Raw genomic sequence first — 72,089 nt, 5'->3', positions numbered from 1 at the left:
GAGTATGTTGCTCTTCTGTGGAGCCTCTGTGCCAGAGAATTGTGTTTTGCTTCTGGGTATTTGGGGTTGCCAGTGAACTATTCTTGTTGGCAGGTTGGTGGGAGTGTAAGCACTATACAGTCCTGTGTTGGTGCTTGGTTGTGTTTATGGACAAAATTGGAAGACTTTGCTAGCTATCTGAAAGGTAGTGCTCATTTCAAGTGGTTAAAAAAAAAAAAAAAAAAGTAAAAAAGTAACTGTTTCAAACTGTTTGCTTGCTCCTTGTTTGATTTAGAGAAGGACTGTGAGCGATTAAGGTAGAGACCAATTCGTGTGGCTGTTGTGTGTTGTCTCGCAGGTATTTGTAACAACATCTTTTTCAAATGTTGACTACATCTTTTTCAAATGTTGACTATTTTGGTGGTTGTTGTTGTACATATTTTGAAAATATTTCATTGAATTTATTGAATGAATGAAGATTTGTGTATGCACAGGGCTGCTTGGCTTGTCAGTGGTGAATGTGGGACAGTATCTATTGGGGAGTTGCTTATGAGATATAACATGTGGAATGCTAATATGCAGAGATGTGCTGAGCCCTGGTAGCATTCATGACATTTTAAAAGTCGGTCGACAAGCAGCCACAGGAAAGAAAAAAGAGCAGCTTGCAGACCTTTTGGGGAGGTACAGGTTGATTTCGCTGACTTGCCCAAAGTAGGCAGGATAAAATATTTATTAGTAATAGTAGATCATTTAACACAATGGGTAGAAGCTTACCCTGTAGCACAAGCTACTGCACAGATGGTAGTAAAAAAAAAAAACAAAAAAACAAAAAAACCCAAACCAAACCAAAAAAAACCAAAAAAAACTTTATTAGAATACCTAATACCCAGATATGGGATAATCCAGTACATTGACTCTAATCAGGACACACACTTTACATCTAAAATTATTATGTCAATCATTAGACATTCAGTAGGAATATCACACCCTGTGACATCCACAAAGCTCGGGGAAAGTGGGGAAAAAAAAAATTAAAAAAAAAATCAAACAATCAAACAACAACTGACTAAATTGATGATTGAAACACAGATGCCCTAGACAAAATGCTTACCATTGGCACTTTTAAATAACTAAACCACATAGTGAGACTGGATTATCCCCATTTGAAATGTTATATGACATGCCCTATGATATGCAATACCCAGCCAATTATCCTACTTTAGATGAAGATAGTATTAACCCTTATATTGTTCAGCTGATGAAAAAGAGAGAGAGATTGCGGAAGAAGGGAATGGTGGTACAGAGGCCACCCCTAGATATATCCATACATTCAGTAAAGCCAGGTGATATGGTATTAATCAGAGCCTGGAAAGAATCCTCTCTCACTCCTAGGTGGGAGGGGCCCTTTCTTGTTTTACTTACCACAGAAACTGCTGTCTGGACTGCAGAACAAGGATGGACACATGCCTCGCGGATTAAAGGACCTTTACCTAGAGACCAGTGGGAAGTAGCAAAGACTTCAGAGGACTTAAAACTAGTGATAAGGAAGAAAAAGAAACTGCATGAATGAATAAATCCTTTTGGAAAAACGGTAAAACCTAGTTTATACCAGTGGTTCCAGGTATCACCTGGAGATAATTTACAGGTGGTGAACTTTACTCCTCGGCGTACAGAACGGATACCTCATCAAACCGGTGGAGCTGATATATATAAATTAACAGGAACTCCTAAGTACTTAGCTTTTTGTTGTGAAGTGGAGACTGAAGTCCCTAGACCACCGGAATATTTTAGTGAGATTCCGTGTTTAAAGCATCGTAACCACAACCATTGGAGTTGGGTGTTTTGTAACTGTGTAAAATACGGTCAGAAATGGTATTGTAGTTCTAAAAGGAGACATTATTATTGTATAAAGTGTCGAGGGTATCAATTCCCCCATGGAGACCAATTGAATAGAGTGGAAATTAATAGACTAATTTGTGGGTGGGAATTATTAGTACCTGAAACCTGGGAAGGATATGAGAACGATTGGCCTGAAACTATAAGGCGGTGTGCTATCAGATTCGCGTGGAAGCGAGCTAGACGTATCACTAGAATGGCTTCTACTCTTAAATAAAATTTGTGTAAGGAATGCTGGTGGACACACTGCAGGTGCAGCCACCCATTTAGGGACAGCTGTACACAGTGTACCCAAAGGAGAAGGGGACTAAACATGTCTGCCTTACGGGGCGGGGGGGTAACTACAGGAAATCCCTAACCAACCCGTAGCTCCTATAACCCTGAATCCTGCAAGTGTCTTGTCATTTCCCAGGTAATATAAAATATTCTGCACAGTTCCCGGGGAGGGGCTAAATCCCATAAGGGCTTTGCAAGTGGAAAACACGCCCTTAAGAAGTACGACTGCTGCCGAGAAGATGAGAAACCTCGCTGCTCCAGGCACCGGAGTAAGCGAAGTAGGCAGAGGCGTACGGAAAAGGGAGTGTGAGTACACCATGAGATCATCGGCGGGTAATAGCGAGAAACAGACACTTCGAGAGGAAGAATGGGCTCTGGGAGCCCGACCAGGTATGCCCTGGCAAAGAGATAATCGGGAATTGACATCGACACCCATTGGTGTTCCTTGGGAAACCCCACCAGCAATCCGTGTTTGGATGATGTTACTCTGGTATTTGCTTGTTGGGCCTATGGTATCTGGCAATATCAGCCATCAACCCTTCAAATGGTCACTAATACAACTAGAACACTCAGTTGTCATACAAAACAGAATTACCCCGGGCGCTCCCTCTTTCACGGCCCACTTAAGTTCCCTAGTAAGGTCATACCATGGATGGGCCCCCATTGATGAGAATACTCGCAAATATACAATTATTACAAAACAGACAGGGCTTAGACCTAATGTTCATGCAGCAGGGGGGGTTATGTACAGCCCTATGGGAGGAGTGTTGTATATATGTTGACCATACTGGAATAGTTAGAGATACAATGGCCAAGCTACGGGAGGGGTTAGAAAAATGGAAGAAAGACTGGGAAGCACAACAGAGCTGGTATGAGTCTATGTTTAATTATACACCCTGGTTAACTACCCTATTGTCAACTATTGCAGGACCTCTTATTTTGTTGATCTCATTTTTGACTTTTGGGCCATGCATTTTTAATAAGTTGATCACTATTGTTAAAGGGCACTTAGAAGCTGCACACAATGCTGCTACGAAAACAATATGAACAAATCGAGGATGAAGGAATTACTCCTATCCTCGGGCAGGCAAAAGAAGCATTAGATCGATTTAATGAACAAAATCAGGATAAAATAGAAAAGGGGGGGATTGTAATGAACGGGTTAACTTTGTTCATGAAATCGCATGTGGGGGTAGGGACATTCTTCGCTTATCTAAAACCTGTAAAGGTAGGGACATTCTTCACTTATGTAAGACCATAAGTATCCAGTTGAGTAGACAATTACATACTGATGATTAGCATGAATGGGACTTGAGTCACCTAAAGAACAGCTGAGGAAGGCTTCGGCCTTCATCCCAACAACCACCAGAAGCCAGATTACGACCACCTAACAACTGATGGCACAAGATACCGAAGATACCAGCCAGCCGTCATGTATCAGGGACTAAAAGACTGTATAAATAAAGAGACTCTTCCCCAGTTTCGGTGCGAGCTTGTGGCGGAGCATTGCCTCCCCGGCCGCCCAGCGCTGTTTTGCTCTCTTATCGCTTGCTAATAAATTCGATTTTTTTATCCAATACAAATTGGCTCCTCCAATTTGTCACGAGCGTTTATAACAACCATCACATCAGCAAGCTCTAAAGCCAGACTGCAGAGTCTGGGAAAAATAGTAAGATGAAGTAGTGGGTATAGTCTACTTCTGCTCTTAAAAACGTTCTGAATTTTGATTGTAAATAGATGTCTTTGGTCTTCATACACTGAGTTTTCTTCCATAGCCCTAAAAGGGACAAAGTCCTGACTGGCCATTGCAGACCCTGAGGATGTTTCTCCTTGTATCAGATGTCTTGCTTTATAAAACAACATGTGTACTTAATAATACATCCAACATTTGTTGGATAATTGTTATGTTCCTCATCGTGACTGCTTTTCATAGCTCTGCTTTCTTGTACACCTAATGGACTCTTATGCTCTCTATTGACCCCAGTAACCCTAACAACTTCTGAAAATCATTAGATCTGAAAGGGAAATACATGAAGTAGCAAATAATGGAACCTTTTGTTAGAGGATTGATTGTGTTTCTAAAAGATGCTGAATGTCTTTTGAAACTAAAGAACATTGCATCCTTATCTGTAGTATTACACAGATAAACACAAATACACACAAAATAACATGTTACTGTAGCTTTACTTCTGTTAAAATATTATTTGTATAGTCAATTGAGATTTCTTCAGTAGTGTTCTCAGATTTGTTTTTAAAAAGCTAATAGTTCTACATCAAAATTTCATGGGAATTGAGGTAGTGTATCTTACTGTGTGTTCAGAGACAAATGGAAAACCATGAATTATCCAGTTTGACTCACAACTGTGTTTTAACAATATGTGTTTCCAAGTAGTTTGCAATGTAGTCCACCTTTTGAAAAAGATTTTCATCTCAGCTGAGATTTTATTTGGACAAAAAAATAACAATAATGAAGTACTGATTGGTGGTTCAGAGCCTCAGGACAAAATCTAACGAGCAGATAATCTACTAGATAAGCACATATGAACAAAAGACAAAAAGTAACATATCTGTGGATGGAGTTAAATTACTTCGCAGAATATTAAGCCTCCACCAGCTAAGTCTAGATGGAAGAAAGCCCTGGCTGTGCAGAGTGATCAATAGATGATTCTTGTACCTGTGGAGCTCTAGTGAAGTCAGCAGCGCAGAAGCTGGTATCAGTAGATTAAATAGGAGAATCACATCCTAAGGAGCAATTGAGAAATTGTCTGAGATTAGTTAATGTGCTAAAATATTTTGATGCTGTGTTCTTTCGCAGGAGAGAAATTATTAGGGAGTTATAAAGCACCGTGAACATCATCTCTCCCAGTCCCACAGCAGAATTTTAATTCTCATGGCAGTGGCAAAAAAAATGATTTCCTGTAGAGAGATGGAGCTGGGAGTCACTGAAACCCTCTAAACCCTCTAGCTCCAAAGAAAATGCAATATAGCCTCTCTCTGTTCTTGTCTTGTTCTCTTTGCTTTCTGTTGTTTACTCTGCTAGTTTGCCTGAAGCTGTTTGTTCTGGTTGGTTTGTATTTGCTTTAGAGGATGTTGCTTAACACAGATTGTATCTTGTGTTTGCTTTTTAAATTCAAACACCATGCTACTCTTATAGTCAAAAGTTGTCTGCAGTACCAAAAATTCAGACAATTCATCCTGAAATAAAACCAAAACAAAACCCCCTTTGATTATGCTGGAAATGAAATGCCATAGCTTGTACAGTTTAAACCTGGCAGGTGAGCTTTAATTATACTGAATATTTGCCTGCGCTCCCTTTAAGCAGTATTAACGTATAGGTAAGGCAGAATCTGGCAAACGGCATGTGGTATTTCCATTAGTATTTTTCAAGTATTGTTTACTCGAAAGCATAGATCGTATCACTGTTTTTTTACATATGTATAGCTGCAAATGTTAAAGGAGCGCTTACCCGTTTACATCCTTTACACTGGGGATGTCCAGCCTGTGGCTATTGCATGAAATGCAGCCGGAGAAGAGTTGAGGTGCAGCTTCCTGCCCTGCGGGGCCCCGAGGAGATTTCTGGCAGGGCTGCACACGGGTGGGGGTGGGGGGTTGCATTTAATCCCAAGTACAGTAGGAGATGAGCTAGCAGGAACTGAAGGGGCAAAACCTGCTCATTTGCCCTGGCACTGAGCTGCACGGCAAGCCCTTTCCCAGCCCACAGGAAGGCAATGACACTAGGAGGAACTAGCCACCTCTCACCTGTGAGCTACCGAGAGCCCTCCGCGCAAACAAATGGGGGAGCCGTGTCGCTGAAACTCACACCTCAGCTGGCTGCTACAGCCTCCGTCCGACGCATTGCTCCTGACTTTCCAGCGTTAAATCTCTGAAAGTGCAACGGGTAGTGCTGTGGGATAATTTTTAAAAGTCACATCAATTTGTGGTGCTAAGAGCTTTTATGAGCACAAAATGATTTTACGTGAACTTTCAGTCCTTTTGACTAGCTATCAGAGATTTCTTTAAATTCTTCTAGGAGAATAGAAGAGACAGATAATGCACCTTCAGCGTTACGTGGATAAAACTTTAAGAAGTAAATTTACTCCCTTCATCGGCTTTGCTGGCAGAGACGTGTATTATTGATTAAAAGTAGAAAAATGACAGCATCTCTAAATGTAAAAATAGTCCTGAATCTGATGATTAATATTTTAAAGAGAAGAATTATCCCGAGAAAAATTTACCTAAGGCTGGAAGGACAAGGCGAATTAAAAACGTTGCAGCCGCGACCGCGATCTCTCCGCTCCGCGCAGCTAAGCCGGGTCAGGCTGCCGGCGGCAGGCAGCGGCCCAGCAGGTGGCGCTGTTCCCTCGAGGCGGCGGCGGCGGCAGCCGCGGCGCCCTTTGCCTGCGGGTAGAAAGGCAGGGACGGACGGACGGACGGGCGGACTCCGTCTCTCGGGGCCCTTGGGTGCTCTTTGTAGTCGTAATATCTACCTAGCTGGAATGTCGACGCGCATGAATTTCCTCCTTTAATTTCATCTGTTTAAGCTGTTCTACACTTCCTCCTCTTTTTTTTCTGCAGTTTTATTGTGTCATGTTGAAGACCCTCAATGTATCATCTTAGGAAGTAAATTTCTAAATGACAAGTCAAGTTATAGCTTTCTCTTACAAAGCCAGTTAAGTTCATATATGTCCTTTGATTCTTCTGCATCTGCCGGTGTGCCTGTATAGATCAATGGATTATTGCTACATGTAATTGTATTTAAAAACAAAACAACACAAAACAAAGCAATTGTTTTAATGAATTGTGGTTTTTTCCACAAATTAAATGGTGAAGGAGACATGAAATAGGTTCTGGCTCTTGGAGAATATGGGCAAACTTCATCATTGATAAATTTCAGCTTAGTGGAAAGAAAATGTTGGAGTAAACCTGGCTTAGTTTAGACCCCACCCATAATGAAAGGACTGGTCAGCTGGGGAGGGTCCTAGAGGAAGGCTCGTGCTGCCAGTACTGGTAGATAAAATGTCATTGAAGCAAAGTAGTTGGGTATACTTTTTTATTCTGCCCAGACTTTCATCTCCTGATAGACTTGTGTAGGTAAGCAGTACCAGAATTCTATTTGTTACATTAGGAGGAATATTATTGCTGAGAGGATACTGGAAGTAGTAAGAGTAATAATTTAGGTTTTGGTGGTGGTTTGTTTGTTTGTTTGTTTCCCCCTCCTGTTTAAGGATTAGGAAATACTTATTTCTCTCAACATGAAAACACTACTTACCTGATTTTGTTTGATTTAATATTAGTTTTTTAGACAGAGTTATGAAGACTGCTTTATGAACTATTTGCACTGGATTTTTTTTTTAAAGGGTACACATCAGTCACATTTGTTATCTAATTTAATACCTCTAAAATGAATTGGGTGGATGTTATAGCAAGGAATGCAAATGGATAAAGAAATTGGCCCACATATCCACTAAAAAAAAAGGTAATGACAGATAAATTTATCCTGAAGTGTTATATGTGTTATGACGCTAGAAAACACAGCTTGGGAACTACTACTCGAAAGGGACTTTATCTTCCTACTTATGAGAATGTTTAATCCTTTAACAAGGCAATTGAAAGTCTTTATAGGAAACAGATATCAGATATAAAAACTAGAAATGTCATGTTTTCAATGGCAGCCTAGAATGGACAGTGTTCCTTGTTTAAAAGTCTAGCTTCCCACAAAGGGTAGATAAAGCCCAACATGGATTTTGTCATCTTTGTTTTTAAATGTTAATATTAAGTTTATTGTGTGTGAGAAACAGTAAAGTTTCTGAAAATAGGAATTTTATTCTGTAGCTCCCCCATCCCCTAAAATCAATGTAACATGAAAAAAAAAGAAAGAAAATATAGTGCACATTTTCTTATTCTTCTCTTCTTACCTGTACCTTTGTACCTACTCAGAACTTCTTACAGAAATCCCACCCAGAATACAACTGTGAAAGTAAATGAATTATACAATGGAATTCTGATCACAAAAAGCAATGGTCTATATTAAGTCACTTTTATCAAAGAGCTTTCCCAGTTTAAATCCCATGTCATCACATCCCTCTTGAAAGGCAGAAAAGAGGCATTGAGCATTGAGTTCAGAGGATGGAAATAGGCCTTTCAGTGGGTACTACATGGAAACCCAGTTACTGACTGATATAATACCCAGTAATCACCTGGGAGGCAGATGCAAGGTTTTGCAAAATACCTGTGGTATTCTTACCATAGAATCATAGAATCATTTAGGTTGGAAAAGACCTTCAAGTCCAACCATCATCCATGCCACTAAACCATGTTCTGGAGTGCCTTGTCTACATGCTTCTTGAATACCTCCAGGGATGGTGACTCAACCACTTCCCTGGGCAGCCTATTCCAATGTCTGACAACCCTTTCAGTAAAGAATTTTTTCCTAATATCCAATCTAAACTTCCCTTGCTGCAACTTGAGGCCATTTCCTCTCATCCTATATCCAGCCACCTGACAGAAGAGACCAGCAACCACCTCACTACAAACCCCTTTCAGGCAGTTGTAGAGAGCGATAAGGTCTCCCCTCAGCCTCCTTTTCTCCAGACTAAACAGCTCCAATTCCCTCAGCCGCTCCTCATAAGACTTGTGCTCCAGGTCCCTCACCAACTTGGTTGCCCTTCTCTGAACATGCTCCAGCACCTCAATGTCTTTCCTGTAGTGAGGGGCCCAAAACTGAACACAGGACTCAAGGTGCGGCCTCACCAGTGCTGAGTACAGGGGAACAACCACCTCCCTGCTCCTGCTGGCCACACTATTTCTGATGCAGGCCAGGATGCCATTGGCCTTCTTGGCCACCTGGGCACACTGCTGGCTCATATTCAGCCAGTTGTCAACCAGCACCCCCAGGTCTTTCTCTGCCAGGCAGCTTTCCAGCCACTCTTCCCCAAGCCTGTAGCACTGCATGGGGTTGCTGTGACCCAAGGGCAGGACCCGGCACTTGGCCTTGTTGAACTTCATACAATTGGCCTCAGCCCATTAATCCAGCCTGTCCAGATCTCTCTGTAGAGCCTTCCTACCCTCAAGCAGATCAACCCTGCCTCCCACCTTGATGTCATCTGCAAACTTGCTGAGGGTGCACTCAATCCCCTCGTCTAGATAGTTGATAAAGATATTAAACAGAACCGGTCCCAACACCGAGCCCTGGGGAACACCACTTGTGACCCGCTGCCAACTGGATTTAACCCCATTCACCACAACCCTCTGGGCTCATCCATCCAGCCAGTTTTTCACCCAGCAAAGAGTACACTTGTCCAAGCCATGAGACGCCAGTTTCTCAAGGAGTATGCCATGAGAGACAGTGTCAAAGGCCTGCTGAAGTCCAGGTAGATAACATCCACAGCCTTTCCCTCATCCACCTGGTCATAGAAGGAGATCAGGTTGGTCAAGCAGGACCCATCTTTCATAAACCCATGCCGACTGGGCCTGAGCCCGTTTGTCCTGCACATGCCACGTGAGCGCTCTCAAAACGAACTGTTCCATAATCTTCCCCAGTACCAAGCTCAAGCTGATGGGCCTGTAGTTCCCCAGATCCTCCCTCCAACCCTTCTTGTAAATGGGCGTCACATTGGCAAGCCTCCAGTCCTCTGGGACCTCCCCTGTTGACCAGGATTGCTGATAGATGATAGAGAGTGGCTTGGCAAGCACCTCCGCCAGTTCCCTCAGTACTCTTGGATGGATCCCATCAGGTCCCATAGATTTGTGAGTGTCCAGATGGCGTAGTAGGTCACTAACTATTTCCTCCTGGATTAAAGAGGGTATATTCTGCTCTTTGTCCTTGTCTTCCAGCTCAGGGGGCAGAGTACCCTGAGGATAACTGGTCTTCCTATTAAAGACTGAGGCAAAGGAGGCATGAAGTACCTCAGCCTTTTCCTCATCTCTGGTGGCAACATTCCCTTCTGTATACATTAAAGGATAGATATTCTCCTTGGCTTTCTTTTTATTGTTAACATATTTGTAAAAACATTTTTTGTTGTCCCTTAAAATAGTGGTCAGATAAGAGTTCTAGCTGAGCTTTTGCCTTCTTATCACGTTCTAACATTGAAAAATGACATTGCATGTATGAAATGTGAATTTGGGATTATTGAATATTAGGTCGTGGACTTAATGTTACAGTTTGATCAGCGTAAAGCAATGAAAGGGAAGGTTTGCAGAATATCATAGAAATCTGCTAAGTACTGTATTTTTAGATTTACACCCATATTTTTTTAATGAAATTGGATAGCATTCCCTATGTACTTTTATATATGTGTTTTATAGAATATAGGTTGGTGCTCAACCCTTTCTGTGTCTATCTTTTAGCTGTGACATGTTTTTGTGTAGAACGGTATTTGGCAAATTGGTTTTGCACAAAGCAAAATCTAGTTTTATAATGAGGAAACCGTCCCGAGTTCAATCATATGTGTGGTTTCAACAGGGCTGCCTAATTTTAGCTAAATTTCAAATTATCAGTTTCAGTTCTCTCAGCAAACTTCTTTTAGCCTGTAGTTTGAAGAGGGACCTTTGAAATACAAGGTGAGAAGCTGATCTTGTGGAGTAGGAAGTCTTATCAAAAGGTAGAAATGAATGATGAATATGTCTTTTTTTAACAAGGGCAAAAGACTATTTTAGAAAAATGGTGTTCAAAGACTGGTTATATTGTACATTTGTATAACTTTTGGATAAGTCATGCTATTTTATGAAATATTTTTTTGAAAAAAATCTATTTAGTTATTTTCCATCTTCACTCCTTTAAGAAAAAAAAAAAAGTAAGAAAATTGCATGTTTCTGTTAAACAGAAGGAAGGGTTATCCCAGAACTTTGTGCATTTATCATCTGATCATGTGCAAACCTTGTTCAGTGCAGGGATAAACAGAGTCACGTTAAATTTGCTGTGAGCTCGAGCCTCTGACAGTACTCATTTTATCAACAAAGACAAATGAAGGAGCAAAAATTGTAGCACGGCCTCTACTATTTCATCATTGTCAACCTTAAATACAATCATTCACTGCTGATAGGTTTTTCTCCTTGCTTCTCCCACTAACGCTAAGCTGTCAGAATCCCTCTTGATATGGTGCAGAGCCTCAGTAGCAGTGATTAAAAAAGAAGGAATTAAATCAGCTTTTTTAATCTCTCTCTTGATAAATATCCTATTTTCAGAGAAAAAGCTCTGAAATTTTCTCTTTCCTGTTGTAGCTGCCATTCCATTAAAAAGAGGTGAAAATAAATAGTAGCGTGGTTTGACATTAAGTGTGTATAGAAACCGGTGATTAGAGGCATCACATATTCTCTTAAAGGACAGTGAATATTGAAGAAGAGCGGAAACTCAGTTATCAATGGATGTTTATTTTCTGTAGAGAATTCCACATGAAATACCATATAGAAAGATACACACATGTAGAAAGTGCCCAGTCCTGATTCATTTTACTGAAAATGCACTGCATTGACAGATTGATCTAACGGCACCAAGAATTACCTCAGGTGAGTAACAGCTCCTCAGCATAAAGGGTCATAATCTGACCCTAAATTCCAGTGATTGAATTCTTTTTTTTAAAGTTCTCGTATGAAAGAACTGTTTGGGTTTTTTTAATTTGTCATTTGCTAATGGGAAAAGTCAATAGACAATCTCAAGGATAAAAAGCACACAGATTGCCAGATCAGCCTGTATCTCAACTTCAAATTTACATGATCCAAACAGGTGTTAAATATTGCTATTTAGTTGCATAGGGAAGATTTGGTCAGGTCACGTTCAAGATGAGACAAATTAAATTAGGCAAGACAGATTTCAAAAATACTTGTTTACCTTACCCTTGCAAAACAGGATATGACTGCCCATCAGACTGTTCATGTCTTGTATGAGTTAACTAATACAGAATCCAAGGATAATGATGTATTTAAACAAAACAAGTTAGAGCATTGTAAAATACAAAAAGCACAATAAGAATAGTTTGAAAGATCTCACGCTTTGCAAATGAAAGGGTCAAATGATCATCCATTGGCAAAGACTACATAAGGTACTATGTCCCACAAATTCTGATTAAACAATACAGAAGCATAATACTGTATAAACTAATTAGTTATCAAGAATATTTGCAAGAATTTTTCTTCACAAGCTGAAGGATGTGGTAGTAAAATAAGTACCCACAAATGTCTTTACTCATATTCTGTTTAACTAAGTTTAAAAATTACCAGTAGCTCTTTTAGGTCTTAATTTTTAGCAATTTTCATAAAGCCTGAACTGTTGCTTCATGCCAGGCTTCAGAAATAAGATCAAGCACAGTTCTACAGACAGGAGCACAAGAGTCCTGCCAATCTTTGCTGAACCTATTTCAAGAAAGACAACTGTAGTTACTGTAACTTTGCTGTAAGGAATTGCAGAGGTGAAGCAAATTAATGGTGACATTCACCTCCCAGCCTAGAAGGCTCATAAGGCTGCACACCTCATAAATCCTGTTAAAGCCCTATTCAGAGAGTTTAAGTAGGATTTAAGTGATGCATAGGCCTTGTGCAGGCCAAGAGCACTGGTGTGGATTTTGCTTTTAATGACCTGCATGTCCATAGAGTTAGACTAGTATGAGGAGTAGAGAATCACTTAGAAGGCCCTATGACACTGTAACACTGTGTGTTATTTAAATGTGTTATTTTGCTGTGCATCTGTATTAAAACAAACAGATTCCCGCTCCACAGGATATAACAGCTATCCAAAAAGATTTAAAGTGTAATTATAACATCAGAAGGCTCTTCAGATTTGGGATTTCATTATTAACTCAGAGAACAAACCGATTTTGAGTGTGAATAAAATTTCCTTTTTAATAGCCTTTATGTTTTTTCATCTCTTAAAAATTAATGTTGTGGCATATTTTTTGTGTGTTAGAACAACCTCTTGTTAAGCCTTCAGACCAGCAGCACCCTCATTTCAGAAAGCTGGATCCTTGCCTTCTGAAAGGACTTAGTAACTGAATTTAAATGCAAATTTTACTGATTGACATCAGCCTAGGATTTCCAGAGGTGCAATACAAGAGGAATTAAAAGATGTATATACATTCATGCAAAGCAATGTTGTTAAAGAAACAGGAATAGAAACAGCACGTACCTTAGGTCATATAAACAATGAAATGAAACAAATGAATTTACTAGACCCCAAAACCCAGCCTGATATTCCTTTAGTATTTGCTGAGAATTATGTCTAATACTATGACAGACATTACTAGAATGGGAACATATTCTCTTAGTCTTTCTATGGTGGTTCAGCAGGCAAGCCTAGGGGAATCGTGGATGAAAGGCCGGGTGTCAAAATGAATATGGAATCAAAAATACGTCTTCTTCTGAAAAGAATAATGAAGTGTTTCAGGATGCAAGTCTATCAGGTTTCATTGAAATGTAAGGGGACAGAACGGTGTTTTCTCTTCTGGGATAGGCTGCTGAAAGTCAAGAGGGTTTTTTTCCCATTCTTATTCTCCCTCTCCAGGGACTTCTCTTAAAATATGCTTATTTCTGTGGAATCATTATCCAGATGGAAATACCATCATGGCACATGGGTACATGAAACAATTTAGCTAATTGAAATATTCTGAAAATAAGGATGGTTTGTTTTATGTGCTAACTCCCAACTTGCAGTCATCTCTGCAGACTTAGCTAAGTCATTAGCATACAGGTGATGGAGATAGAGTGCACATTTTCATCCGGTTTATATGTTTCTTTATGATAAAGGCAAAAGCGAATATACTTGAGGGGTGAAAACTTTTCTGAATGAGCCAGTCTCAAAAGAATTGTTTGGTACTATTGTGTCTTTTGGATTATTAAACTTCACTAATTTGAGATAACTAGAGATAACTAACACTGATACTCTTTGTCTCATCTTTGTGTAGCAGAAAGCAGGAAGAGATCACTGTGCGTATGGAGAGACCGATTCACTTACAGTGTTATACCCGGTTAAGAAGGATGTTGGGATACAAATTCATAGGAGGTAACCAGAGGAGGAAAGCAGTTGTCAGAATTATAGGATACTTACCCTTTGTCTGTTGGCAAAGAGGGAACAAATAAGCTGCAAAACATGTGAGGAAGTTTGTAATGAAAGAAAAAAGGACAGTAATTAGAGGTATTTCAGCACATGAGGATAGCCAGGCTGTTTTCCTTTCAAGGGAAAAAGATGTGCTATCACAGCTCTATGTTAGCATGCATTGTACATCATACACCATCACAATAAATATGTCTGACATAGCCTGATTTCAAAATATTACACATCAGCTGAAAAAACTGCAAAACAAATTGGTTTTCTTTAAATGACTGTGGTGTTTAACACAGTTTTCCTCTCTGCAAACGTGATTTATAAGATTTTTTCTATATATATTAGTCTTGTTACCTGTAAAATTGATGTGTGTCCTATGATGCTATAAATGAATAAAGAAACAGAGTTTTGTAGCACAGATATTGCAAGGAGACAACATGACAAAGAGATGAAGTGTGAGAAAAATGCAATTTTGATTTAGAAAGAGCAGTCTGACTTTATATAGCAGATGAGGAACTAGAAAAAGTACTGGGAATGTGAGATGTTTCTAAACTACAAATTTACATCCATGTTTTACTTCCCATAAATTTTTAGGGATTTTGACATGCCAGTGTTCGATAAGGAAGATAAATTTTCTTTGGATTGTCTGGGAATAAAAAAAGGAAATTTTATCAAAACCATAGCTTTACACAGTAAAAATAGGAATGATGTTGCATTGTGTGATGAATAAGCAAAATCCAGTTGGCTGTGTGCTTAATAAAAATAATTGTTCTTCTTCCTGTCCCTGGTCACATAAAATGTCATCCATATTACATTGCCATTGATTCTGCTTATGTGGTGGTTTGGTTTTTTTTTTTTCCCCAAAGCAAAGAGCCTGCAATGTTCATGTCTATTGATCTCCTTGCTGGAGACCCACAACCACAGCATGCCAGAGAAATTTTTTGATATGTAGCTCTGCTGGATGCTGAGCATCCTCGCCACCCCCGAACACCTACAGAAGGTGCTGGGAGGCTGAGACTTTCTATCGCATTTTAAACAAAAGCCACTATGCTTTAGGCTGAAACACCTAGAGAATGCCCATACACTGTAACTGAGTGTGTTACAAAGACAATACTGCCCAACAAGGACATGAAAACAGGCAGAAATGGGACAGAAAACTACACCTTGTCTATTAAGAAAAGGTACCTTCAAGCTCCGACCTTTCCACCCTTGCTCAGCCTTTGAAATGTAGGAGACAGCATTGATTTTGCTAAGTAACAACAAAAAAGCTGTTTGAAACAGTGAGTGAAATTGTGATGATGATGATGATGATGATGATGATATTACAAAGCTCTCTGACAATGGCATTTCAGGTTAAAACCCTTAAAACTTCATGTTGGGAACAGTAAGTGGCACACAAAAAAATTTGTGGGAAAGCATATTTTTTTTAAACAATTTTTTCTTAAAATCCTCAATATCTGGCATCTCCAAATATACTTAACAACTCATCAAATGCTTTTTCAAAACATATTTCATTTAGGAGTTTTTCTGTTTGGTTTTGGGGTGTTGGTTTTTTTTAGCTTATTCTGGATAAAGATGTTAAACCAGTATTTCCTCGGGTTATTTCAAGTGGTGATCTCTTTGATTTCTTGACCCAACCAACAACAAAATAAGTAAAAAATGAAAATTTCCCATCCAGATTACGTTGTTGTCCATCCGTCTTTGAGTCAAGCCCTCTGAGTCTGAGTTGTGCATGCCACAAGATACAGAGATACAGAAAGAAATGTTGCTCAAAACCTTTTTCCTGTTCTCTGAAACCCACCTCCTCTTGAGCACATGAATGCAACCACTGCACCTCAGATCAAGAAAATTATCCCACAAAAAGATTACTATGCAAGTAATCTATCATCTCCCCCGTGTCCCATCAACTTCTTCATACAGGGTGAGATGATGAACACATTTGCCTCATCATTAAGGGAAAGAAAATTGAGATTATGTCATCATTTTAATGTGACAGTGTTTCTGTTGAAGAGGGCATCATGCAAAAGACAAAACATAAAGCAGCAAAGAATTATACCCACAGTTATGCATAATGATAGTCCAGTTAATAGCTAAGTAAAATATTGCACATTTCCTTGTTATTTCTATGTCCAAGTCCTGCAAATCTAATTAATTTTAAATGCTAAATTTTAAAAGTTACAGCTTATGTGTCACTTGTGCCTTATGGCTTTCAAAGGGTTTACCAGTGCTAGAGGAGTGAACAGCAAATGGATTTTGTTATCAAAGGAAAGTAAATATATGTGAGGTAGTATTTTCATTCCATATCCTTTCTTCTGTAAGTCAGAAACTATTCAAATACATATTAAAAACAACAGTTAAATGACAGTTGTGTAACAGCACCACATTCAGTTGTTCTCTGAGAATTAAAAATATATAAAAAGTTAATCGCTTGCAGCTAAAATGTCTATATTCCTGGCTCTGCATGAATGAATGCTGTTGAAAATAAGTTCTTTATTTGACCTTGGCTTCAAACAGGACTTGGCTTGCCTCACAATTTTTTTTTTCATTCCGAATACATGAGTAGTTCTTTAGCTGACATAAATTGTCATAGGTTCCCCGCTGTCAATAGGTCTACAACTGTTCATAACAGCTGACCTAGACAGTGCATTGTAGAAGCCAGGGAAATTTTATACTTCCTCACTCGCTCTCAGTTACTGATCCCTGATTAATCTAGTTCTTATAACTTTTCCAGCATGATTTTTTTAAATGCAATTATCCAGCAGGAACATTAAAAGAATTTTAAGGAAAAAAAATCTAAGTGTAAGGGAAAGGGGCACTTTTCTCTCTATTGAGATACTATTCGGTTTGTTGGAATATGCCTGTTTTCCTGGAGAGGATCTTCAGGGATTATTTTCCTTAGGTCAGTGCAGAGGTTATCTTCACCTCCCAGTCATGAGCAGCAAGGAAAAAAGGGTGGCGGTAGAAGAGAGGGGAAAGGAAACTTGCAAGAAGAGGCAGGAGAAGAGGATCGTGAAACTGAGCTGAGGGATTAGTCAGGAAGGGAGATCTGATGGCAAGTAGTAGGAAGAGAGGAGCCATATAAGGAGTCAGAAACAGAATTGTTGTGTGATGTAATAAGTTGTTATAAAAGGGACTGGAATTAAGGACAAGGGACTCCAGAAGGTATGGATGGAGTAAAATCAGAAGGCTTCCTGGAAGATAGATAGATCAATAGTACTAGTCGTTTAAGAGGAGTGAGAAGGATTAAAAAATATTATTCAAAGAACAGAGAGGGGAAAAAAGAGAAAAATATTGCAATTTATGCAATGGGAGTTTTTTGCAAGAACATTTTCAGATGCCGTTTTAATTTCCATCTGCATTCTTCCACTTCCACTGGGAAACATTTGAATTTCATGTCCTTGGCATTCTGGTTTCTGTGTTTGCAAAACTAGAAAAGTATCATTGTTTGGACTGGCAAAATTTCTTCAGCATAATGAAAAAGAAAAGTTAACTTCACAGTAAATCTCTTCAAAGCGAGACAATTTAGCATATTCATTCCTAATATTTGTTATTCCTAATGATTCTTATTATGTGGAATTATTTGTGCCTGCTTTATATATTGCACCAGGAAATGTTTCAGCTTAAAGGAGAGCAGCACTCTCTTCAAATGACTCTAGCCTTTACCTAATGATCCAATAAGTTAGTGATTGTTTGATGTGTACATATTGTGTTTCAGGTCTCAGTGGGAAGTTGCCAAGACTTCTATTGAGTGGTAATATTTTCCTCTTGCTGGTTTTGGATTTCTCTGAGGATCAGCAGTTAACATAGCATTTTCTGTTACAATTAGATTGAAGTGCTAGAGATTTGTTTTCCTTCATTCAATTTTTTTAATTGGGTCATTCCTTAAAAGGTTATCTTAATATAGTAAATGCACTACCTCTATGAATGAGGTATGTTAAATGATACATGGATTTTTGCTATTAGGGCTCTGTACAAAAGAATTCTAATATAAAATTTACATGCTGGCAGAAGTAATGATAAACACTAAGTTACAGAACAAACTAAGACCTTCTTCACAAGCGCTAGGCTTGCTTGTAAACAATACAAAAAATCACAGAAATATAAAGAAAATCCTTAATCTTTTAAAAGCAGTGGCCTGGTCTCTAGCAGCTATAAACTGGCCTGTGCCCATTTTGGTAAGCAGTATTATGTCAGCTTCTACTAGTTAAAGATCTATCCTAGCAGGCTGTGCAAATGATCACTTTGGTTTTAGTTTTCATTGATAGCACTTCAATCTGTGAACCACTGTAATAGACAGCAAGAAAATTTTGATTGGTATATTCTTATACTATAGTGACAGATTTTTAATGATTTGAGTGGGTGGTTGTGACTTGCTGGGGTTTTTTGAAAAAAGGTTACTGAAACATTGCAAATCTTTCTGGCTTAGCTTGAGTTGTAATTTGTTATTTGTTTGTTTGCAGATCCTCCTCAGGGTTCAAGTTTTCTCTCCCTGATATTATAAGGAAATAACTGTACTCTGGTGAAATAAATGCTCAGCCTTTAAAAGCAACATGTATTATGTCCTAGTTATATCGTATTGTCCTTTTTTGAAATGAAGCCTAAAAAAAACCTGCTGTAACTCCCCAGGTAGTTCAGAGCACTTGGTTGTCAAAAACGTAAAAACTTCACAGAATAAAATACATCTCTGAGCACCTCGTTTCTAGAGAAACATGACGTTATCATTAAAAGAAAAGGCTAATGATAGATTTGGGTTTTAATGCGCTTTCACCTCCCTTTATATGGTTGTCTATAGCATTAAAAAATATTTAAGAGAGAAACTGCAAAACAGACAATATTTAAAACTTTGTCTTGTAACATACCTTTAATAACACCACTGAGTGGGCTAGCAATTCACACACTCCTTTGCTTTGACACATGTAGTCAGGTGTCAAAAAACCTAGGTGCTCGGTGATAATTTCAGCCTTCTACTGAGTGGAAATTTAAGGGATATTGAAAGCTATTGAGATCTCTTATTTTAAAGTTTGGACTCATGTCTTGGATTTTTTTCATAGGATTTGATTTTTGCCTTTCTTATTCAAACCATGCAGTATTTGTAAATAATGTCATGAGTAACTTGCAGAGAGACACTGTGGTGGGTTGACCCTGGCTGGATGCCAGGTGCCCACCAAAGCTGTTCTATCACTCTCCCCTCCTCAGCTAGACGGGAAGAGAAAATATAACAAAGGGCTTGTGGGTCGAGATAAGGACGGGAGAGATCACTCACCAATTACCGTCACGGGCAAAACAGACTCAGCTTGGGGAAAATTACTACAAATCAACCAGAGTAGGGTAATGAGAAATAAAACCAAATCTCAGAACACCTTCCGTCCACCCCTCCCTTCTTCCCAGGCACAACTTCACTCCTGGATTCTCTACCTACCCCCTGCAGCAGCGCAGGGGGATGGGGAATGGGGTTTACGGTCAGTTCATCACACGTTATTTCTGCCGCTTCATCCTCCTCAGGGGCAGGACTCATCACACTCTTCTCCTGCTCCAGCGTGAGGTCCCTCCCATGGGCTGCAGTCCTCCATGAACTTCTCCAATGGGGGTCCTTCCCATGGGCTGCACTTCTTCACAAAATGCTCCAGCGTGGGTCCCCCACAGGGTCACAAGTCCTGCCAGAAAACCCGCTCCGTGGGCTCCTCTCTCCATAGATCTGCAGGTCCTGCCAGGAGCCTGCTCCAGCATGGGCTTCCCATGGGGTCACAGCCTCCTTCGGGCACCCACCTGCTCCAGCGTGGGGTCCTCCACGGGCTGCAGGTGAATATCTGCTCTACCGTGGACCTCCATGGGCTGCAGGGGGACAGCCTGCCTCACCATGGTCTTCACCACAGGCTGCAGGGGAATCTCCTCCCCCTCCTTCTTCACTGACCTTGGTGTCTGCAGGGTTGGTTCTCTTACATGTTCTCACTCCTCTCTCCAGCTGCCATTTCTCTCTGTCCTGCAACTTTTTTTCCTTCTTAGAAATGTTATCACAGAGGTGTTACCATTATCGCTGATTGGCTCGGCCTTGGCCAGCGGTGGGTCCGTCTTAAAGCTGGCTGGTATTGGCTCTGTCGAACACAGGGGAAGCTTCCAGCAGCTTCTTACAGAAGCCAGTCCTGTAGCCCTCCCCCCCCGCCCCCAAAACCTTGCCACACAAAGCCAATACAGACACATAGAAACAATGTGATTTTTTACCAAGCAAAATTTTCATTAGTGAGAAAAAGAGTGGCACAGTGAAGACTAGAAATCTGAAAAAGGTATATTTTTCATTTGTATGCTAGTACAGGAATACTTTCTGCCTTAAATGCACGTCTTCTCTAAGCACTTCCAATTCTGAAGATGAGGAAAACTGTTGGCAGTCTTGACAGAAAGTGGAAACATGCAGAGTAGAAACATCACTCGCTCATCATCTGTGCGAGGTGACCTATTAAAGCATTCTACCCATCTATTTAGCATACCAAAATTAAAGAGTCAAGCTATTTAATTAGTTAATGTTGCTATTATTTATGTAGGAAGCCTTGATAGTGTATTACATACTGTATAAAGATGCAAAGGAAAGACACAATTCACTCCTTAAGAGCACACAGTCTTAACTGAGTCACACAGACTCCACCAGTACATGTGGGCAGTCCCAAAAGAAGGTCCACCTTAACAGCAGTCTGGGAATTTCATTTGTTTTATTTATGTAGTGGGTGTTCTGGTGACAAAGAATTTGCAAGAATATCCAGGGTTGATTGATAATGTTGAAACCTGGATATGTAACCTTACAAGGTTGGATGAGACATACCTTAGAGCTGATATGCAAAGGTATCTGAAGGGAGGAGAGAAGCAAAGGAGAATTTTCTCTCTATTAGACAGAATCCATTAGAAATTCACAGCTTCTAGACTAAACTATGACCCATATCACTTGTTTTTATGTGACTATTTACATAAAGGAGCCAGGAGGCTCTCCTTTCTGTAGGACAGGACAGAATATTTGAAGCTTCTAAATGATTTTACTTCAATGTATTCTTGCACAGCAACTACAGTTGTTTCCTGTGATTGCCAGAGAGCTACTCCATGGATACTTTCAGTAGTGGGTGCCAGAAATTAGAGTTTAACATAGTGATATTTTTCTAACTGGTCTTCCCTGAGAAGATTTCCTGTAAACACGATGTGTATGTATATTTGCAGAGAAGACATTTCAGCCACATGCATACCCAAATTAAAAAAATCTACATCTATTTCTGGAAACAAGAAAAATGAAGCCTTTTGAATTTCACTAAAGAATCCTCTGAATTCTTAAGCATAGACTCTTAGTTCCAATAAATCATATGCCCACAGTATGGGAATTAACTTTATCCACACTGGCAGAAGTTCTGGCCTTTGTAATACAAAAGTGTATATTGAAGTAAAAAATCTGAAATGCTAGAATGCCATACATTAAAATCTGTGTAAAAGTTGCCCTTCGTATTTTATAAGTTTCTTTTTAGCATAAGCATTGTAAGTGACAATAGACGATTTAATTTTTTATTATATTGGTCCTTCTGTATTACCTTCAGAATCATGTATCAGCAAGTAAGCAAAGTACAGTGAGTGGTAGTATTTGAGATTTGTGTTAATTCAGATTACAGTATGGAAAAAATGAAAAATGACCTCTAACTAAAAGGGAGCTGAGAGAATGTTGGATTCAAAATAAACAATCCAGACTTCAGTACATGGCCAAACTGCCTGTAATATATTACTAACTTCTACATTTGCTGCAGAGACAGCAGATCAGTAGTTAAAGGAAGCTATTTAAGTACTAGATCACTGATTAGAGGAAGCAACAGTCTTAAATACTGATGAAGAACCAAGGGCCTGAAACACCACTTGGTTTTAACTGGTCTGTTTAAATCACAGTAAGCAGACATGGAGCTAAGTAAAAGAAACCATTGTGTTAATTTAGGTCTCAGCCATACTATATATGGTTGATTCCCCTTATAGCACCAAGTGGTAACAGACCAGCAGGAGGTCACAGTAAGGTTGATGCATGACGGAGAGTACTACAGGATTTATGACTGTTACCAAGTGAAAATAATAACATAGCCTTTATTTACTGGAATTATGTCTGGGATTCTTACTTCTGAGCATAAAGTTGAGACCTGGAAAAAAGAGCTTTCAACAAAGAAAAGGAGAAGGTAACTACACTGCAGACAATATGGAAGATTCTTTAAAAATCCAAGTCACTTGAGACTTTCTAGTTCATAAAGGAAAATTGGTGAGGTACTGTGACAGGAAGAGAATCTGGAGAAGCAGGTTTGCTCTTTTTACCACCATTTTCATTTCTCAGTAGTGAAGTCTAGAAAGGAAATGTCTCTTTTGTCATGAAAAGCCAAGATCCATCTTCTCAAAGATGCTAACTTTTCCTCTCCTCAGAAAGTGTACTATATGAAAGTCATCAGCCTCATTTTAAAAGCTCAGTAACCTGGATGTGGGGTCACAGATTTCTGTACACAGGGGACAGACAAAGGGCTCAGTGACATTTTTCTCCAATAAGCTGTTCAGCATCTGATTGTAAATGTAAAGGTTTGATTTTGATGGTGAGTCAGCTCTTCTCTGCTTGGGCTAATAAGGGGCAGGGGTCCCCCAAATAAATGAAAAAACCTTGATAATTTAAGTAAGGTAAGTTGCACAGAGACCATAAAGAATTAATTAGGAACCTTCAGTGTTAAGAAATACTGCTCCATGGCATGCTTGAGCCAGCCACCTCAGGTCCAGAGCAGAAATCAAAATATTCTTTACCAATTTCCTCATAACTCCCAGCTCTCAATCCAGTAATACTAATTTCATTACACCAGGTAGTTTCCCCTACTGTGAACCCCTCAGACATCCTAGCTTTCCATATTGTCCTGGTCTCTACCAAGCAACTTCATCTTCCCTCACCTCCACTTTCTGTATTCTCCCCAGTGTCTACAACTTTATCATCATCCACCACTTCCCCAGGTGTTTAAAATGAGGTTACACAATGTTAATACACAAAGTAATTTGCTTGGTCCTTGGCTGTCCAGTTAGCCATCATTTGTTCTACCTTGCTTTCTGATCCAGAATAATTATGTAGAGAACTAAATGTGTAATTCTGTTCTAGGAATTTCCAGGGAGAGGTATTAAATTGCATCATGAAGAGGACCTGGTCTTTAGACCACCCCTTTAGCCAGTGGTTACATATCCTTCCAACAAATTGTAAATGAGTGATGGGTTCTGGGGAAAATGCAACATGCAAATTTAAATATGAAATTAAAGCTTAATAATGCATGTGCAGGAGGAGGGTGAATTAAAGCTATACTGATATGTCATAACTTTTCACTCTTTGACTCTTAGCATACAGTTTTTCTGGTCCCATTCATATTAGCTTAATCGAATAAATATTCCACATCTTCCTTTATAATTTTTTTTTTGTGAATTTTTAGATACTTTTTTCTATGTCTGGCAAATGTTTAGAAAAAGAAGTAAATCCTAACAATCTCATTCATTATTGTACATTTTTTCTGCCATATATCACAGCAAAGTTATGTCACAAGAGAATACTCTGAAAATAAACATCTAAAAGGCTTATATCTAAAGCACAAAATACCTTTTGAAAAATTCTGTAACTTGATTTTATTTCTGATTTAAGACATGTGAGTACTTTCTTTTCCCAACAGTGAAAACTCTTCTCTGTGGAGAAAAGAAATGAAGACCAAATCAAACACTCAATCTTTTTAGTTTGCACAGCATGTTGCACTTCATGTAGAAGGATCCACTTGAAATTCAAAATAGCACTTCATAGTTAATCACCTTCCATACTGCACAGGGTGTACTACCCTGTGCTAACATTTGTGCTTATCTAAGAAGCTGTTATATACACAGGAAAGAAGAATTATTTGACGCTTATTAATACAAACTAATACCCATGTGTGTCACACAAGACTACAGACAAATAAAAAGCTTCTAGTATTTAGGATCATGTTCTGCCTACAGGGACACCAAATTCCTACTAATGCGTGAGTGTTGCTGAAGACAGAACTTGGTCCACTATTTCACAGAACTTCTGCTGATTTGCAATGTACAAAAAATGTGGACATGTTGAACTATGTGCAGCTAGATTGATGTATTTAAGATAGTCTTAATAGACACGAGTGAGAGGAAAATTAGACTAAATACAATGAAGAGATAGAGCCGTTGCTTAATTTTATTGATGTAGTCATCGTATTGGATCAAGTAACTGAAAGGGTCAAAGTCCATCTTCAAAGGGAAGCCCTAATGGATACTATGGATCCCCTGATGAAAATTAATTTGGACTAGGTTTGTGAAGTAAGTATTGCCTGTACATACTAAGGGACAGGCTCTAACAAACACCATTATATGGTATGCATTTGAAAAAAATCTGATAAATTCATAACAATTATCCATATACTTTTGTGCATAATATTAGATTCTGTAAATAGGAACACATTAATACATTTCTTTGCCAGTGGAAGATTGTTTTATGTGCAGTGCTTAATAGTATTTAATCCAATCTAGTTTAGAAGTCCAAGTGGTAAAATAATAGATAATTCTGCCTCTTCAAATATCTGGGCATTGTCCAAAATGTCTACTGGGGCTGTGTTAAGTTCCTTTCAATGTCTAGTTTTCAGTAATTCAACAGATGAATTGCATTTTTTCATACGCTTATTAAAAGGTTGGAGGAAAGTATCCCTTTTATACTGTGCCTTATTGAAAGGCAAATATTATCTTGCTCTTCCTACAGAAATCGTATCTGTACTCTTTGGGATTATTGTTAAGTCATTACAGATAAGAGCATTTTTTAATGTACTATACTCTCTATTTTATACTTTCTAATAGAAAATTCAAATGCTCATTCCTTATCAAAAGTGTCATTCATAACATTTATATTCAATTTTTATGCCAATTAATTCTATTCTTCTGAAAGTTTTAATATATGCAGTAAGAGTATGTGGTTGAGTAAGAGTAAGACTCATAAGCAGTATGAGTCTTGATGCAATCATTCTAAGCATAAAGAAAAAAGAACTTTAGCTAAGTTTTTCATACATCTGTACATCTCCTTCTTCCTCGCTGTGCATGTTGCAGGTCCTGGGTGGATTCAAGGTGATAAGCCCTTGAGAAAATCATAATGTGATTATCTTGCAGAGAGGTGGTAGAATAAATAAGATTATCCATAACAAGCTTAGCTACTGATGAGTTCAAGCTGTGCTGATACAGAAAGTCCTGACACAATTGTAAGGTAACAACAGAAAAAGTACATGTATGCAAAGGAGAGAATACTGCTTGAACTGTGAAACCTTCCATGATTAATGCAAACTCACCTACAGCCTTTTACATACAAGCTTTAATGCATTTTCCACACTTCTTTCACAGGCTATTCTAGGGCAGGCTTTAAATCTCCTTATGCATACCAAAATCAATATTATTTACAGTGTGATCATTTTTAGCTAAATTTACTTTTTTTGATTGACATTAAGAGTGTTGCAACATTTATTTGAGTCTGGAGTTAGCCCTGATCTGTGTTTGTGAATTTATGATTTTAATAATTATTTTTATATTATCATGTAGGTCATTAGAATAGACCAGAGTATGTAGGCTGTCCTCCTAGACCATGAAGACACCTACTAAATGTCATCCACTTTCATGTTACATCAGGGACAGATAACAGTATGTTTAATTTGTTTGCATTTTTTACGTAACATCCATTTTGACTATTTCTTGCTTTAATCTGTCTTTGACTCCAACAGTTCACACACCTATTGCTCTTCTTTTCTCTTAATTACTCCAACTCCACTGAAATTAGTGGAAAAATTTTTGCTATGAAAGATAATCTAATCTGCAGAATTTACTTAATTTAGCCTTTTAGATAAAAAGGAACATATGTAACTGTTCTATCCCTTATACCATTGTCAAGTAACAAGAAATTTTATTATGATTAGTTTTCTAATAGTACTGATGTGGAAAAAACACCATATACAGAAAAGGAAAAGTTTCTTAAGTATCAAAATGAAGTGTACAATTTCAATATGAAAAAAAAAAATTCTAAGCCAAGGTTTTCAAATACTGATAACAGGCCCAACTTGCAACACCTTGATTTCCAGAAACTTAGTTTACAGGTTTTTTAAGACTGTTGGTTATTTTGTCATATCGTAGTGTAGAAACTCAGGGGCAGGAGGCATTTTTTACTAAAGAATCCAGTTTTAGATAATCAGTTTAGAGCCTGAGAAAATCCTCCAGGTCATGATAAAATACATTTTTTCTAAATGTTATCTAAGGTGAGAGATGTTTTCTGAGACGTTGTTGTCTTGGGCTATCCACTGCCTTGTGCCAAGGGAAGAAAGTATTTTAATTAAAAGAAACAGTGGCTTTAAGCCTCAGTTGTGAGGAGAGAAATGACATCAGATATATGTTTATTATTAATATAAAACAGGTAAAATGCATACCTTTTCTAACTCTGTAGTTGAGGTGTCTGAAATAAATACCTGTGAAGAAAGTACAACATGCAGGTGAGAAAAAAAGGACACATGAAATAAATTGATCAATTGTTCTGTAGAATTTATTTCTTTAAAAAAAAAAAAAAAGAAAGTATAAAGAAGTCAACTTCTATCTGGACAGTAGGAAGAGAATCTCATGATAGAGCATTACAGGTTTTATGTCCTAGAGCTTCATCCTATTATAAAATAGCAGAGGAAATGTCTAAACTTTACAGGTAGCTCATCACAGGTTGTTATATATTGCAAAGCTGTGCTTAGCATAAAGCTAGAATTTTGTCATTGGTGTCGCATAATTTAAACAGGGATCATTTTGATTTCAGGCATCTGGAAGCCAGAACTCTTAAGCAGTCCTAATAATAGGATGTAACAACCATATTATTCCAGTAGTAAAAAGAAGGGGGTTTTTACAGATTACTTTTTTTTTATTTTCTGTAGTGTTTGTTTTTATTAGCAAGTCTCTAATCTGCATATATTAAAAAGTACTGATCCTACAGAGTTTTGCATAACTATGAAATTAAATTCACAATGTTATGTTTCTTTCTTAAACCAAAGCTAGGTTGTTTGTTTCATTTTCTTTTGTTTTTCTTTTTCTCAGTAAAGAACGGCATATGAATTCCTCCAGCAGTCAACATATACATAGGGCAAACCTCTGTTGTTATTGCTTTTTTCTGTCCATTTGAATTTCTCTCTTCCAATCACATGAGAAATTAAGTCTTTTTATGAATAATATTATTTTAAGACAAAATTATTGCAGAAAGGAAGGAAGTATAGATGAGCATTCCTTTTTTTGCTATATTGCTGTGTGAACCAGGAATTGACACAATTCTTTTTGTTTCTAAAGTGGTAAGTAAAAGTCTTTAAACAGTTTATAGTAGAAAATATATTCACACATGTATATGTTCTTTTTTTTTAGTTGTTTAAAAGGTACACTGGAAGAGATATGACATAGTGATATCTTTGCAGTTAATTTTAGGTGAGTGAGGTCAGAGTCAGACTCCTTGTTCAAAGGAACTAAGTTGCTGTTAGTAGACCACTACAGAGCCTTTGGACATTGAATGCCTGTTCATTAGTGTCTGCAGAGAAATATGTGGCCATATAGACAATCGGCATCCATAGTGAGGTTACATAGCTGCCACCTGGTACTCTAATGAGATGGAAAGCAATTAAAAATAATTACCACTGCAAACTCATTAAAATTCTGTAGGTTTGTTCAACTCTGACCCCTCATAATTGCTGCAGAACATTTTAGTGTATCTCAAAAGTTACAGTGAAACTCAATAATATTTAAAATCAGGAATTGAGACAGAGTATGAACCGCAAAGGTTCATTTCAAGGATGATACTTAATAGCTACAAAACATTATGGTATGGTATTGAGAATGTTAGCATTTTGATATTATTGGAGTGTTGGGTTTCGTCATCTAACCAAATTTGAAAGTCTTTCTGTGTATTTTTAGACATGCATGTACATACACACACACATTTTTTGCTTGAGTGCTTTGAAAAGTAAAACTATCAGGACGATTATAAGTTTTCAAGGCAATATAACAGACAATATAATGGAAATGTTAAAAAGGGGAGAAAAAGCATATAACTTGCCATGCAATGGTTTCCATAGAGTTATTCACCAGTGGTGTCATAAGAGAATTCACAGCGCTCTGTGGCATGTGTGGGAGGCCTCTGATTTCAGTGACAATGGGAAAAGAATGGTCTTTCCAGGTATGACCCTGCTTCTAAGCAGCTAAGCAGTAACTGAAGCCACTTACATGGCAGGAACTCTTAGAGATTGCTGCACCTCATTTGGGGGATCAGCTTTAGGCCCTTTTGCAAATAATGCACTGGTAAATTCATAAGGCTGTTACTGATAGGACTTTTTAAAAAGGCCATTCACTCTAGCATGTAAAGACATGACAGGGTCCCACTTCTAGCAGCCGTAGTCAATCCCATACCCTTTGTTAAGTTAAACTTCCTGGTCTGAAAAAGATCTCCAAGCCTAGAGTAATGAAGTTGCGTGACATTAACAAGATCTCAGAAACATGGAAATGAATTATTTATTTGATTTTTCTGTATTCTTGTTCCAAAAATTTTAGCTGGACAGGAAATAAAGGGAATACAGTATACTTTCTACAATATACATATACCATAGCCTGCATATAGTCTGAGCCAGAAGTGGGAATCTAGCTTATAGATAAAACCTTGTAATACTTGCACAGATACAATTTTGAAAACAAGAGTCATTTATGAAGACTTTAAAAAAACCCCCAACAAATTCCACAGTTAATAATGAAATCACCTTTAATAATGAAAACATTTTGGTGCTGTACAGTAAACTGAAGTTTTGTGGCACCTTCTGGAAGGCACCTCACTCCTGAGATACCGCTTTCCAGAGAGCTGTCAGTGTCTGGCAGGATAAGGAACATTTGTGCAAGGGAGGCAAAGAACCAACATCAGAGAGATTGGAGGGGCAGGAATGGGAGGTTTGCCAATGTTAAAGAGAGAGGAGGCTGCCCTCCAGAATGGACTTGACTGCAGTCTAGGAACACACTTCTTTCATCCCCTTACACAAGATGTTGAACTTCTGGCCTTCGGTTTTCTAAAGATAAAATGCAGATGCAGTAATAACCAACTGGAACGTGAGATGAACTGAAAAAGCTACAGGTACAGGTCACATAATTTATCCTCTATTCTGGTAGAGTTACACTACTGTAAAGCTGCTCCCAGTATGGTCATAACTGAGGCAGCTAAGACTGGATGGGGTACAGGATTCTGTACAAGAAATTTCAGGTTTTACTGAAATTCAGTCTAACTACATATTTTTATTTCACATTATCTGAGAAATACTATACAGCTTTGTGAAGAAATGCTGTATCTTAAACCAGAAGAATTTTTCAGATTTTAATTCCTTGTTGTGTTAGTCATAATTTTCTTTTACATCTGTTTCCTCATACGAAATAAATGAAGTCAAAGCATGTGCCAGGGAATTGATAATTTTTCATAAAGGCTCTAATCTAATTTTCTTCCCATTTCAGACTCTATTATTAATGATGGCACTATATTTTTGTTTTTCTTTTCCTTAGAAATGTGTTAGTCTCCATATTAGCAGAGACAAGTCATCATACTGCGAAAGCATGCTGTCATTTATCATTACAGAGAACAATAGTTACATACCATAACAACTGTGTGTTTTGCTGTTGGTTTATTGGCATCAGGTATGTAATCATATGCTATGTGGTGGCAGCCAGGAAGACAATACAACACATCAGCAAGAGAATGAAAATGGTCTTCAGCAATAGGTACAAATTCAAAGAGTGAAATACTACTTTCTGTGGGCCTTTTCTATTTATAGTCAAAATGTTGCAGCACAATAACAATAGTTGAACACAGTTTCAGTGGTCTAATGAATTAGATTTTTCCTTGGCTCTGTTGAAAATACTACATTCAGCAGTTTCAGCAATGGCAGGCCCATCTCATTAAATTAAGTGCCTTAGCCACCAGTGCCAACAACACTTCATAAGGCTTATGTACTAAAGTTTTGTGATATTGCTAATCTGGCATGTGTCCCAAAGAGATGATCATATGCATTTTAGAGAACTACTATCAGCTGCAATAAATACTTGAGCGTCACCAAATGTAGACTGCAGGTTTCTGCATTGAAGTGAGGGAAGATGAAAGAAGTGACAAATTTTCTGATTTGTCCCTAGAATATTTTTACACATCTATCCAAGAGAATTGTTCAATTTATACAGGACCACATTTCATTGCTTTTATTCATCTTAAAACAAAGTCACATTGGTTTAAGTGGTATTTCTCCTGCAGCAAAGTGCTATTCCCTGTTACTACAAAGGGAGGAATCCACCTTTATATTATCTCCGGTATAAATATATTTGCAAATGTAGACCCAAACCTATTTCACAAATATTCTTCCAGCTTGCAAGCAGAAAACTAAGTAAATATTGCAAATTCCCTGACTACTTCAACTTGCAGAGTGTTTTAACTGTGAAAGCTTTGCATGTCTCCTGCACTAGCTAGGTGACTTTTAATTGAAAAGGAACGCTTACAGGCATCTGTCATTCAGTTAAGGGGGTATAAGTGCAGCAGGTGTAAGCATACCACATCACTGAATGAAGGAGTGATTGTACATTTTAATGGCTGAAATTCCTCAACTTCCCACGTGTGTCATTACCATTTTTAAAATACAAGCTTTACATGTTTATCTTTAACAGTACGATCGTCTGTATTTTGGGTTTGCAAAGGATTTCTTTTTACACTACTAGTCAAAAGAGTAATTTGCAGTTAATTCAGCAAGAAATGTGCAGGCATCCTCAGGGTTTCATGTTGCTTCTCCCCAGTGTGGAGGAGGAGCCTGTCCCAAAGACCCGCACAGTGAGGGGCAGCAGAGCCACGTCTGGTTTGGCAGGAGGTTACCCTCGAACATTGCCAGAGCTGCCTGCTGACACCCCGCGCTGTGCTGCTGGCGGGGGCAAAGCACCGCCCGGGCTCTCCAGCCCAGCGCTGGCCGCGAGAAGCCCAGCGGCTGGCTGCTGGGGCTGTTTTGTTTCCCTGCACAGGCTTTCTTTTCTGTTTCTTCCACCCCATCGTGCTCTCTGGCGGTTCTGGCGTTTATTTACCCATTAACCCCCATGGAATGACTTCTCTGCGCAGCCGGTTCCAGAAGCTTCTGGGGCCTCTGTCAGCTGCCTCCTGATTGGCTGGCTGGAGACTGTTAGCTGCCTTGTGACTGGCAGGTTCTGGAACATGGGTGGGGCTGCCCCCACCTACTGAAGGGCCTCCTGCAGTGGCCCAGGCTCAGTGCAGCCTGGGGAGGGGGGGGGCTGGGAGCTGTGTGTGGGGTGAGGTGGCCCCTGCTGGGGGAGCAGGGACGCAAAGGGGCCTCAAAGCTCTGCCTCCCTCCCTCTGTGCAGGACTCCTGAGACAGCGCGGTGCCATGGCAACCTGCTGTAGGCCTCAGACCTCAGGGAGCCTGAGATCCAACCCCCCCCCAAAGGGGGTCTGGTGAGACGATGTGGCTGTACCGTATCCTTTGCGTACTGTATCCTTTTTATAAGTACTCACTTAATGTCCCTTTTGGCTGTTCATGAGGCTATTAGTCCTGACTGGTGATCAGGTGCAAATGCTGTATGCTGGTTGTTAAGCTCCAATAACACACACTAATGAAAAATGATTAAATAATGATTATAATAAAGAACAAAATTTATTATGAATTAAATTATAATTCATTAAATTACAATTTGCTTAATGAATTAAATACTGGTAAAACAATGAATTAAATAAACATAAGTGATAATAAAATAATGATAAAATACATGATGATTAAATAACTACTCATAACTACAACAATATGGTTGAGTTTTGCCAACATAAACTCAGTTGTACAAACCAGGGTACCGAAGGGGAGGGTTTGTCCCTGTTGTCTACCCCCTTACCGCAACAGTTGTTGCTTCCCGCGAAAACTTCTCATAACAGCACTGTTGAGGTTTACAGTTGCAAGGCCATGAGAAGAACAGTATAAAAATAATGTCATTAGAAAACTAAAGAAATATTGTAGAGGCTTTGGGAAATACTGCCTCAGCAGCTTCAGAGAAAGGTTATACCAATGCTAAGTGTTTGCTATTTGCATCTCTAAGGTACCCAAATAACAGTGCAGAACAAGTACTAGGGGCAGCAAATGGGGAGAGAAAATTTCTGGAAGAACAGGTCAGGGATATTAATGGAAACGATGGCTGTATAGACCATGCTGTAGTAGGGGCTCAAGCTCCTGAGGGGCATGGGGAAGGCAAAAGCAGAGTACAGACCCTGGGGTTCAGGCATGCAGGCTTCCTCCTCGTACCAGAGGTGGGGGAAGTCTGCATTCCAGGAGAACGATATGTGTTACACCTGCAGATAAAAATGGAAGAACAATTTGAGGACCTATTGACCTGTCAGCTCCACTTCAGTTGCTGGAAAAATGAGGAAACAAATCTTCTTGGAAGCCATTTCTGGAAACATGAGTGAGAACAAGGTGAGCAACAATACTCACTATGAATTCGTTAAGGTTAAATGATGCTAACCAATCTGATTGGCTTTGCTGATAAATAAGTTAATTCTTCAAGAAGATAAGAGTAGGGGTAAATAAGTTAATAGTTCAAGACAATTCTTGTGCTGAAACAAAGCAAGACTCTGGCTAGCTGGGGTCCAAGAGGGCTCAGGCTGGTGAGCTGGAGTAAAAGAGGTCTCTAAGCAGGCCCTGGCTGGCCAGTCAGGGTGAAAGAGGCCTCTTAGATGGGGCTCTGGCTGGCCAGTAGGGGTCCAAGAGGGCTTTAAGTAGGCTTGGGCTGGCCGGCTAGGGTCTAAGAGGGCTAAGCGTCTGGCTGGCTGGTTGAGGAAGGAGGGCTCTAGCTGGCCAGCTGGGGTCCCGGTGGGCTCTAAGTAGGCTCTGGCTGGCCAGTTGGGGTCTAAGAGGCCTCTGAGTAGGTACTGGCTGGCCAGCTGGGGTCCAAGAGGGCTATAAGTAGGCTCTGGCTGTCCTGATGGGGAAGTAGGGCTTTGGCTGGCAGGCTGGGGTCAAAGAGGGCTCTATGTAGGCTCTGGCTGGCCAGCTAGGGAAGTAGAACTGTGGCTGGCCAGCTGGTGTCAAACAGAGCTTTAAGTAGGCTCTGGCTTACTGGCCAGGGTCCAAGAGGGCTCTGAGTAGGCCCTGGTTGGCTGGCTAGGAAAGTAGGGCTCTGGGTGGCCGACTTGGGTCAAAGTAGGCTCTGGTTGTCTAGCTAGGTTCACTAAGGCTGTGGTTGTCTGACCAGTGGAAATAAGACTCTCTCTGGAGAATTAAGAATTCTTAATTGAATTAAGAATGTGGGGAATTAAGGCCCTGGCTGGTTGGCTGGAGTAAAAAAGTTGTTGCTGGCTGGCTGGTGAAATAAGGCTCTGACTGACCAGTTGTGGGGAGAGCCCCTGGCTGGTGGCAGAGGCTGTTGTAACCGGTGCACTAGAATATTTTCAGGAAAGCAAACACATGTTTCTTTGGCATAGATGCAGGGTCAGATCATGTCACTTGATATGTGCTGATCTATGCCACATATAAATGATGATTTTTTGTTGTTTTTTAAGCAAAATCCTAGATCAATTCTGAATATCACAAGATTTTAAAGCCTAAAAGAAATAAACATGACACTTGTGAATGTCCCATGGGTGGCCATGACCGTCTCGCATACAAGTTTTAAATTGTGAAGACACTAAATTTGCAACTCGACAGTGTCCCTTAAAAGTGAACAGGACTTTACTTGTCTAGAACATCACAAAATTTTTAGAAACTGGACCAAGGACAAACAGATTAAGGATTATATTGGTTTTGATGGATCTTGAACCATTTTATACAGCTTAATTGAAGATATAGGGAACTATAACTTCAAGCCTAATAAGGTCACTTTGCATGGGTGGAAAAAGATAGCTTCAATTTTGTATTTTATGAGAAAACAAATCTGTATTATAGCAGGCCTGATGGGGAAATGAGGGGATTGACCTGAGTCCCCACTGACTTCTGTGAGAGTTAAAGGTGGTGGTCCTTCTCTTGAACCCAACATTCAAAACTTTACTGGCAAAAAAAAAATTAAGTAAAACAGTAAAAATAGCTGCAAAATGAGTCTTGTGTATTGCAGATGTGCAACTGTGCTATTTAGTATGATGAAACAACACTGAAAAGATCTTACCTCTATTATCCTGCTTTAGGATTTATCAAAACAGGAACATGAAATTAAGTATTGCTAAGGCAACACCAAATTTTCAGTAGTAAAAAGAGGTCTTGGAGGCACATCTATTAGGCTTTAAGTCTCATCATTTTACTCTTCAAAAAACATAAGCAGATACACTGCTTGTTTCACCAACACACATGCTACTGGTTAAATCCAGGAACAGCCCAGGAAGCACCATGTAAAAGCCTCCATTTCTCTGTAAGTGAAAGTCTTTGGTCTGCTATAACTCAGAATATACAAATGTGAGCACTCACAGCAAAGAACCTGTTAATGGGCTTGAATTTCACCACACAATTTTACTAGGCATACAGGGGAGACTGTGAGATTTGTTTTCTTTCTCCTTAGCTACTCTCACTTACCTAATTTAAGAGGAATTAGCCAAAGGGAGTAACATTTTAGAATAGCAATATTGAGAAAGGTTAACCGTCCTACTTTAGAACTCTTCAAATTTCTGTAAACTATTTTTTAAACACTGGTTAACTAAGCAAGAATTTCAGTATAGATCTCTAGATATTGGATCATGTTTAAAGTTAATAAAACTGCATGCTCAAAATTAAAAAGAAAGTAATGATATTAAAGAGCAAAGGGAGGGGGGAAGCTGCTTTCTTCACAGTTGTTCTCCCAATATTTATTGAAAATTATAAGAAATAGTAAATACTTTTTTCACTCTCCAAAATGCAGATTTTCCTCAAAAAAGAGGAAAAATGTATTCATGCTACACATACACAGGAAAACCAGCAAAATGCAAGCATACAATTTCAAATAAAAATATTTCTTTTGAAATATTTTTGTTTCTTTTTGTGATCAGTTCTAGTACTTATCTATTCTTAGACTGGACCCCTTAGAATGTAAAATTTTGCTGTGGGAAATGTTGCTGCACAAAAGCTACAATGCTGTTAAAGCAGAAGTAGTTTTCATTGTGCATTCTTTTCCTGCTGGTATACCTTGGTGAATAACTCGGTTATTCTCTTGGGCTTTTGGCTTTAGAACTGTGAATGAAAATTCATGAATTCACAGCATGTAGGCAACTGCTATTAAAACCCCACAGATTTGGGGACTCCAGTGGCATATGAAGGTTGCCTGGTAATAAGAAACAAACAAAGAAGTCTATCGTTCTTTGAGCTCTTTTCATGAGAGTGGAGGGAGCTAAGATCTTTCACCGTCCTCATGGTTCTTCTATGTATTGAGTATGCAAGCCCATGTCCTAAATTACTGGCAGGGAACAGAGCTCAAAGTTGCTCAGGAAGCAATAATAATTTTGGGGTGCATTAAACACAGTATAGCCAGCCTCACATTGAGTACTGTGTGCAGTTCCAGGCCCCACAATTTAAGAAGGATGTTAAGGTCCTCGAATGTGTCCAGAGGACAGCAACAAAGCTGGAGAAAGGGCTGGAAAGAATGTCCAGTGAAGAGAGGCTGAGGACTTTGGGCTTGTCTAGTTTGGAGAAAAGGAGGCTGAGGGGTGACCTCATTACTCTCTGCAGTTTCCTGAAGAGGGGAAGTGGAGATGGAGGTGCTGATCTCTTCTACCTGGGATCCAGTGATAGGACATGTAGGAATGGTTCAAAGCTGCAACAGGGGAGGTTCAGACTGGACATTAGGAAACATTTCTTTACTGAGAGGGTGGTCAAGCACTGGAAGAGGCTTCCTAGAGAGGTGGCCGATGCCTGAAGCCTGTCAGTGTTTAAGAGGCATTTGGACAATGCCCTTAATAACATGTTTTAGCTTTTGGTCAGCCTTGAATTGGTCAGGCAGTCGGACTAGATGATAGTTGTAGGTTCCCTTCCGACTGTACTATCCTATCCTGTGCTATCCTATCCCATATAAAAAGTATGGTAGATTTTGACAAGTCTACATAAAATCTCCTGATTAAAAATACTTTTTAGGAGAGATTTGCAATATTAGTAAATTGCTGTTACAGCTTGCAATTATACTACTGGATTTTAAATTGTAAAATGAAGGCTATTGTGTTCTCAGATGTATGGAGGTCAGTCATTATCTAATGGCTTTAGAGAACTCTAGGAGGGTAATATCTGAAGATATGCTGTAAGTTATCAGACTACTTCTGTGGTCAGAAAAAAGTCACTGCATTTGTACTCTCTGTAAGGACAATACAACCAAACTTTCAGAAAGCATGTCTTTAAAAGTTTTGAATAATCATCTAAAACTTACTTGAAGCATCTGTTATGGGTTTTTTTGGTAGTGGGGGAGGGGCTGTAGGGGTGGCTCCTGTGAGAAGCTGCCAGAAGCTTCCCTGGCTCCAAGTTGGACCCACCTCTGGCCCAGGCTGAGCCCATCAGCAATGGTGGTAGCGCCTCTGGGAGAACAGATTTAAGAAGGGGAACCAGCAGTGAGTGGGGGATTGGAATGTGAGAGGAACCCCTCTGCAGACACCGAGGTCAGTGAGGAAGGAGGGGAGGAGGTGCGCCGGAGGAGGGGATGCCCCTGCAGCCCATGGTGGGATGTCAGGCTGTCCCCCCCCAGCCCATTGACGGGAGCGGGGAAGCAGATGCCCACCTACAGCCCAGGGAGGACACCACACCGGAGCAGGGGGATGCCCCCGAAGATGGCCATGACCCCATGGGAAAGCCCACACTGGAGCAGTCTGCACCTGAAGATCAGCCCATGGAAACGACCCACATTAGAGCAGTTTGTGAAGAACTGCAGCCCATGGGAAGGACTCACTTTGGAGAAGTTTGTGAAGGACTGTCTCCTATGGGAGAGACCCCACGGTGGAGCAGGGGAAGAGGGAGTCCTCCTCCGCCGAGGAGGAAGGAGCAGCAGAGACAAGGTGTGATGAACTGACCCCAACCCCCATTCCCTGTCCGCCTGCGCTGCTGGTGGGGAGGAGGTAGAGAACTGGGAGTGGAGTTGAGGTGGGAAGGAGGGAGGGGTGGGGGAAAGTTGTTCTAAGGTTTGGGTTTACTTCTCAGTATCCTTGTTTTGATTTGATTTGTAGTAAATTAAATTGATTTTGTTTCTTCCCCAAGTTGAGCCTGTCTTTTGCCCATGACCATAACTGTGAGTGATCCCTCCCTGTCCTTGTCTGGACCCACAAGCCTGCCTTTATATTTTCTTCTCATCCCACCATGGCCCTGGGGGAGAAGTGAGTGAGCAGCTGCGTGATGCTTTGTTACTGGCTGGGTTTAAACCATGACAGCATCCAAATGAGGAAACTCCATCTTTGAAAAGATTTCTAAATCAAGACCTACTTTTTCTCTGCTTTCCCTTTATTTGTGAATTGAATGGACTTGTATTTAACCGCAGGTTGCCAGCTTAGCTTCTGTATCCCCTTTCCACAGAAGGATGTTGGAATTTCACATTCAGATCTACCCAGCCTCCCAATCTCCACCTTGCTTCATGGGATCTGGCACTAAGTTGTAAAGTGTTCATTAATTTTACTGCTTAATATGAGAACTTGCAACATTAAAACTTCTCTGCCCAACACACCAAACACACACATTACTGTGGGGTGAGAAGTGACCACGTGCTGGCAGATCCACAATAAATACCTATTTGAGTGCTCTTAGCCTGTGGCAAACGCAACTTAATTTAAGTTAGCATGAAAGAAGGCTAAGCAAACTCAATTTATTTTGCATTTGCCATGGGCTAAAAGAATTCACAGTGGACAGTTGCCGTAGATCAGCTGCTGCGTTTGTGAAAGCGATTCTTTTGTCAGTTAGATTGGTGTGAAATCAGGGAACAATCGGGATAGAAATCTGTAATTCTGGTATTGCATAATATCAGTATACACATAGTCTATTAAGTCATCCATCTCTCAGTGTGAAATACTAGACCAAATGAATTTGGAGATTTAGAGACGTGTTGTTTGGGGTGGGCATTGTTTGCTTTTTAACTGGACCCCAGAGTAGTTCATACATTGCCAAGTAAACGTAAGAAAAAGAAAACAAAAAGCAGAGACATAACTTTTGACTTTTCAAGTAAAATTACAGGTTTATAAGCATAATGAATGAGATTGTGTAAAACACAAACTTTTTCTTCCTGGAAGTTAATGCAAATGTGCCAACAATATCACTGTAAGCGAAGGTGTTTTCCTGTTCAATGTCTGTTTCTTGGCTCCTCTCAGTTTTGGTCAGCACCGCATAGTCATTCATTTTAAATCTGCTCTTGAAATTGTGGCATCCTGGAATGCCAAAATAGGGCAGTTGCTTTTCTTGCTCTGATGCAAACACATTCTTAATAGTAAACATGTTAGATAGAATATTCTATAGAAAAATTCTACAATGTGAAGCAATGTAATTTTGTGAGGGGCAAAAGTAAAATGGGGGAGAAAAGGACAATTTCTGGCTTCATTGAAGCTAATGGCTAATTTTTAAGGGCTTCAACAGGGAAAGAACATCCCCCTCAATTTTCACATAAAAACTGTTTTTTCCTGAAAGATTTTCTAGTGGAAGCATAGTGCAGGAGTCACTGTAGAGTGTTTGACAGCCGGTGCTGTTATGGGATGTCAGATTGTGAGTTTGTAACGGTGCTTTTCACTCCTAACATCCAGTAATCATTACAGTTATTACAGACTTTGAGCTGTGCATTGTATAGGTGAGGAGTAGCTTGACTTCGGCCATGTAACATGTCATGCTGGCAAAGCAGGGCTGTGACATGTTTCTTTCCTGACTGCCACGCAATTCTGCAGCCCATTCTGCTTGCTTTTTGCACAGGCTACCCAGAACTACATCTCCTTTGACCCTGTCAAGGGCATATCATGACACTGAAAGATCTTCATTTGTATGGTGGACGCAGTCTCACCCTGTTCAGACTTGAAGCTGATCAGACTTGAGCCTTTTCTTCTCTAGAAGACAGAACAGCTTTATTAATCCAAAATTACAAGACATACTAGCATGCGTAGGATATTATCTCAGACTCATTTTTATGTGAGTGGAGCTTCTGGCTGACCCAGAAAATAGAAACAAACACCTGCATTTCTTCAGAGTACAGGCAGAGGGAGGCCACTGAAGTAACTGCCTGCAAAGACTATACAGACACACTGTGATGATTTGAGAGGTGTCTGAAATTATGGCCAGTGTAATCAGTGTCCTCGTGTTAGACTGAAACTAAGCTTGTCTTGCCTGTTAACTGCAGACTTGTGAACCTTGAGCTTTGGAGTTCACTGTTGGTTGAAGTGTCTCCAGGCACCTGAGGTGTCTGGGTCAAGGCTGCAAGCCTCTCTGGAAGAGGAGAATAGGGAGGAGGACCAGTTTGATATTGTGCTTTAAATATATCTATTATTCCTAGAGGAATAATATACTGTGTACTTGTCAGCGTTACTCCAGTCTTAAAAGAGAATATATAAATATGATTTGAACAAAGGAGAAGATGAAGTGGTTACAAAGTTGGAAAAATGTTGAAGAATTGACAAGATGCAATCTCTGAGAGGCTCTGATTTCCTCATGTACTTCTAAGCAGTAACCTCAGTGCAGCTTTGGTTGAATATGCAGAAGAAATGACTCAGCTGGCAGTACCTTGGACATGGGAAGTTAGTGATGAGACTAGGATGTATCCTCTAGGAACCCGTCTTTTACATTTTACCCAGAAGGTATGTGGGGTTTTTTGAATGCAAATAAAGCAACAAAATGTGTGGGAAGGTCTCAAAGCTTCACTTTTAACTCACAAGTCCCTGTACTTACACTTCTATCTGGTTTTGAAATACTGTGAGAATGTTAGTAGGACCTCCCCAAACCTGTCAGATCTCTCTGCTTTGATAGTGAAGTTTCTTTGGGATGTTACTTCTCTATTTTCTTTTTCACTACAGCTGGATTTCAACTATGACTACCTTCGTAGATGTCAAAAGCTACACTATCAAAATCTTTTGGCTTTGCAACCTGTAACAAATCACATGTCAGAAATTGAGTCCATTGTGCAACATTTTCAATTGTCTTTTGGCTTGTCTTCTCACAGAGACTATATATGAAACATAATAAAAGACATTTCAGGAAACGGAACACTTCAGCTAAACACAATCTTTCTCCACGTGCTGATGGTTCTTCATTTCCTTTCTCTATTATACTCACTGTGCAACTTTCTATGATACTTAAACATGGAGCAAACTTTCAGATTAACTGATAATCTTCATCTGTCAGAGCAGGCACACGCAACCCTTAGGTGTCTGTCTCTGCTGCATACATATTGTAAATAGAGCACTGGAAATTAAGGTTTTAAATACTAAGAACAAAAAGCTGTTAAGGTTTGAGAGAGACACAGAGATTAAGAACATGAGATATGCACCCCACCTTCTGAAAAGCTGATAGGCAATTTACTGCTGGGGCAGCACCACACACTAATGCGTGTAAATTACGCTTGGATCAAAGCTGGCTCAACTTCAGCCAGTTCAGAGAGCGGACAAAGGTAGTTCAACCATCTGCGTCTAAGCTTTGGATCTACAGCATGCTTCTAATCTCTCTGCCTTTCAGTTTCCTTGTCTGTATAAAGACAGCATTACTTCCATTCAAAAATCCTGAATATTTGCTATGAAAGAGCAAAATGTTCATTGAAAAAGATTATCCTATCCAAGAAAGAGAAGGTAACTGCTAGACTTTAGAGTAATAGTCGTTTTTCTGTCTTTTTCTGCAGCTATTAAATTCATCATTCAGTGTGTGACAGCTTCAGCAGGACATAGACAGTCTCCTCAAACTGGAACATCCATAATAAATGTTAAGGGTACTTTCCTGGATACAAAGATTATCCTCAAGCAAGGAGAAATGATGACTGAGATACCTTACCTCCTGATGTAAGTAAATAAGCTATTTGTCATTTGAAGTGAAGGACTGGTTGGGAACATAATACTACAGCAGGGTTGGGGGGTTGGGAATAGAGGGAAATGCCTTGCTACAATTAAATTAGACGACCACAGAGTGGGGAAAAAAATGAAGTGAACTTCCCCATTTTAAATTTTCTGTTGGAATTCAGGAGGCTGATTTCACTCACTACAGGTTGTTTTTTGCAAATTCCTCCTTATCTGCTTAAACCTTTTCAAATAGTCTTTAAAGGGCTTATGATGCAAATTTAGGCATGCAATTTGAAGTTTGAAAACAGTCTAACTACTAGTTAATCATGATGATGTGGTGGCTGGAAAGTGGGAGAAGGTTTAAGTATTTTATGTATTCAACATCTATTTCTTCTGGTACAGTTTGGTAAAAGTCACTGACAAAGCCAGGATACTGAAAAGGATGATATTCAGGCCTGATCTTGGTCTGTTTTTTCTGGGGTACTTGAATAGGACAAATAGGTAAAATGCAATTACTGACCTCTAATTAGAAGCCCAGCTGGTCTGAGGAGCAAAAGTGAGATGCAGTAGTACTTGGATAGCTTGATGCTGCCCTAGAAAGAAAATCTGGAAATTTTGGAGTAAATGAGAAACAACTGCAGATTAGCTTTGAACTGTGCTGCAGAGAAGTCTCAATTTTATGAAAAAATAAAATGTCAAAGCTGATAATGAGCTTATGGTTTCAGGAACGCTATATAGAAGTAGGACTAATACAAGTTAGTGGTATCTAGTGGCAGGCCATAGAGATGTCCCTCACTACCATTATAAATGTTGTATACTAAATAAATTGCAAACCATAGCAAAATCTTCTCTGCTTTGCATAGATAGAGGGAAAAGGCAGATGGACCTGAAATGACCAATCTGAAAACAAAACATAAAGCCAGTCATCATAACCTCTTCTTCGCATGAGTCAGGGGCGTTAGCTAGAGTTTCTAGTTCATGACAGAGTATGGGTTGTGCTTAAATCACATTTCTGCAAGTGGTGCCATACCATTTACTTAAAATCATATTTTTATGGTGGAGGGAGGGTAGGCAGATACACTTTTGTCATTTTTCCCATTCCTTCACATTCTTCATTTTCATCATATTTTCATGCATTATCACTTTTTGGAACAACCAGGGACCTAAAAGCAAGGTTCAGTCACATATGTATGTTTTCATATATGCGTTGTTATCTCAACAGTAAATGCACAATTTTTCACTTCTGTGAAGATGCTCTGTGCACAGCACATTGTCACAGCTCTGCTGGTTAGGATAACTCTTTCCAGTCACCTGTATTGATGTGAAAGTGGACTTTTAAATTTCTGTGTTAATATAATTTTTATCCAGCTCATACCCAGAGAGAAGATGGGGAGCGGAGGAGAAGGGGAAAGGGCAGGCTCTTCCTCAGTGAAGGATCCCTGGAGAAGCTTCTCACGTTGCTGCCTCAATATCCAGGTAGACACGGTGAAGAACTTGGATCCTTTTTACTTCAAATTTAATTCTGAACTTTTCCCAAAAGTCCTTCCTGAACTTTGTCCCTACCAAATAAGTCAGGCCCATCTGTATTTTAAGTTGCAATTCAAGAGACCCATTAATTATCTTATTACTGTTAATCATTAACATGGGTGTTTTTGCTGACAGGAGAACCGAGGGCAATATTTCATTGTGTAAGCAGGCACTGTACAAATACAGATTGCAAATACTATCACTTGAATAGCTAGGTAAAGCAACTATAAAAATAGGAAAAGCAGCCAAAGGGGGGGGGGGGGATACTGATTTATTTATTTTCTACAGGGATAAAACATTTCTTTCTTCTGATTGAGCAGTGCCAGCCTGGTCTCTGACACTGTTTAGACCATGTCCAACCTAGCTGATGCAGGAGCATCCCATTTTTTTTTAAAAGGAAACAACCACAGCTCACCATGTATCACCAATCTGAACAATTGGGGATTCAGGTAGCAGGACACATAATGGAGTATATTTACTAACCTCAAATGCAGCTTCAGAGCACAGACTAAGACTTCAGAGCAAATTAAAATATAAATTTTGACATTCCTTCCTTCAGAAGTCCACCTTAAGTAGAGACTAATTTTGCTCCTCTTTTCTATGCAAATTTTCACATTTATTCAGCTTAATTTGTTATTCATACTGTAACCAGAGTTACGTAAAAATAGATTTGAGTAGCTGATAATTACAAATTAATTAACGATCATTCCAACAACAAATAGATTTAATTGTAATAAGCTACCTGCAGTATCAGGTACTTACTGGATAGGTATATACACTGAACTGTACACATTAAAATAGTGTATTATATAGTATTGCTGAGAAAATCTCTTCCTGAAAAAGGTTTTATGTCTTTATATCTTTATATTAATTCAATGAAATCAGATTTAACTGTTATCCTGATGCTAACTTAATGAGTTATAACATTTAAATAAATCTTGTCCATGTATCTTTAAACATATGGAAAGCTATGTGTCTTCAATCTGAGAAATACTGTGATCAAAGTTTCAGAAGAACAATACCCTTGCTTTCTTTAAGAGAAGGTAACATTTGTATTCAATTTACAACATGTTCAGATAGAAAAAAAAAACAAACCAAAACTGTGAAGTGTTAATGTGAGTAAATACACAACTGTCAGAAAAACAGCCAAGTTACAAAATGAGTAGGTGTATATGTGGAAGTTAAATACAAATAGTGTTAATTTGAGAGCAATTTTAAAAATGTAAATACATTATGAATTGTATATATCTGTATTTAGACTTTTCAGACATTCAAATGCTGCTTCATGACAAAAGTCGGTACTTGTGTGCATGAGTGGTGGGTTTAGGAAAGTAAAAATCCAAACCACAGTTATCCCACCACGCACTATATTGTTTATAGTTATCAGTCGCTGTACTACTTGTGTTCTTGTGGTTTGTGTACGTGGTCAATAAGGATCTAACTGAGTTTAGTATTCTACAGAAACTTGCACTTAAGACAGAAATTCATTTGGATCCTTACTTAATTATTTTGTATTTTAGGTTTGGAGGGTAAGGAAGATAGCATGTGACAATAGCTGTGCCCAAAATCTTCACCAAAAGGAAAAGTTCTGTAATGCCTGAGAGAGCTTCAGGTGCTGAGTGGCTTTATCACTCCAGAAAAGTGATAAGGTAGCTAGATCTCATCACTTGAAAATGCCTTGTCCTCAGATCTCCCACACTTAATTTTTCATTTAGTTGCTGATACTTGACCAAGCCATGATTTAATTTAAATAGCTCATGTGAAAAATTATTTCCTTTTTTTAGAGCAGAGATTTTACTCATGGTATCAAGTAAATTAAAATGTAGTTCCTGCCAGTGGCATTTCTCGTCTCTCTGTCTTTTTTGGCTCAGACATCTAGACCATCCTGGCTCATAATTTCTCATGTTCTGTGAAAGATGAGAGAGCTTTATAGCTAATTAATTGCTACAAATTCCAGTAGCCTGAGAAAATAGTTATTTTAAATGCAGTTTCATGTACATGGTTTTGTATATATAACCATACATATAAGTATGGATACATATAAATATGTAGGTGGATGTAAATTCATATTTCATAGCTACACTTATATACTTTTTACATTAATATGTCAGTATGTTGAAATTATTAAAATATTTGTTCTTATAATGCCCTTGAGAAGCAGGGAAATAGGAAAGCCCTAATATCAGTTTTAAGAAATGGTAAAAAAAGTAGATTGTGAGGGAGAAAATATCTTTAGGTTATCTCAGTAGTCAATGGAAAGGAGACTCTTTAAGGTCTGACTTAAGGTACACATAGGATGCCCTGCTCAGACGTGGGCCTGGAGGGCTGTTCTCCTGACAACAGGGAGCCTTAATTGTCTTAGATGTGTTTAACTGTGGTGAGCACTTCCTAAAGGTGCTTGCACAGAGGAAAGGCTATAGGCAAAGAAGCGTTTTTTGATCTTGTTATCAAGCCAGGGTTGCAGTCACTGGACCATCTGTAGCTGCAATAGCTAAATAACCATAATGAAATATCATAACTAATGCCTGCCAGGTGAAATAACCAGAATTGGCCATATCAAATAGCATTAGTCTCATCTCCATTACTGCTGCCTGTTGTTGCTGACGGTTTGCTGTGACAGAGCTAGCACATAGCTTTTTTTGGCTGCAGGCACTGGTTGCTGATCATCTGCACATAAGGTAGAGGTAGCTTTTGCAGGTAGTGGATTTAAAATTGAGCCATTGCTTGACTCTTTGGCTGACTGACCGCAGGCCCACTACCCTGCTAAAAACCCGGTCCAGGTGAGCTTGGCCTTAGCTAAGTTTGTATAGCTTTCTTTTGTTTTACGGAGCCTATTTTGAAGCTGTGGGGAAACTGAAGAGTTGTCTGCCTTTCTGGCAGAGGTGATGGCTTTGAACCACTGCAGTCCCTGAGAGCTGCAGGGGAACCCCCAGCTCCTCTCTCCCCAGCCTGTGCACCCACACCATGTGGGTGCCAAGGGAGACCCTGCTCAGGCACCTCCAGCCATGCTCATCCCCTGCTGTGCTGCCTCCCCCTGCCACCTGCAACCCCCCAGCTCTGCACATCTGCTCTGTGCCCTCCTTCCTCATCTGGGAAGCTCTGGCCTTGCTGCCTAACACCTCATCTTTCCCTGCAGGTAGGAAGAGTGAGGGACTTACTTGTCCAAGGAAGAACTGTTCTTGAAGTGATCCTTCTGCTTTTTTTTGCTTTGGTCTGCTAAATACAGCTTTTTATGCCTTTTAGTTTTGGCCTTTTGTCATGAAAATTGAACCATTGATTCTGCTCTGAATTTCGAGACCCAAACCAAAGAACACAGAAACAAAAAGTGAGGCAACATCTGAAAGGTTAGCTCAATTTACTAAGAAATTGAAATAAAACCCCAAAACCCTACATCAGAGAAGTTTTGATAAATTACACATTTAGTCTTTTCTCAGTTGCTCATGTTCCAGTTGGCAAGTTTGCACACAAAATGAAATTTTATGGGCCAAATACTGGAGTCAAAGATTGTGTTTGGTTTTTTTTAAAGTACTAAGCAGGTGGTATCAATATAAATTAAGAACTTCTCGGAGGTATATTGGTAGTTCTTATAAGCAGGAGATAGGATGGAATAGGAATATACTGGAATAGAATGTTCATACAGGGAATGCTAAGCATTCACACTGGTCCATCTTAGTTCTCCTTTGACTACTGTAAGATAATTCCTTGATGGAAAACAGCAGCAGAAATTTGGCATTTATCAAGATCTCAGTGGAACATGGATTCACCCTGATGTGTATAGAAAGGCTTGCATAGCATGCTTGTATTTACAAGGTAAGTTCATTCTACTTCTCCTGTATATTACCTTCCCTAGAGGCATCTGAAGTTCCCAAGCTATACATTTTCCTTAGCCAAGTCTTCATGTTAAAAGCCTGATTCTGGACATACCCAGTGGTACCTCACCTTTGGTAATGCTAAACAGCTCCCCCACTACTTAACTTTCTATTGTAGGCAAGGTTTTCCCACCAGATACCTTCCTAAGGGTCCCAGGGGAGGTAAGGGTTGGCAAGTCCACTTGCAACCCCAGAACTGGAATCCACAGCAGTCTCACAAAGCTCTGAAAGTTATAGGAGGGTCTGATGGTCCACTTCAAAAATAAATCTTGGGCTGAACTGCTCCATCCCTTTGTTATTTCAGTGTGGCCCATTAGGCCCACCTATTACTTGTCAAAATTAAGTCTTTAGTGATTTTTTTAATTAATCCTTAACCACAGCCAGCTGAAAAAATGGCAATGTTCTGTTTGATTTTCAGTAGATTTCTCACACAAGTCATCTCTGAAGGGACTAATAAAACTGATGAGGAGATACTTACACAACACAAAGAATGCCGTACTAATCAGGAGACTCTAGCTTTCCTCAAGTTCATGGATTTTTTGCTTCCAGACTTTGATATCCTTTTGAATCGCTAGGTTAAAAATTCCTCGAGGAAAGGCAAGTTGTAAGTCAGTGCTCTAGAGCATGCTAAGAGCATTGCTAGCATGCTAGTGCTTGTGAATCTACATCCTCATGATGAGCCATATTCTTTGAAGTTTTGCTCCTCCCCCCCCCCCCCGTTTTAATCTGTTTTCTTCCTTTATTCTTCTGGTCTTGGGGCTACCAATTTCCTTTTCCAGAGCATGCACAGACTGTACAAAGGAAGAGATGAAATGACAGTCTTGTCAATTTTATCAGACCGACGTGGTGGCAAACTTGGTGTTCCTCTACCTGACCACACCAGCAACCTAATCCATGCCAGCACTACTGGGTAACATCAGTTGCTTTCAAATAATCAAAGATGATTGAAGTCTCCCATTCGATTGCCTCCAATCAGTCTTCCAAATGACTTAAACTGGCATTAGCCCAGGACTTCATGGGCCACAGGTGGTAAATGGGAAAGAGATCTGCACAGATGTGGAGAGGCAAAGGTGTGCTGGTATTGATCAGGCAGGGGAAATCCAGAGATATGAGGTCAGGCATGCAGCAGGAACAGAGCTGTCGTCATCAACGTTTCCCTAGACATGGCTGTGGAATCTGTTCAACAAGAGGGAGCAGCTGCTGCCACAGTAGGATCCACAGTCACTGGCCAAGCAGCACATTAAATCATTCCAGATGATGCCAGTGATTACAGATGTATCTCCAGCAACTTGAGAGTCCCCCAGCATTTAAGCTCATGTCTTTGCAAAGTTTAGGACGTATAATACCACATAACACCAACAGATACTCCTAGGATTTCTCCACTTCAAAACCAGTGATTGCTGAGTGTTTACACTTCCTTGCTTGTCAGACCAGAATCCTTCCAGAGGCTTACCCATTTGCCTTTGATAAACAGGGCTTCTGCAGATAGGGCATGCTGATGCATTTCTGTGGTGGAAGGAAATATGAAGGATTTAATGGGATCAGACACAGATAAAAGCACACTTTGAGAATCATGTGCAGTCACTGCAAGTGATCACAGTCTAGAGCACGTGAAAATTTTAGAGAAAAACATTATTTTTTAAAAGACTCCGGAACTTAGGAATATATATCTACTTTTGTTAAAAAAAAAAAAATTATTAGTGAAATATTGCCTTTAATAGCTCAGTTGTCTATCCTGCTTAAAAACCTTCATGCCTTAACATATTGATGAGGCTTTTTTTGCTAAAATTTTTTTGAATGACCTCTGAATGATTTTGGATACACCTTTAGTACAAGTAAATAATTGAAGATACACAATTAATCACTTTGATACACTGCAGAAGTAGAAGTTGATTTTGAATGGATAAACATCTGAATTGGACCAGACTGTGTAATCGAAGGCAGCTTTCAGTAACAAATATTATTGTTGTGAGTCTTTGTTCCTAATGGTGATGGTCAGATGCAGGACCAAAATTTGTAAGTGGCCACGTAATTCAGGAAACTTAAATCCTATATAGAGATATGACGTATACCGTTATGTATAATGTTACTCTCAGGTTCCAGTGTTGAGAATAAGGATCCTATCTGCAAATGATTTGTATACCTGTGGGTAGGCATGATTAAGAGATGATGTGTATACCATTCATTGTGGCTGCAGTCTAACTTTTCCTGCAGAAATTATATACTTTAAACACAATGTGATAGTCTGTTATCTCTAAAAGAAGCAAAATCAATACTGAAATACTATAAATTAATAAATATGTGGACAGTGGGAATATAAGTGTTAATAACTAAAATATTTTCATGTCCTTAATCATTCAATGTAGTTGAAAACAGAATCTCTTTTGTTTCTGCACAGACTGCAGGGTTTTACACAGGTAGCAGGAACCAGATTTCATTTTGCTCTTGGTATATTTTAAAAGAAATGTTTCTAGAATCTCTACTATTTTCATAGCAGTCTACTCAGCAGAAATTATTCTTGCTGATGCTACATGCCATTTTAATGGTTTATGGAGTCACTGAACTTAATCTGAAATTCATTTCCACAATTATTTACATGTATTTTCATTTTTTGCAGAACACAAAACTACTGGTCCTACCAACCTGATCTATACTTTCTCTCTTTTTCCTACTGCAAAATGAGAGGAAATCACTCACAGGTACTTTGATTTTATGTGTCATATTGCTTGACATAAAAAAAAAAAATCATTAAAAACTATTTGAAACTGAAAATTCAGCATATACTAGAGCCAGCACAGGTATCTATCTCACTGGCATGTCTATAGAGAACATTAATCAAAACTTAGAATGTCTTACTGGAGCGTAATCACTCAAGTATTTATATCTCTGTCTAGGTTTACTTCAATGAACACCTGTTTTACAGCAAGTGAGACTGCTTGTGTTAGAGAAGCTGTATACTCGTATAGTGCTTGCACAATTTGGACATACTTACATGGTTAACAAAACCATTATCTTCCAATTCTTCAATAGGCTGTACATCATGGTCCCAGACTATTCCTTCTTGTCATGCTAAGCTTCATCTCCCTTCAGCTGTAATCGTGTGAACTGAAAATCCTCCTTTCTCAGGAAAGACCAGAAATTTCCCATTGAATACTGCAGAATCCAGTATATTTCATTAGGAAAATACTACAAATGTTGTTTCTTCACCATCAGTTGCATATTGAAAAGCTGGATACAAAGCCACAACTGCAGCTTAGAAAAAAGTGCTGCTGCTCCAGCAGCAACTGTTTCTCAGGTCATTACTCCTGCCCAGAGAAAAATACTATGAGCTAGAACAAGAAGGGACTTTCAGGCCTAAAATGGTGCTTAAGATTTGTACTGTGATACCTAAACTCCTAGACCAGCTGCTGTGTTTATTTCAGAAGTGTTGAATATAAAATACAGGAGCTGTTTTAGCAGAGAAGACCAAACCTAGGTCTTTTTTTCCTTGGATGAGAGAACTTCCACCTCTGAATTAGAGTCACTGCCAGATTCTGACTGGTTTTGGACTTTTCTTCTCTGCTATGCTTTAGCAAAGATGGAGAGTTCTCCCACCTGTGGCTTTAGCCCACAATCAGTTATGTCTAGGAAAATAAGGCTGATCGGTATTAATCCACTCTTCAGCTTTCAGTTAGAAGGATGACTGGTCTATTGCAAAGTAGAAACACATCAGCCAAAATAAAAACAAATCTTATTGCTGATCAATCTTTAAATAAAATGGCTTCTCAGTTGTGGACCTCAAATGAGCAAAAGTGTCTCTACTTTTCCTATCAAAACCTTTGAAAGAGTTTTTGTTTGGGTTTTTTTTTTTAAGCCTCTCCAGAAGCCTTTAAATCAGACTGGTTCAAATCCGACCAGACATACAATACAGACTTCATAGAACATCAGTATTACAGAGAATAAAATAAAGCCTGGGCTTCAGTTTAAAGATAAAAGGTCAGTGTAAAAAAGTGCAGATCCAGTTATGATAAGCAGAATTAAATTTAACTTTTAATGTGGAATAAATTTTGATGTTGTCTTAATGAGAGAGGGCATGTATTAGAATGATTTTTTGTGATGGCAAATCTCATAGCTTTATGAATGGTTTCCAGATATTTTCTGATGGTAGTATTAGTCATTGAAGGAAGCTTAAAGAAGGTTCTCTGTCAGTATGTACAACAATGAAAGGTCTCAGTGTTGGCAAGACTAGCTTAGTGGGTCAGGATTTACAGACTCAATGTAAAAAATATCTTTTCTTTTTATGGGGCCATTCAGTTGACAGTATTTTCAAGTCTACCAGCAAACAAGGAAATGACAACTACAAAGTGAAATTATAGCAATCAGATTCCAGTTACACTAGAATGGGCTGCTACTGTCAGTTTGTCGACAAATAAATAAAACAGCAAATAATACAAATTTCATAATGGAAAAGAACTGTTCTGCACTTCTTTTCCTCTCATCCTGTCACTGGGCACCACTGAAAAGGGCCTAGCTCTATCCTCTTTGCATCCTCCCTTCAGATACTTACATACATTGATAAGATCCCCCCTGAACCTTCTGTTCTGACGACTGAACAGCGCCATCTCTATCAGCCTTTCCTCCTAGGAGAGATGCTTCAGTCCCGTAATCTTAGCAGCCTTTAGCTGGCCTCTGTCCAGTTTGTCTATGTTTTTCTTGTACTGGTGAGCCCAGCACTGGACCCAGTACTCCAGGTGTGGCCTCACCAGTGCAGAGCAGAGGGGAAGGATCACCTCCCTCCACCTCCTGGCAACACTCCTCCTAATGCAGCCCAGGATGCCATTGGCCGCCTTTGCTGCACTATAGATACAGCCTATGCTTGTAACTTGCTAGTAGTTACACTAGCTAAACTATTGTAATCTGGATTCAGTTTATACCAACCCAATAAGTATTTTTAAAGATTGAAGGGTCTTAATATTTCTTTTACTGAGTTCCTTCAATAAAGAACAAAATACATGAAGGATTTATTTGTTTCTTTTTTCAGGTATTTATTTTTTTCAGAAAGAAGGATGAGAAAAACATAAAATCCTTCCTTTTCTTCAACAAGCAAGGACTTCTAGGAAGAGATAAGATACTTCAGGGGCAAGGGGGGTGTGTGTGTGTGTGTGTATCACACTAGTTTAAAAGTGCAGAATGAGAAACACTGTTTTGGGGGAAAAGGAGAACTTATTCCAGGTTAAATTTTTAGCATCTTGTGAGCAAATTCAACAGAAAAAAAAAATAACTGTTGATATCTTTTTGAATTTCAGAGGGTTTAGGTCAGTTCTGTTGCTGACCGTTGCATGTCTGATTCTGCAAACAGTAGTGCATTAGTTCTAAATTAATTCTAGTGTTTACATACTTGGGATGAGATTTTTTTACTCTGTTTTTACCACAGAGTATTAGATACATACTGTAATCATTAATTTTTGGAATTCCAACTGCCCATTGAATTATCTTTTCTCAAACAGAAGCCCGGACCCCAAAACACAAGAAAGTTAAGTTTTCCTAGGCCAGAGCTATAAGTGATAGCGCTACGATAAATAATTCTACAGGAACAAAATTGTGGGAACTGCTTGAACCAAGGTACCCTGCTCAACTTTAAAGTACCTTAACTAAGATGTAAAATTGAACCCTTACATTTTGTGACAAGGAACAAGAGGTTACTTTGTTCATATAATGGAAACTGGGGGAATGAGTCAGGGGTGTGTGTGGCGGGGAGGAGGAAACATCATACAATGTTGCTGGCCAGATTGACAGATGAAAGAATGAATGTGGGAGACACATATCAGTGTAAATATGAAGTATTTCAGAGTTTTCTTAGAAGTCCCACTTTATTTGTGCAAGGCACTGGGAGCTAAGTGGCCAGTTTGCCCCACAAATACTGGTAGGCATTCTGAAGAGCTAAGCTGACATTACAAAGCTGAATTTGCATAGTACAGTAGTTTAGTCCACTTACCTTCTACAAGACAAGGTGAAGTGCTAACCAGGTCAATAACCTTTACAGATATTTTCTGCTTGGCTGACCCTTTCCATTTTTGTTTGTGACTTTACCCCTTCACATTTGATCCCTGACACTTGGTCCCTGACACTTCAGTGAAAGAAACATGAAGTACATCTCATGCAGAGTGAGACCTGTGCCTGGCTAGTGGGTTATTTAGGCTTTTAAATACTAAATAAAAAACTCTCTGAACATTTTTGTCCTCAGTGTGGTTAGACACCTGAATAATCCTAAATTTTGCCAGGCTGAGATAAAATCACTCAAGAGTGTAAGATTAAAAATCTTGTGGATTTAGCTGTGTTAGGCCCTTAGTTAAAAAAATGCATAAGTTGTTATTCCATGCCTGGCAAATGAACTGCTTTGGAGCTGTAACCATCTAAGTAATAGAAGTGTCTGATTATGTGGCCAGCAGGTCAAAGGAAGTGATTCTCCATCTGTACTCCATTCTTGTCAAACTCCACCTGGAGTACTGCATCCAGTTCTGGGGTCCCAAACACAGGACAGACATGAACCTGCTAGAGTGGGTCCAGAGGAGGACCACAAAAATGATCAGAGGGCTGGAGCACCTCTCCTTTGAAAAAGGCTGAGAGACTTGGGGTTGTTCAGCCTGAAGAACAGAAGGGTCCAGCAAGAAATTATTGCAGCCTGTCTGTATAAAGGGAGCTTATAAGAAAGATGGAGAAAGACTTTTTGCCAAGGCTTGCAGTGACAGGACAAGGGGTAACAATTTTAAACTGAAGGAGAGTAGGTTTAGATTGGACATAAGGAAGAATTTTTTTACTGTGAGGATGGTGAGACAGTGGCACAGGTTGCCCGGAGAAGTTGTGGATGCCCCATCATTGGAAGCATTCAAGGTCAGGCTAGACGGTGCTTGCCCATGGCAGGGGCGTGGACCAGATCTTTAAAGGTCCTTTCTCACCCAAACCATTCTGTGGTTCTGTGATTATAACTGTCGGGGCCCTGAGGGTACCAGCAGGCCTTACTGCCCAGCCTCCCCTGGGGTCTCCCCTGCCCATGCACTTAGGACCCCATTTCAGCTGAGCCATGGGCTGTCGGTCTTGCCCTGAGTGCCAGTAGGAGTGCGAGTCTCCAGCCCTGGCCCTGGCCCCGTTTGCTCCTGGCTGCCCTCCCCAGGTGACATGGTTCATCCCCTCACTCTGCCTGGGCCAAAATGGCCACCCTACCAGCACCAGCACTGCCCTGCAGGGCTGTGCCCCCTCAGTAAGATGCTGCCAGTGCTGGGGTCACCTTAGCTCCTGCTTGTCCCTCTGGTAAGGCAGGCTGCTCTCCCTGCTTTCTGACAACAATTAAGTCCCTTGAACAAGTGCCGTTACCTTCACTTACATTGGTAAAGAACTGCTCAAAATAGTAAGAAAAATCTTTCATGTTAATAGGAGGAAGTGGGAGTAAAAAACAAGTTGTGTTTTGCAATAGCTTACTCTTTTTTTTTTTTTAATTATTTTTTTCACTAGGTTGCTATTTAGATCAGCAACTAATTTTGGCTTATCTCACGTTCTGGTGTGACTGACCAATAAGTCCCTGCCATGGAAGAAGCCTCAGAGGAGCTGGGTGAGGGTGATGTGCCCCTGGACCTTGGAGACAGATGCAGGGTGTGAGTGACCACAGCTGGTGCAAAGCAGCTGACTGTGTCTCAACAGAAAGGGGAGGAACCAGCGGCGGCCTTTGCTTGAGATCAACAGCTCTGTCAGCTGAGTGGATCAGCTGGTGGCTGGAAATGTTTCTCCCCGAGTTCATTAAAAGAATGTGGATATCTCCTTGAGTCAGCCAGGCCACCATGGAGGCGGTGTATGCATGGCTCAGCCCAACACAGAGTATGGAAACCAGACAACTAACAAAAGAATTTGGAAGAGAACATTGGGCTTGAGCTGGCTTCAACCCATGTATACCTTCCCAGTGTCACGGTTATAGAGACCAGTATGTGGATTGCATTGGTATGGTGATTGTTATGGTGTAACATCAAATATCTTGAAGTAAGTATATTTGATATTAAATATTACAACATCCATGTGCAGAATATCTAAAAGAAGCTGGTCAGAGGTACGGGACCCTGGCATATGGTTAACATGCAAAATTTCAGCAATACAGGAAGTCTTTTCCTGGCTCACTGAAAGTAGAGACATATAGATTGATTTAGTTATTAAATAGATCAGATTTTCTGTGCAAAAACTCATACAAACTTAATCTCATTTTCTAAAATCCATTGAGAATAGGTCTTTCTATAATGTTATTGGAATATTGTAGAAGTCGCATAGAGATCACTTACTATAGATTCTAGCTGAAAATTTTGCCAATGTCTGAGACTTGCTAACTTCAGTACTTCTTTTAGTTTAATATGCAAAATTATTTTTGAGACAATGCTGTATTTAGTAAGAATTGAGTCATTTGTACTCTACATAGACCAACAGTGCGTTTAGTGGAGAAGAGGATAAAAGAATTTGATTAAGATGTACCACTTTAATTAGCAGAATGTCCCCAAGAACAGAAGTAGAACTGTTTTAAAATCCCCTTCTGATTAACAGTCTGAGGGGGATCAATAACATCTTCTAACAAGAGGTATAGACTGCTCTAGAAAGTGTCTCTAACTCTGCCTGTTGTTTGTATATTGTCAGTATCAGTGAATGCTGGCTATTTTTCCATGGGTCTGAGTATATTTTCTCATGGAATTAGTGAAGAGATGTTAAGAACTGGATTTACAACATATATCTATTTTAATGTAGTTCAATGCTCCTGACAGATCTGAATTCTTTTCTTTGCCACTTTGCTGTTTTGCAGTGGCCAGCATGGAGTAATATGTGAATATTTCATCTTTGGGCATTAAGATCCAAGCACAATCAGTTAATAAGTATAAATGAGTACAGTTATTACTTTAGTCCATGAGCTATTGGCAATCTGGATGAGTGCCAGGGCTCTGGATTTGCAGTGTTGTCACATTTCAGGATTGTAATGCTTTCAACGTTAGAGGCAATGCATTGTCTGCGCAATCCCTATTAGTGTTTTTGGTTCAGTTGCAAAATGGTTTTTTACAGGGAGGAGGCTGTAGCTTGGATATTCCCTGTGCAGAATCCTCCATGGACTACTGACTAGGAAGGGAAATTAACCTTGCTAAGCTAAATTACTCTTCATGAATACAGCCTTCCTGTCCTCTGTCCTTCATCAGATCACAACCATAGCTTACATGCAACCCAAACTGAATACTCAAGTGAATGCAAAATATTATTTTTCCTTCCAGAAGTGATGGATGCTTACCAAGGTACTGCGTTCTGTTTTCAGTAGGGTTGTGAGAGTAACTGGCCCCTTAAGAGCCATGAGCTGAAATGTCACAGTCCCTTTAAGGCTATGTTTTCAGTTAAGAGTACCCAAGAGTCCTGGTCAAAGTATATTAGCAACTTGATTAAATTCCTCTCTGTTTCTCCCAGACAATGCCCTTAACTGCTTCTGTTGGTTTACTGTATTAAAGGCTCATCAGAGTTATGGCTCCTGACTTAATATTAATCACTACTGGAGAGCACCATTGGGGTATGTTCTCAACACCGACACACATCTGCTGCTGTGTTTTATGAAGAAGGTCAGTGTTACCTTTTTGCATTGGCATTTGTAGGACAGCAGTTCCACCCTAAGATTTTTCAAGCGCCAAGGACATGACACGACTAACTTGATATGCGATGACTGTCTCAAGCTTCCCTGCAGGACTTCTCATTTTAGGACATCTACATGTCTTTAAGGCACCTACATGTGGTCTAGGAACAGTAGTAGTTTCACAGATCTATTAGACTGTTAAAAGAGTGACATCATTAACAAGATATAATTTATTTTTTCCTTTCATTAATATTTGAATTGGTAGAGTCATACCCACTGACACAGCAGTAAACAAAAAAGCGGGTACACTTGCCTGCTTGATATTCACAGTAGTGAAAAATCTGTTATCGCCCAGATTGGACATGCAAAATTCTATTTACTTATATTTAGCCTGACTGAACCTTTAGCTGCAACAATATAAAATGAATGTGAAAGCAGACCCATGGATTATAATTATAAATTAAGTAGGTGTGCATAACATAAACACACCTGACATATATCCCTGGTTAGATAGTAGATGTGCTTCTAGTTTTTATAAAAGATACATTTCTTTTTGAAAGTAGGTAATTATTATTTGCTATTCCTGTTTTAGAGGGTAAATGTATCTGTATCTATTAAAAATATTTTGTAGATACAAGCCTTCAGAAAAGAGGTATAGTAAACAAGTTTATAGTTACTGGATTACTTGGGAAATGGTTTAGTCTTGCATTTTTAGATTTTAAGACTTATTTACAGTGAACAACAAAGCTTTTTTTCCCTATCTTTTCCATACCTTCCTTTGTTATTTATCTACTTGCAGTCATATAATTGTATTTAATGATTAATCATTTGATATGAGCCAAAGTGATTTTTTTAATGAGCAATAGCACTGTTACATGTTGGTTTATGCTTTAGGATGGTAGGTCATTTTTTATTTATTATTTGCTTTCATAATAAAGGGTTCGGAAGAGATGTTTTTCAGGACAACTAGTGACCCTAGGGTTCTTTTGGCTAGGAAAGCAAGCCAAAACAAAATTGTAACATCCCAGCATGTCTTCGATCAGCTGCAGCACGCTCTCTGTGGGCTCAGAGAACATGCTTCTTTGCCAGGAACATCTGGCTTTTAAAAAGCTGATAATAAGTTTGGGATTCCTGTAACAAAAACAGAAAAGAATTACAAACCCAGGCGTAACTTATATAGTTTTTTATGAAGTGGAAGCAGTTTCATTTTCCTTAGGGATGAAGATCAGAATGAGAAGGACTTGCAGTAAAGCTGGCCTAAACAAATTATTCAGTAGATACACACTGCTGCAGCTCAGAGAAAACTTGATTCCACATACTCATCTGTTAGCTTACTCAATAACATTAGCAAAGGCACAGAAATCCCAGTAAATACAGGTAGAAGTAGTTCTGTGAACACGAGGAGTTTTAACCTTGATTTACTAAATATATTGGCATCTCTACAGTACAATCATGAAACAATGAGACAGATTTTTAAAAATATTATCATTCTAAAAGGATTGTATCCTTTCCTGTAAGTGGAATACTTAAATAAGAAAAACCTTCTTGACAAAAAGAAGCTCTTTTTTTTTTAAATTCGGTAGGGATTGACTAAACTAGGAGTTTAAGTACATGTCTAATTTTGAAGGTATGATTAGTTTCATACAGGGTTTATTCATATGGCTTAAGTTCTGCATGTACTAAAGTAATTTGCTGTATCAGGATCAATGTCCTGTGCATACAAGAATATCCATACTGGTTCTGTCTGTGATGCAAGCATTGTCACCTGCACATTATAGGTAAGAGGTCTTTTAAATTATTCCACAGTGCATTATGTCACCACCAGTATTTAATATATATTTTTTGTTTTTCAAATAACTTAAATTTTTATGCCGTTATTAGCAAATGCAGAAGGAGCTTATCAGTGAAAGAAACAGACTTAATAAATCACCTATGCATACAGATGAGTGATTCTGTAGTGCAAAGATATATGCTAAGTAGTACTAAAAGCATTGTCAGGTCCTCAGTACAAGGGTGTCCTGGTTGTAGCTGGGATAGAGTTAGTTTTCTTTCTAGAAGCTGGTATAGTGTTATGTTTTTGGATTTAGTATGAGTATAATGTTGATAACACACTGAGGTTTTCAGTAGTTGCTATGTCGTGTTTAGATTAAGTCAAGGATTTTTCAGCTTCTCATGCCCAGCCAGCAAGAAGGCTGGAGGGGCACAAGAAGTTGGCACAGGACACAGCCAGGGCAGCTGACCCAAACTGGCCAACAGGGTATTCCATACCATGGGACGTCACATCTAGTATAGAAACTGGGGGTTGGGGGAGAGATTGCTACTTGGGAACTAACTGGGCATCAGTCAGTGAGTGGTGACTAATTGCATTGTGCATCACTTGTTTTGTATATTCCAATTCTTTTATTATTGTCATTTTATTATTATTATCATCATCATTATTATTTTCTTCTTTCTTGTCCTATTGAACTGTGTTTAACTCAACCCACAAGTTTTACTTCTCCCCTCCCCCCCCCCAATTCTCTCCCCCATCCCTCTGGGGGGACGGGAGTGAGTGAGCAGCTGCCTGGTGCTTAGTTGCTGGCTAGGGTTAAACCACAGCAAAAGGAAATCTCTGATCTTTTCTCTGTGGGTATATAGGTTTGCTAGAAGCTGTAACCTTCTGCCATGTACCGCATAGTTATTTGGATAGCAGTTAGAAGGCTGGCTGGAGTCAGGTCTTGTGCACGGCAGGAAAGCAACGATTTTGCTCTTCAGCCCCAGAAAGCTGTTAAGTAGGCAGTGGCAGTCCTGGGAGTGGAAGGGGGACACACAATGAGAGGAAGACCAAGGCAAGTATGACTAAACCCATCATCATTTATAGGACGGGACTCCAACTCTTGCCTGTGCAGGGGTAAAACTTCAAAGACCTCAGTGAAATTTGTAGTCAAGTAACTTGTAATTTAGCAGTAGCTTGTGAATATGGATCTGAATTTTGTTTGTTGTGTATGTACTTTATAAGCATGTTCATCTGAAACATATTAGCTGTTAGCTGTTTAAGTCTGTTACTTTTTTCACTAAGTGATAAATGTAGCCTGTGTTGAGGATTTATTTAGTATCCAGAGGTAGTTTTTTTGTTGTTTCTTTGCATGATTCTTTGCTTACGCTCTTTTCCAAACTACACAACACAGTTCTTTGGGGTTTTTTTCCACACAGAATCACAGAAAGAAAGTCAGTAAGCTGCCTCCTTTTTGGAGATCTGTATATTCTTCACTTACTTAATAGTGAACTATGGTTTGTGGCATTTCAGTAGGAAAAGACTTTATATTTACATTTTGAGAGATTTAAAGAATTACAAACCAGCCTCTAATTAACTCTCATAGGAAATATTATATTGTGATGAGCATGACACCAAGTTCCTTAATGGTGCATTCCCAATATAATTGTTATCATTCACTGTTTTCATCCCATTACCTTTTTTCTGTTTTTCATTTCTACTTTGATCATTCATCTTGACAGAGTCTCAGTTCAGCATAGCACTGGATTGTCTCATTAGCCAGTTGCACTTCAACTCATGCTAACAGCCTCTGGTTCAGGAATATACATAAATATGAAATGTTTTCCTAATTGTGATGGAATGAATGGCTCAATGTCCTTAACATAACCCTTTCATTAGGCCCTACTAAGGAATCTAACCAGGTTTGATGTTTGAAATACTGATCTGGGCCATCAGAAGCCCATGGAAAAATAGAATTCATGACAGACTTTGATAATATAACCACTAATGCACATTTAAAAAAAAAAAAAGAGGGCGGGGGAGAACCAGCAAAATATAAACCATGGGGTGATTCTCCAGGACAAACTCTATCAAAACCCTTTGAATTTTTTTTCAGAGAGATGTATCAGTCTGTAAAGTGGTCTTTTTTACGTGAGTTTCATGACCTGCTGGCTTTAGCAGCAATACTGACTCATGAAATTACAGCCTCTGGTTGTTTTTTTTCTACCCCACAGTGGTTAACAGAGTTGTTTGCAAAACCACAGATTAGACCAGATTGGTGTGCAGATTCCAACCTCAACCTTTTATTCTGATCAGATTTATTAGCTTGGCCACATAGTGTTATCAGCATAGCTAAATGGCTGGCAGTTTGAGATGTAGAGATAGGAATGAGAAGCATCAGGTAAAGGAAAGGAATTCATTATGCTGGCGTTACTACAGAAGAGAACCTTGGTGACAAAGCAAGGGGACACATTTTTTTTTGCTTTAATCTTTAAAAGTCAGCTGTGATGCCTACTCTTTGCTTCTTTCAACAAAACTGTCAAATGCAAAGCAGAAGTGGAAGGAAACCCAGCATCTGTTGACAATGTCAGGAAACAAAATTAGCTGTTCACCCATGGCTTTCTTGTTTGATTCTTTGGGAAGCAGTCTCTCATCCTCAGTTTGTAATACCACCTGGCTTGACAGTTGCCATCACTGATCATCAACATAAGGCCGGAAGAACTTAAGGGTGGCCACACGGGGTTGGCTGAGCCAGGTATGCTAAAGACTGCCCTATCTCCAGCAGTATGCAATGGAGACAACTAACAAAGAGTATAAGAGGCCCAGGATGTTACCATACCTTCCATGAATACTCTTTGCAGTCTTCAGTAAACTGCAGTTCAGAAACTTCCAGGGCCAGTGGTATTTTTTTATTTTGTAGCCCTACATAGATGGTTCCTCTATGATGTTTGTCATTTTTTGCACAGATATGCTACGCAGTGCCAAGTGTCAAGACCATTCAGAATTTAATCTCAGGTGCAACAGGTGGAGCCTGAAAACTTAGTGCACACTGTGGCCTTGACATGTACCTGTGAAGTTATTTTTGTAATGAAGTAAAGATCTTTTTAAGGTAATAGTACCTGTTTTAGTAATTGAAGGGTTGTTTCCTATTTCATCTTAGCAGTACTTAGCAGTACAGTGTCTCTAAACATGTATTGGAATCTAAAGTATGTAATAAAAATAGATGTAGTACATAATAATCATATAGAATTAATATACAGTAGGACAAAAAAATAACTAGTGATATGTAATAGTAATATAAAATAGAATAAACAAATGTCAGGCTTTCTCCTGGCACTTGTACACCACCACTTATACTTCCTCCAGAGAGGAAAATTTTATTCTTCCCAGCCTGTACTAGTGAGAGGGAAGTCAGCTGTTGTGATTGTGGGAGCAAGTGACTGATGATAGTATTGTCTGGAGCCAAGTATAAATTGAGTAGCTGCAATGCAAGCTGCCACACAGAGTACCAGTCTGTGGCTGAGAACAATTATGCTATGTTACAGCCATTTAATGGCAATTGAGTCATGAGAACAGTATGTTATTTGATGCACATACAGTGACACAGTGGCTTTTTCTAATTAAGGCAATATCAGAGGACTGTTCTTTTGGTTAGTGGCAAAGAGCAATCTTTAATGTGGAATATACCTAGCTCCAAAAATACACAATGGAAAAAATGATTCTACCTCTTGGCATATGAGCAGTTTGGTGTTTCTGAGTTAAAGTGTTGGAGGTTTTCTGTAGGGACACTGGAGGGACCCCAGGGGCAGTGTACGGGGAACAGTCTTTGATGGCATCCCAGAGTCCAGGGACGTGGGAATCTGCAACTAGAGGTGCCATGCTGAATGTACCCAGGAGGTCCTGAGCACTCTTGGTTGCACCCTCAGTTTAGCAGGTAATCCATAGCACCCAAGCAGCCCTTGTTTCAGGAAAGGAAGCCTCTGTCTGACTCAAATTTACTGGCATTTCTTTAAAAAAAATATAGCACTTCTTCTCCAGACAGTGTTGAAAATGACAGATATCACAATGAAAGAATTCTTAATCTGAGGTTACAGTGTGAGCCATTTACAGTAATATGCTGAATTCTACAACACTTCCAATTTCCATTGTGAACCATTTTCTTCTGTGCTTATTCAGTTAGGCACTGCATCCCATAGCTGGGCTTAGCGGGTTAAGAAGCAGAAGCTTTATACACAATTCAGAATATGACTGCAAAGTTTCACTGGCTGTCAGGTCCTTCTGAGAAATATTAAATCTTTAAATAGCTTTCCTGTGCTGCATTTTCCTATGTTACAAGGTTTGCATAAAATAGACTATTACTGTAGAAGGTATTTTAATCACAATATTGATACATTGTTCTTCCTTTGTAGCATTTCAGTTTCTTATTAGAATCAGATACTTAAGCTAAAGAGAACAACAGAACATTACAGCTTATTTCAGTGTGGAGTTCACTTTCTATTTATGTAGTATTGGATGGGCATGGTAGATTAGTAGGAACACAATAGGTGGCAAATTTATAATATATATAAATCATATATAAATATATATATAAACTATATATGTGCATGTGTGTATACATATACATATACACACACACATGCACATACATATGTATGAAAGCACTAGATACCAAATCTAGGGTAGACTTTATTTTAAAGAAAAAAGTTCCACATCTTTGCTTGAGAGAGGGAATTACTATTTAAGAAGAAGGGTTGATTAATTGCGTTGGCATATTTGAAACTGGTCGTACTAATGATTCTTCCACACATACTCTGTGTCATTTCATTATATTCGCAGAATGCCTCCTAATGCTTAAAATGTGTATAACGTTTTACTTAATCTCCTTCCTCTATCCTACATTAAAAATCATAAGGTGCCCAGTGTACACTACATATTCACACAACTTTCTATTAAGTTGTATTTTGTTTCAGGGGCTGGGGGGTGGGTTATACATTTGTTTGTTTTCTATGATATGACAGTATTGCAAGACTCCAGGTCCAGGAGCTGATTGGCCTCCAATTCCAGGAGGTTTTCAGGGGAATATTTTCTATTTGTGTTTACATATATTGAATCTGTGCTTTTAAAATAATTTTGTCATCTGAGTATTTCCTTCCATTGGCTTGCATGTACTTCTTCCTTTGTAATGACATACTTTGACAACAGAACCCAAAGGGACATGTACAGCTAAATAGTAATTTTCAGATAGAGAATAGAAAGCAAACAGGAACTTGCTAAAGCAAATCTTGATTTAGGTATTGCTTGAACTAATTCTGAAATCAAAGGGGAAAAGGCATGTATTAGGTCTTTCCTCTTCCTGTTAAATTACTTGAAAATCCATCTGCAGGATCAGCCCAGAGTCTTGCTAGCAGATAAGCAAGCCATGTTCTATTGAGTATCTTTCTGAAGATATTTTTGGTAATTCCATGTTTCTTTCTTTCTTACTGTATGGTGAAAAGGAACATTCTGAAAGAGGGTAATACAAAAAACACAAAAAAACCTGCCATGTGATTATGGATGATTTAGTAAAACAGTAAGTTGCATGCGATGCGCTTGTTTTGCCTTCTCTCATATAGTATAAATTAGGAGCAGTTTTACTGCAGTAAAAGCAGCCCAGAAAAGTAAGGGCAAGTAATATGCAAATATGCTAGTAAGGTAGTGAACCTACACCAGCTGAGCATCTAGTGAACGCAGAAAAGCAAGTATGATTTACATGCAGAACAAACAGTAGCTAGAAGAAAACAGTGACATGATTGTACCGTTCAAGGGAACGACATACCTCACTGTCAGAAACCTTTTCAAGGCCATTTACTTCTTCAGAGTTATGAATATTTGCTGCTCTATAGGACTTGAGTGACTCTTCACTATGTATGGGCGTGCTATTATTTCTGAACTTGTAGATGATAATATTACATACATTTGATTTCTCCCAAATTAAACCCCACTCTTTCACAGAGATCCACACAGCCTAGAGGTGGCATTTTTCCTAGTGTTTCTTGAGTTGGCACAGAAAAGAGAATCTGTTAAACCAGGTAACTGACTGTAAGCTTGAAATTGATACAGATATAATTAATCAAGAAATTTTAGTAGCATGGGCTATATTGTTCTGAATAGTCTGCTGAACTGTAGCTTGAAATTAACCTGAAAAAGGAACACAGTTTCATATAGTTTCTTTCTAAAGGAAATGGTCTTACTTAAAACAAACATCAAGCTAACATTAGAATTTCTATACTGAGAAACTATGGAAACAAATTTAGCAGTTTTGCAGTAAGAAATGAGTAGCCAAGTTTTTCTGTCTGTATAATAAATATACATGTAATACCACATGCTTTGGCCTTTTCTTCAGCCTTCTCATATAGATCCTGGTAAAGAGTCCCTGAAAAAATAATTTCTTAATTTACTTAGACAAAATAGGCACAGAAAGATTGTTTCTGTCTATCTGGAGACCACAATTCAAAGAGCAGCTCAACGTTAGACAATCTAATCTCCTGTTGAACCGCAGGTCTTTTTGTCTTAGCCTGTCTTCACCTTCCAGAGTTGGCATTGTAGGCCTCTGTTGTTTTAAGTAGTGTACATGTTAATTGTTGGGGGTTTTTTTCATAAGCACTGCTATACAAAGAAGCAGGCATATTGTGTCTATTCCATGTATCCTTGCTGTCTGTGTGTGCCATACCTGGAAAATTCACCCATCATCATGGCCATGTGCTCCACTATAGCCACAAAAATTACCATTTTTTATCAGCTGAAACCTGGACAAAACATGAAGCTTTCCAGGGTAGGGAAATTGACTGGTAACTCTGAGCAGTGTGTGATGCATCCATTTATTCAAGACACAGACACCAGTAGTTCACCTGAAAGCACTTTAGCAGAACAGTCAAAACACAACTGACCTAATCCAATATCTATCTTTCCAGGTATCAGTAGGCTCTTAAGCCATTATCACTGGCTCCAGTTTTAAAACTACTCAGAGTGGTCCTCACATTTCAGCTTTGGTTGCAGCATGGCCTCTTTAAGCTGACTGGGCTCTTTTTGTTACCCTGGCTGAAAGTTTGGCTTTCTACTCAGACCTCTGCTCAGGACAATTTATTCTTAACTGGCCATAAAAGTTAAATAAACTCCATGACCCTCGCTTCCATATTAATTTATCAGGTTGCTTTTGCATTTTCTTTCAGTTTTTCTAAGCTCGACATGTTCTCACAATTAGCACAACTCTGTCTGAGGTAGTGGCAATAAAATATCCACTTGTCTCTACATGGATGAAGTCCTCAGCACTGTATTTTCAGCGACAGAAGAGATGAAAGTGGAAATACCAAGGCACAGACGGTCCCTGCCCTAAACAGTGGCACAAAACCCCAGTGCCAAGTGATGTGATGGGAGGCTGTGTGCTGACAGCTTCTACCCTGCATGTCTGGGAAATCCTGCACATAATGACTTGTAGAGGCATACCAGAACTGCTGCACCTGTACAGGGCAAATAGCCAGCATGTACACAGTGAATCTGACACACCCTGATCATAGATTGACTCTGCAAATAATCTGTGAAACTGGAAGTGCTCAAGGGTCTCCAACGAATTTGGACACAGAGGTAGCTCCCCGCTGCACAGACATGCGTGGCAGGATGGGAGCATTCTGGCACATTTCTGTGCACACACTAGACATGTAAACTCTGCCATCTGTTCAGGACATAAGGGCACTGAGCAGCCTGACAGGGTTTCTGAACATCTGGAAATTTTGGACTAAAGGGCTAAAGTGGATGATGTTAATAGCTAAGAACTACAGGACTCTCAGTTTTTGCCTCAATCTGCAAAATTCTGTGCTGCCACACAGGCTCAAAATGCGCTATTCATAAATGATTCCTGAAGTATGAGATATTTTTTTTTTTTTTTTTTGCTTGTAGATGAATAGAATAAGGGATTTTTGTTGATGGCTTACAAGCATTTCAGTAGTCATGTCACTTCAAAACCCATGCTTGTTCTATAAATTATGAGGCATTACATTTCAGTATTTCCTGATAAGATGCATGAAGAGACAAAATCCTCTGAATAAAATCCTCAGTTGAAACTAAAAGGATTCAGTTTTTTTTCATGGATAACCTGACCTTAGAAATTCCTTAGAAAATTCCCCAGAAAATAGGGATCTATATTCAGTTGCAGAAATTTTTCAAGGCTATGGATAGGTCCAAATGTTCAGTTTCCTTTTCCTTTTCTCACTTAACATCCTCCAGGTCTACAGAATGATGCTAATTTCTGATAATATTCTGTTGCATTCCTATCTAAATACTTTAAAAAACATGTCCAGTGATTTCAAATCTTCTTCTGTATGATACTGAGTAAGCCCCATATATCTGTAATACTTAGTACTGATGGGCTCAAACATCTCAGGCCTGTAATGGGCCCTTTGACTGTACAGTATTTTCAGTCTACATCTTGGGGAACATGGAAAATTTGCACAATAGTGAAAGAAGTCAGGATAGAGGGATAAGAAAGGAAATCTTGACTGCAATCCAGGCTCAACCAGGAGGTGGCTCGGTATATCCATATCCATACCACAGATGATCCATAACAGAAGGGTATGGCTAAAAAAATGCTAGATGGAACAATGATAGCCTGACATCGAGTGTAATAAGAGCCTGAGCCCACATTTCCTGACCTGTATGAACTATCTCACTAAAAGATAAGGAGTTAACTGTCGCGGTAGAGACGGACACGACAAGTAATAGATCATGCAAAATGGCTACTTTATTGTTCTAACACACCTTTTTATACCGTTCTTTTGAGTATGTGTTAGTATATGATTGGTTTGGTTAGTAACTAACAATTCATGATTGGTGAGTTCGTTAGGACGGTTCTTCTTATCACTATCTTGTTTTTGTACTGGTCTTCTCGGATCTTTCCAGACTCTCAAGGATACACTACAAGCTGCTCAAGGTCGCGCTGTTCTCGAACTGTCAGGAATTCCCTAGGCTCGTTGCATCCCCCGACAATTCCCCCTTTTTGTATTTGTGCTAAAGATATTGTCCCGGCTGCCCTCTGCAGGGCCCTTTGCAGAAGGCTGAAAAGACAGGGTAACATCAGGAGCATAGTTATCACAACCAAGATCACTACCCCCACAGTCTTGAGCAGAGATATCAACCATCCAGACAATCCCCAACCCTCGAACATCTTCGTCAGCCAATCTAATTCATCGCTTTCTGTCAGCTTCCTGACTCCCTTCTTTAATTGTTGAATACTACTGAAAATGGATTCTGAGTGATCGGATAAATTCATACAACACATCCCTTCAAACTCATCACAACCATGTCCTTGTGCTAAAAGCAAGAAATCAATTGCAGCTCTATTTTGTAGCGTAGCATGTCTGACACTATCAAAGGCTAGCAGTAAATCAGATAATACTACACCAGTCTGTATTCAGGGACCCCAGAATTTGTGATTCCTGGGGTGGCAATGAGGGTGAATGCCCGATTCGTGGAAACCAGGCATTCCCATCCATTGAGTCCATGACCTGCTGCACAGGGGTCTCCATCAATAAGTTCTTAAACTCTGTTGATGTCAGTGTAACCCCCTATTAAACCTGCAAAAAAAGGATTGCTTGGTGTTACTGTACTAAGGTATAAGCAATCTTGTCCAGTCACGTCAGCCAGGGTCATCCAGATGTTTTCTTTGGTTTGCGGCGGTATCCATGACTACGTCCATCTGAGGACTGTGAGGTAGATGAACCATCTGTACATTCTTGTGCTGTCTTGCTCCGCGAACTTAGCCCAGCAATCGGTAGGTGCCAGCTTTGTGTGGGCGTCCCCACGGAGGCAACGATGGCCTTGCTGTACACCAGCCCGATGCTCTTCGGAAAATTCCGGTATTTATACATTTGCAGAGGAATGGATTTCAACACACGTGGCCAGCGGGTGCCAAAATCCGCCTCAGTTGCAACCTATGACGCATGCGCTCACTGGCCAGGCGCGCTGCACGAGTCATAGCCATCCTGTATATTGGTTCATGGGCTTTGTGATGCGGTTGCAATGCACAGAGAATCTTGACCTGTTATATTGGCCAAGGTGACCTACACTTAGTTTTTTGGTTGAGGTGGTATTTATATTGCCGCACCCTCTGGGATGTTCCAGATGATGACGGTCGCACAAATCGAGCGGGAGTCCATTGTGGGCCTGCATCTGTGGAAACACAAGCATAACCTCGCCCCCAGGTTAATAGCTCACATGGTCCATTCCACTGACCAGTAACTAAATCTTTAACATGTACTTTGATACCCTTTTGTAAATTCTGTGTTGAAAAGAGAGAAGTGTTGAGAAAGAGGAGGTAGGGAAGAATTGTCCCCGTAACGGAGAAAGTTAAGAACATAAACTGCTTTATCTAAGCATGCCGATGGTGGTTCCCCAACCATTCCCCCTTTTTGTTTTATTTTTGTTTTTTGTTTTTGTTTTTTTTTATTCTAGCATTACCTTCCGTATAAAAACCTGTTGAAGTGGTATGACTCCGGATATGCATGATTAAATAAGGTTCTATTCGTAGGTGAATACTTTTCCAGAGTTCTAAAAGCACATCAAATAATAATTGATTGTCTGACATGGTCAAAGCCACTTTGTCTAGTCGAGAAACCAAATTAGCTACATACGCTGAGTCAGTTACAATATTTACAGGAGTAGAAAAAATAGAAAAAGCAACAGCCATTGCACTCAGCTCTACCACTTGTGGAGAACCATTTTGATGTACTACTTTGCCGTTCCAGTTGTTGTTTTCATACCATACTACTGCTGCTTTTCCCGGTATTCCAGAACCATCTGTGAAGACAGTAGGGCCTTTCACAGGTTCCGGCTGGCTTAAGTTTTTCTGACCAAATGGTATTTCTCGAGCAAATTTCAGGAGCAGGTGCGACGGTAGATGATACGAAATCTGTCCTGGAAAACCCGCCATAGCCGCTAGCAGCTCATAATTGTTTGCCAGACACCATTCAAAGTACCAATTTTGAACAGGGAAAACAATCGTAGCTGGACCACATCCTATTAGTTCTACACAGCGTTTTCTGGCTTTTATGATTACATCAGCAAGAAGTCCAAACAAGCCAGGAGCAGTTTTTCGTGGCCAGAATGACAAAAACATCCATTCTAAAATATGTAATGGGTCATCCCACTCAGAATTCCACTGCACCAAAGCACCAAATGGCAGTTTTGGCAATTAGCACAAAGAATTGTACCAATCGAGACAGATCAATTCGAGAAACAAATTTCTTGTATATACATTGTACCACCATGTGAATTACATTTAACGCTTCCTTATTCAATATTCTGGGTTCTGTTGGATCATTGGAATGTTTTAATAAGTCCAAGAGAGGTTGTAACTGCGAATCGGTCAGTCCAAGATAGGGCCTGATCCAGTCCAAGGATCCCATTAATTTCTGTACATCATTGAGTGTCTTAACCGCAAGGTTAAGTTTCACAGGTTGGGGCACAACCTGCATGTTTGTAATTGTCATTCCCAAATATTTCCAGGGTGCTATTTCTTGCACTTTTCCAGGGGCAATAACTAACCCATATTGTCGTAGCGAATTCATGGCCAAATATTTCATGTCATTCAACTGCTCCTTGTTGTCTGATGCTAACAGAATGTCATCCATATAGTGATAACAATAACTAGTGGGGAATTTTTCCCTTACAGGTGACAGAGCTTGTGCAACAAACCATTGACAAATGGTTGGTGAATTTTTCATGCCCTGCGGCAGAACTCTCCATTGATATCTTTTTGCCTGTTCCGCATGATTGATAGAAGGCACAGAAAATGCAAATATTTCTTTGTCTCGGGAAGCTAATGGAATTGTAAAAAAACAATCCTTAAGGTTCATGACAATGATTTCCCAATCTTGAGGGATCATGGCAGGTGAAGGCATGCCTGGTTGCAGAGCCCCCATCATGGCCATGACAGCATTGACTTGCCGCAGGTCATGCAAAAATCACCATTGTCCTGATTTTTTTTTTATCACAAACACTGGAGTATCCCATGGACTGTGAGATGGTGCAACGTGTCCGGCAGCTAGTTGTTCTGCTACCAATTCTTGCAGGGCCTTTAATTCTTCAATTGGTAGGGGCCACTGATCCACCCACACAGGGTTATTTGTTAACCAGGTTAAAACAAGCGTGGGTTGTCTAACACCCTGCAGCACAGTGGCCCCCATTAAAAATCCGTGGTAATTCTCACCCTCCACTGCGACAAGCAATCCCTCCCCCATAAATTGAGGGGAGCTGCCGTCACATATGGTTTAATAACTGCTTGTTGGCCCTCAGGATCGGTAATCAGAACTGGTGTGTCTGCCGTCTTTGCTCGCGCAGAGCCTCCCAGCCCCACTACTCCCATACCAGCCTCCTCTGTGGGCCAGGTGGACAGCCACAGACAATCGGCAGTAATAGTCACATTGGCTCCGGTGTCCAGGAGCCCTGCAAGCCTTACTGTAGTCGGCGATCTTCCGTGATTCGACAGTGTGCACGTCATATGTGGTCGGGATGACGAGACAGTCTGAGACCAGCAGAACTGAGGGGGTCCCGTAGAGCCGAAGCCTCCATCGCATCGCAGGTGCTGTTCTGCTCTCAAAATAGAACTCGAAAAAGGAACAAGTTGAGCAATACGAGTACCTTTAGGGATTATTACTGGTGGGTAGGGGGTCGAAACCATCGCGCAAATTTGACCTGGTGATGTTTTGTGTGGAGAAGTTACATCGATGTGCCCTTCACTGCCGCACCCACAGCACTTTCCAGAATTTCTCATAGCATTGGCTATGGTGGTCACCGTGTGTTCCAGTGTCCCAGCTTCAGAACATGCAGCTACCATGTCAGGGACAGAAGGATCTCCTGGTAAAGCCTGTATGATCTTTTGACAGTCCTTATCAGCATTATCTCTTGCCAACCGTTTGCATAGAATTTGCCTTAAGACCTTATCTTCTACCTGTTTTTCCAAGGCGGCAGATATTTTTTCCACAAATTGTAAAAAAGGTTCTGTGGGGCCTTGGCGGATAGTGGCATATTTTTGCTTCGGAGCTGCCACGTCCATGGGTCGCTTTATTGCCATAAGGCCTATATTGTGTGCTTGTTCAAGAGCCATCGGAGGCCATGTAGCCTGCAGCTGAGGGCTACTATACTGCCCTGCACCAAGCAAAGCATCCTCTCCAAGGCCTAATCTCAGGTCACCCTGTAGCAGTCGGAAATTATGCTGTGCTGCTGTGCGTGCCATCTGCCTCCAAGTAGATTGAAATACTTGCAATTGAACGGGCTGAAACAGCACGAGTGCTAGATGCATGATGTCACATGGACACAGCAGATCTGTGCTGATTACACGAATAAGTTGCATCACCTCAGGAGAATTGATTCCGTATTTTTGTACTCTATTCTGCAAATCCTGCACTACTCTCCAGCCGATTGGATTGTGCTCATCGTGCCGGTTTGTGCCTGGAGCAGCTCTGAAAACAGGAAATGTAACAGGAGCCTCTGCTGCTTTATCTAGAGGGCTGAGGCGTTCTACTAGATCCCAGTTGCCAGAGTCGGCAGCATATTTTCTAACTCCCTCCCAGAACTGATCAGGGGATCTCGGGACCACAGTTATTGTGGATGGAGGGAGAGTCCACAGCAGGGGTTCTTTCGGTATGGTTTTATCTGCGAGCTGCAGAGATCGCATAGTGTCAATTAGAGATTTTTCTGCCTCAGTTTCACTTTGGCTCTCACTTTCCGTTCGGCCCTCACATTCAGTGTGACTCTCACCGTCCTTTCGGCCCTCAATTTCAGTACGGCCCACACTGTCCAGCTCGGTGTTAATCACCACATCATTCTCCTCGGGGGGGGCTGATGGAGTCACCCCTTCTGCTGCCGCACCAGTAGGTGAGGAAGGCCCCTCATCACCCGATAAAGTAATTAATGGCGTAGGAGGAGGTGAATAAGGGTATGATCCGATTTTGCCCATGGGGGGTATTCTGCCCGCAACTGCTGAGATTGCAGCATTGGCTGCAGCTGTTACTTGAGCAGAAACTTTTTCATTGCTAACATTGCCAGAGTCCTCAGCTTTCTTTTGCCAATCATTCGCATCACATTCTGCTTTCCATTCTTTCAGAGTCTCA

Source organism: Buteo buteo, chromosome 8 (genome assembly GCF_964188355.1).
Source record: "Buteo buteo chromosome 8, bButBut1.hap1.1, whole genome shotgun sequence".
In the NCBI taxonomy this organism is placed as follows: domain Eukaryota; kingdom Metazoa; phylum Chordata; class Aves; order Accipitriformes; family Accipitridae; genus Buteo; species Buteo buteo.
The sequence above is the reverse complement of the archived record's forward strand: the minus strand, read 5'-3'. Positions refer to the sequence as shown.